The following is a 72,089-nucleotide window of genomic DNA, read 5'->3' on the forward strand; positions in this document are numbered from 1 at the left end:
CCAACCAAGCAAACAAGAGCAACAAGAAACACAAGTGATCCTCTCACAAGTCCTAATGCGCTAGAGTTGAATTTGGGACTTTGAGTGGATCGATCGCTTTGATTTGTGTCTTGGAGTGAAGTCTATTGCTCTTGTATTGAATGCAATGTGTTAAATGCTTGGATGGTTGGAGTGGAGGTGGTTGGGGGTATTTATAGCCCTCAACCTCCAAAACAACTGTTGGGGGTGGCTGCTGTCGATGGGCGCATCGGATAGTCCGGTGCGCCACCAGACACTGTCCGGTGCACCAGCCACGTCACCCAACCGTTAGGGTTCTGGAGCTTCTGACCGTTGGAGCGCTGACTTCTTGTGGCACCGGACAGTCCGGTGCCGCACCGGACAAGCACTGTTCACTATCCGGTGCGTCTCTAACGACTGTTCTAACTTTTGCGCGCACTGTTCGCGCACTGTAGCATTGCAGGGGTCCGTTGCAGTCGACCGATGCGCTGGATAGCTGTTGCTCCGCTGGTGCACTGGACAGTTCGGTGGCACATCGGATAGTCTGGTGAATTATAGCGGAGCGCGCTGGTTGAAACCCGAGAGTGGCTAGTTTGATCCTGTACGGTCCTAGTGCACCAGACAGTCCTGTGCGCCAGACCAGGGCACACTCAAGTTTCTTGCTCCTTTGAATTTGAACCCTTTCTTCAATCTTTTATTGGTTTGTGTTGAACCTTTATGCACCTGTAGAACATGTATTCTAGAGCAAACTAGTTAGTCCATTATTTGTGTTGGGCATTCAACCACCAAAATTATTTGTGGAAAAAAGTTAACCCTATTTCCCTTTCAATCTCCCCCTTTTTGGTGATTGATGCCAACACAAACCAAAGCAAATATATTACGTGCATAATTGAACTAGTTTGCATATGGTAAGTGCATAGGTTACTTGGAATTAAAACCAATATGAAAGTCTTATTGCATATGAATACGAGTGAATGGGTTGCTTTCTTTTATTTGATATTTTGGACCACATTTGCACCACATGTTTTGTTTTTGCAAATCTTTTTCAAATTCTTTTCAAAACTCTTTTGCAAATACTCAAAGGTATATGAATAAGATTGTAAGAAGCATTTTCAAGATTTGAAATTTCTCCCCCTATTTTAAATGCTTTTCCTTTGACTAAACAAAAGCTCCCCCTGAATGAAATTCTCCCCTTAGCTTTCAAGAGGGTTTTGAAATGGGTACCAATTTTTGTAAATATCATTTGAACATGATCAAATACATTTAGATACCAATTTGAAAAATTCTTGAAAATTTTGAAATTGGTGGTGGTGCGGTCCTTTTGCTTTAGGCTAAATACTTTCTCCCCCTTTGGCATTAATCGCAAAAAACGGAGACTTCGAGAGCCCTGCTATATTTTCTCCCCCTTTGGTAAACAATATATAAGTGAAAGATTATACCAAAATAGAGAGCATTGTGGAATACCGGTAAAGGGTAAATAATACTGATGGAGTTGAGTGGAAGCGTTGTCTTTGCCGAATACTCTATTTCCCTTTCAATCTAAGACTAACACAAGAAATATTCATGGAAACATATTAGTCTTAGCCTTGGCACAAGAAGAATAAGAAATATGAATATGTACCAAATGAAATAGATATGATCAACGATATATAAATGAGCTATGCGTGCAATATTTCAATCAAAATTCCGAGAATCAAGAATATTTAGCTCATTCCTAAGTTTGCTAAAGGTTTTCCCATCTAAAGGCTTGGTGAAGATATCGGCTAATTGATCTTTGGTGTTAATATAAGCTATTTCAATATCCCCCTTTGTTGGTGATCCCTCAGAAAGTGATACCGAATATCTATGTGCTTAGTGCGGCTGTGTTCAACGGGATTCTCCGCCATGCGGATAGCACTCTCATTGTCACATAGGAGAGGGACTTTGCTCAATTTGTAGCCATAGTCCCTGAGGGTTTGCCTCATCCAAAGTAATTGCGCACAACAATGGCCTGCGGCAATATACTCAGCTTTGGCGGTAGAAAGAGCTACTGAGTTTTGTTTCTTTGAAGCCCAAGACACCAGGGATCTCCCCAGAAACTGACAAGTCCCTGATGTGCTCTTCCTATCAATTTTACACCTTGCCCAATCAGCATCTGAATATCATATTAAATCAAAAGTGGATGGGGGTACCAAAGTCCAAACTTAGGAGTGTAAACTAAATATCTCATAATTCTCTTCACGACCCTAAGGTGAACTTCCTTAGGATCGGTTTGGAACCTTGCACACATGCATACGGAAAGCATAACATTCGGTCGAGATGCACATAAATAGAGTAAAGATCCTATCATCGACCGGTATACCTTTTGATCTACGGATTTACCTCCCGTGTCGAGGTCGAGATGCCCATTAGTTCCCATGGGTGTCTTGATGGGTTTGGCATCCTTCATTCCAAACTTGTTAAGTATGTCTTGAATGTACTTGGTTTGGCTGATGAAGGTGCCATCCTGGAGTTGTTTGATTTGAAATCCTAAGAAATATATCAACTCCCCCATCATTGACATCTCGAATTTTTGAACCATGATCCTACTAAACTCTTCACAAGTAGATTTGTTAGTAGACCCAAATATAATATCATCAACATAAATTTGGCATACAAACAAATCATTTGCAATAGTTTTAGTAAAGATAGTAGGATCGGCCTTACCGACTTTGAAGCCATTAGTGATAAGAAAATCTCGCATGCATTCATACCATGCTCTTGGGGCTTGCTTGAGCCCATAAAGCGCCTTTGAGAGTTTATAAACATGGTTAGGGTACTCACTATCTTCAAAGCCGAGAGGTTGTTCAACATAGACCTCTTCCTTGATGGGTCTATTGAGGAAGGCACTCTTCACGTTCATTTGATAAAGCTTGAAGCCATGGTTAGTAGCATAGGCAAGTAATATGCGAATTGACTCAAGCCTAGCTATGGGTGCATAAGTTTCATCAAAATCCAAACCTTCGACTTGTGAATAACCTTTGGCCACAAGTCGGGCTTTGTTCCTTATCACCACACCATGCTCATCTTGCTTGTTGCGGAATACCCATTTGGTACCTACAACATTTTGATTAGGACATGGAACTAAATGTCATACCTCATTCCTTGTGAAGTTGTTAAGCTCCTCGTGCATAGCCATCACCCAATCTGAATCTCTTAATGCATCCTCTACCCTGTATGGCTCAATAGAGGATACAAAAGAGTAATGCTCACAAAAATGTGCGACTCGAGATCGAGTAGTTACCCCCTTTTGAATATCACCAAGAATGGAGTTGATGAGGTGATCTCATTGAATCGCCTGGTGGACTCTTGGGTGTGGCGATCTTTGACCCTGAATTTCTTGCTCATCTTCCTTGTCTTGATTATCTTCATCTCCCCCTTGATCATTGCCTTCCTCTTGAGGTGGCTCATCCTCTTGATCTTCTTCTTCATTATCTTGAGCTCGTTCCTCATCTTGGGTTGGTGGAGATGCTTGTATGAAAGATGACGGTTGATCTTGTGCTTGTGGTGGCTCTTCAGATTCCTTAGGACACACATCCCCAATGGACATGTTCCTTAGCGCGACGCACGGAGCCTCTTCATCATCTAGCTCATCAAGATCAACTTGCTCCACTTGGGAGCCATTAGTCTCATCAAACACAATGTCACAAGAAACTTCATCCAGTCTAGTGGACTTGTTTAAGACTCTATATGCCCTTGTGTTTGAATCATATCCTAGTAAAAAGCCTTCTACAGCCTTAGGAGCAAATTTAGATTTTCTACCTCTTTTAACAAGAATAAAACATTTGCTATCAAAGACTCTAAAATATGAAACATTGGGCTTTTTACTGGTTAGGTGTTCATAAGATGTCTTCTTGAGGATTCAGTGAAGGTAGATCCTGTTGATGGAGTAGCAGGCGGTGTTAATCACCTTGTCCCAAAACCGCTCCGGTGTCTTGTACTCATCAAGCATGGTCCTCGCCATGTCCAGTAGAGTTATATTCTTCCTCTCCACTACACCATTTTGTTGAGGTGTGTAGGGAGAAGAGAACTCATGCTTGATGCCCTCTTCCTCAAGAAAGCCTTCGATTTGTGAGTTCTTGAACTCCGTCCCATTATCGCTTCTTATCTTTTTTATCCTTAAGCCAAACTCATTTTGAGCCCGCCTCAAGAATTCTTTTAAGGTCTCTTGGGTTTGTGATTTTTCCTACAAAAAGAATACCCAAGTGGAGCGAGAATAATCATCCACAATTACTAGACAGTACTTACTCCCGCCGATGCTTATATAAGCGATCGGGCCGAATAAATCCATATGGAGTAGCTCGAGCGGCCTGTCCGTTGTCATGATGTTCTTGTGTGGATGATGGGCGCCAACATGCTTTCCTGCTTGACATGCGCTACAAACCCTGTCTTTCTCAAAATGAACATTTGTTAGACCCAAAATGTGTTCTCCCTTTAGAAGTTTGTGAAGATTCTTCATCCCAACATGGACAAGTCGGCGATGCCAGAGCCAACCCATATTAGTCTTAGCAATTAAGCAAGTGTCAAGTTCAGCTCTATTAAAATCAACTAAGTATAGCTGACCCTCTAACACTCCCTTAAATGTTACTGAATCATCACTCCTTCTAAAGATAGTAACACCTACATCACTAAAAAGACAGTTGTAACCCATTTTGCATAATTGAGATACAGAAGGCAAATTGTAATCTAAAGAATCTACAAGAAAAATATTGGAAATAGAATGGTCAGGTGATATAGCGATTTTACCAAGTCCTTTGACCAAACCTTGATTTCCATCCCCGAATATGATAGCTCGTTTGGGATCTTCGTTTTTCTCATATGAGGAGAACATTCTTTTCTCCCATGTCATGTGGTTTGTGCATCCGCTATCAATGATCCAACTTGAGCCCCCGGATGCATAAACCTGCAAAACAATTTAGGCCTTGTTCTTAGGTACTCAAACAGTCTTGAGTCCTTTGACGTTAGAAACAAGCACCTTGGGTACCCAAACACAAGTCTTTGAACCCTTGTGTTTGCCCCCAACATATTTGGCAACTACTTTGCCTGATTTGTTAGTAAGCACATAAGATGCATCAAAGGTCTTAAATGAAACATTATGCTCATTTGATGCAGCAGGAGTTTTCTCTTTAGGCATTTTGACATGAGTAGAATGCCTAGAGCTAGATGCCTCATTCTTGTACATAAATGCATGATGAGAAACATTATGAGGTTTTCTAGCATGAATCCTCCTAATTTTGTGCTCAGGATAATTAGCAGGATATAAAATGTAACCCTCATTATCCTAAACCATGGGAGCCTTGCCCTTACCAAATTGGATAATCTCTTAGGGGCATTAAGCTTGACATTGCTTCCCTGTTGGAAACCAATGCCATCCTTAATACCAGGGCATCTCCCACTATAGAGCATGCTTCTAGCAAATTTAAATTTCCATTTTCAATTTCATGCTCATTAATTTTAGCAGTTAATTGAGTTATATGATCATTTTGTTGTTTAATTAAAGCAAGGTGATCATTTATAGCATCAATATTAACATCTCTACATCTAGTGCAAATAGAAACATGATCAATAGTAGATGTAGAGGGTTTGCAAACACTTAATTCATCAATCTTAGCATGTAAAATAGCATTCTCATTTCTAAGACTAGAAATAGAATCATTGCAAACATTCAAATCTTTAGCCTTAGAAATTAAATTATCATTCTTAGTTCTAAGGCTAGAAATTGATTCATACAATTTATCAATCTTAGCAATTAAACTAGCATTTTCATTTCTAAGACTGATAATTGAATCATTACAAACATTTAACTTCTCAACCTTAGCAATTAAATTAGCATTCTCAGTTCTAAGGTTGGAAACAGTGTCATGGCAAATGCTAAGCTCCTTAGTAAAATTTTCATTTTTCTCTACTTCCTGAGCATAAGCATTTTTTACTTTAACATGCTTCTTGTTTTCTTTAATGAGGAATTCCTCTTGGCTATCCAAAAGTTCATCCTTCTCATGAATAGCTCCTATCAATTCATTCAATTTTTATTTTGTTGCATGTTAAGGTTGGCAAAAAGAGTAATCAAATCATCTTCATCATCACTAGAACTACCCTCATCACTAGATGTAGTATACTTGGGGTGGTTCTAGCCTGTACCTTCTTTTTGTCGTCTTTTGCCATGAAACACTTATGGCCGACGTTGGGGAAGAGGAGGCCTTTATTGATGGCGATGTTGGTGGCATCCTCATCGGAGGAGGAGTCGGTGGAGCTCACGTCGGAGTCCCATTCCCGACACACATGGGCATTGCCGCCCTTCTTCTTGTAGTACATCTTCTTCTTCTTCCCCTTCTTGTCGTCGCCCCTGTCACTATCACTAGACATAGGACATTTAGCGATAAAATGACCGGGCTTACCACATTTGTAGCACACCCTCTTGGAGCGGGGTTTGTAGTCCTTCCCCCTTCTTTGCTTGAGGATTTGGCGAAAGCTCTTGATGATGAGCGCCATCTCCTCGTTGTCGAGCTTGGAGGCGTCGATTGGAAGCCTACTTGGTGTAGACTCCTCTTTCTTCTCTTTCGTCGCTTTGAATGCGACGGGTTGCACCTCGGGTGTGGAGGTGGCGCCTTTCTCCAAGTTGATGATGTGATTGGAGCCTTTGACCATTAGTTCAAAGCTCACAAACTTTCCTATCACTTCCTCGGGAGACATTAATTTGTATCTAGGATCCCCACGAATTAATTGCACTTAAGTAGAATTGCGAAAAAAACAAGGGATCTTAGAATAACATTGACCATTTCATGGTCATCCCATTTGGTGCTCCCGAGGTTGCGCACTTGATTCACCAAGGTCTTGAGCCGGTTGTACATGGCTTGTGGCTACTCTCCTTGGTTGAGGATGAATCGACCGAGCTCCCCCTCGATCGTCTCCCACTTGGTGATCTTGGTCACCTCATCTCCTTCGTGCGCGGTCTTGAGTACGTCCCAAATCTCCTTAACACTCTTTAACCCTTGCACCTTATTATACTCCTCTCGACACAAGGAGGCGAGGAGTATAGTAGTTGCTTGGGAGTTAAAGTGCCAGATTTGGATGACTTCGTCCGAGCCGTAGCCCTCATCCCCCACCGTAGGTGCCTACGCTCCAAATTCAACAATGTCCCAAATGCTTGCGTGGAGTGAGGTTAGGTGATGCCTCATTTTATCACTCCACTTAGAATAATCCTCACCATAAAAAAATGGTGGTTTGCCTAAGAGATACGGGGATATCAAAGGGACATCTTACTATACTTCTTGCGCTCATGACGCTTAGAAGTGACGGACGCCGCTTTGGAGCTGGATGTGGAGGGCGACGAAGAGTCGATCTCATAGTAGACCACTTTCTTCATCTTCTTCTTCTTGTCGCCACTCCGATGTGACTTGATGTGTGAAGGGGATCCTTCTTTCACCTTGTTGCCGGACTCCCTTGATGGAGCCTTCCCAAGGCTTGCGGGCTTGTCGCCACCGGTCACGATCTCCCTCTTGGTTGGATCTCCCGACATCACTTCGAGTGGTTAGACTCTAATGAAGTACTGGGCTCCGATACCAATTGAAAGTCGCCTAGAGGGGGGGGTGAATAGGCGTAATCTGAAATTTATAACTTAAAACACAAACTACAAGCCGGGGTTAGCGTTAGAATTAAATCCGAGTCCAGGAGAGAGGGGAAAAACAAATCAACCAAGAAATAGAGCGGATGACACGGTGATTTGTTTTATCGAGGTTCAGTTTTGAAAAACTTAGTCCCCGTTGAGGTGGTCACAAAGACCGGGTCTCTTTCAACCCTTTCCCTCTCTCAAGCGGTCACCTAGACCGTGTGAGCTTTCTTCTTTACTTCTCACGGGTCACTTAGACCTCGCAAGGATCACCACACAATTGGTGTCTCTTGCCTTGCTTACAAAGCACTTGAGAGTAACAAGGAAAAGAAAACAAAGCCAACCAAGCAAACAAGAGCAACAAGAAACACAGGTGATCCTCTCACAAGTCCTAATGCGCTAGAGTTGAATTTGGGACTTTGAGTGGATCGATCGCTTTGATTTGTGTCTTGGAGTGAAGTCTATTGCTCTTGTATTGAATGCAATGTGTTGAATGCTTGGATGGTTGGAGTGGAGGTGGTTGGAGGGTATTTATAGCTCTCAACCACCAAAACAACTGTTGGGGTGGCTGTTGTCGATGGGCGCACTAGACAGTCCGGTGCGCCAGCCACGTCACCCAACCGTTAGGGTTCTAGAGCTTCTAACCATTAGAGCACTGACTTCTTGTGGCACCGGATAGGCACTGTTCACTGTCCAGTGTGCCTCTGAAGACTGCTCTGACTTCTGCGCGCACTATTCGTGCACTGTAGCGTTGCAGGGGTCCGTGACCGTTGTGCTAGATAGTCGTTGCTCCGCTGGTGCACCGGACAGTTTGGTGGCACACCAGACAGTTCGATGAATTATAGCAGAGCGCACTGGTTGAAACCCGAGAGTGGCCAGTTTGATCTTGTACGGTCCTGGTGCACCGGACACTGTCCGGTGGCCCATCGGACAGTTCGGTGCGCTAGACCAGGGCAGACTCAAGTTTCTTGCTCCTTTGAATTTGAACCCTTTCTTCAATCTTTTATTGGTTTGTGTTGAACCTTTATGCACCTGTAGAACATGTATTCGAGAGCAAACTAGTTAGCCCATTATTTGTGTTGGGCATTCAACCACCAAAATTATTTGTGGAAAAAGGTTAACCCTATTTCGCTTTCACTTAATTATTCTATATAACTTTTCTAAAAAGATTAAATTGGTTCACCTAATGGTTATAAATTTATAATTAAGATATTTTCAAGCTTAAGTCTTGTTTTATAAAATATGAACCAAACCTTTTGTAAAAGAGTTTCTTTTGTTATAACCATTGCTTGTGATGTTTTTGAAAAGCAAATGCTCCTTTTGTTATGCTTTCTTTTAATTTTGTCTACAGTGAATGTTGTATGTTATTGAGTGGTGTTTGTTTCTTCTTGTTTATTTGTGTGTTATTCAGTGATTGGTCCAATAGTTGATATTCAATATCTATTCCGTGGAAGAATCTAAGGTTTTCTATAAGCAAGGCAAGTGGACTTTTCCCTCTGCATACTCTATTTGATCCCAAACAATACATATAATAAAGTTTACTTTTTGATATGTGCATAATTTGATGGGTTACCTTTTCAAATACACCTAACCTTTTCAACCTTATTCCTTGATCAAACCTGGGTATTATACTTTACTTTAGTAGCTATGTTATTGCTACAACTTTAACTTTATGCAGTCACTCCTGGTTATGATATTAATGTTCTAAATGGTAAGTTTACTTTATTGTGGTTAATCTGATGATTAAGCAAGATCATATGATTTAGCTAAAACATGGAGTGACCACCCAGGAAAACAATGCTACCATGAGGGTGGTATGGGACGCCCTTGGCTAAATAACTAGGGAAGTCTTATGTTGGGTGCTGGTCTTGGTCGACTGGAACGGGGGCATCTGCCAAGCGCTTATATTTCTGGCTCAGGCAGATTGGATACGGGCATAGTTCCCAAGCTTTACCATGCAGACTGGACTATAAGTTGGGTTACGTCAGATGTGCTCTATGCAGTTTGACCATTTCCAACATCTGCATATTGAGGACTCTAGGGAAACGCCTCGTAGTGAGACCCTAGCCAGTCACATCGGAAGTGAATACAGGACTTGCAAACCCGGGCTAGAAGGGAATCACGACTCATGGGTAAAGATGTGCCACCTCTGTAGAGCGTAAAACTGATATATCAGTCGTGCTCACGGTTACGAGCAGCCTAGACCCTCACATGATAATTGAACTTGAAGATGAAAATAAATCGTGGTCCTTTTTGGTTCAAGTGGTTCTAAGCTTATGCTGGTGATATATTTATGTTGATGATATATATGCTGAAGATTATTGCTTATGCTTAAATGGGTTTGGTATATACTTATACCTAGTAATCAGGTGTTGATAATAAAATGTTGACCAACTAAAATGTTAACTGCATTAAACTATAGCCTTACCTTGTTACCTTGCATTTTCACCCCACTTGCTGAGCCCCGACCATAAGTGAGCTCACCCTTGCTTAATTTTAATCAGAAGTTTACAGATGAAGATATGATGGTGAACTTGAAGGATGCTAGTCTAGTGATACCCCCGGTCATCTTCCTGTGGAAGGATGTCCATGTTTCACTGTACTTTGATGAATAAAGATTAAGACATAATGTCTTTTCGAAATGTAATATGTTAATATAATCTATATTTACGCTTTTATGCATTGTTCTTTTGATATATTACACTTGTGACGTCAACATATGTGTGGAAATAGATCCTGGCACACATATGCTATGCATTCGATTTTGCCCTTAAAACCGGGTGTGACATATCGTGATGGCTGTGTTGGGAGCAGTCCCTTGGAGTGCCACCATGGATGGAAGCGGTGGGTTCCCATGCAGCTGGGTCACCACATTGACAAATGTGTAGAGCACTTGCTCTTGGTCCTCGCTTATGGAGGATGAACCAAGGAGCGCATTATGAAGTCGACAAGTGTCTCAACGTCGGGTGATGCGATGTGCCCCTCTCCCTTTGTCATGATGATGTGGATGATTTCTATGAGCCGAAGGTTGCCCATCCCCTGGATAGGGTGTCAATGGGCAAGGTGGAGTTTGCGAGGCGAAGTTCACTGATGGTGGTGGCGAAGAAGTCAAGGGGGCTCAAGGGGTGATGTGGCTCCCTAGCGTGAAAGTCTCGTTGTTGGTGAAAGCGAATGCCAAGGCTAGGGCTGGACAAAATTATCGTGGCTCGTTAGCTCACTCGGTTCATGGCTAGCTTGGCTCGGCTCGACTTGTTTTAATTTTGTCACGAGCTGAGCAAGCATCTTAGCTCGATTTGTTAACGAGCCAGCTTGTTAGCCCAAACGAGCTAACATTTGTCAGCAAAACAAAGCATCCACTTATGTTGGATGGACCAAAAAGTGATGAACTATATTAATTTGGTGTTGAATTGATGTGTGAGAGCACCTAGAGGGGGGTGAATAGGTGATCCTGTAAAAGTCAAATACTTGTAGCCACAAAACTTGATTAAGTGTTAGCTCAATAGAATCAAGTGGCAAGGACCAAGCTCTTGTGAAACACAATGGTCACGAAGAAAACAAGCACAAGAGACACGGTGAGTTATCCCGTGGTTCGATCAAGTATAACACTTGCCTACACCACGTTGTGGCGTCCCATTGGACGAGGGTCGCACTCAACCCCTTTCAAGTGATCCACTGATCAACTTGAATACCACGGTGTTTTCCTTTCTTTTACTATTTCCTGTTCGCGAGAAATCTCCACAACTTGGAGCCTCTCACCCTTACAATTGATGATCACAAAGACGCACGGAAGTAAGGGAGGGGAGAGCAACACACACAAGACTCAAAGAACGAGCACAAATACGCACACAAGCCACAACTTGAGCTCACAACACAATGCGAGGAGTTCTCTACTCAAATAGAGCTCAAGTCACTATCACAAAGAATGAAATGCGCGAGAATGGAGTCTTGATGCTTAGAGATGATCAAAAAATGCTTGGTTTATCACCTCCATGCGCCTAGAGGTCCCTTTTATAGCCCCAAGGAAGCTAGGAGCCGTTGGAGGTAATCTGGGAAGGCAATTCTTGCCTTCTGTCGGGTGGCGCACCGGACAGTCCGGTGCACCACCGGACAGGCACTGTTCATTGTCCGGTGCAGATCGCCTTCCTAAAATGGCATAGCCGACCGTTGCAGAATTGTAGCCGTTGGCGCACCAGACACTGTCCGGTGCACACCGGACAGTCCGGTGCCTCCTGCCGACCGTTGGAGCGGGCCACGCGTCGCCCGTGGATTTGGTGGCCGACTGTTGCGCTGGCGGCCGTTGGCTCACCGGACAGTCCGGTGCACCGTCGGACAGACCGGTGAATTATAGCTGTACGCCGCCGACGAATTCCCGAGAGTGGCTAGTTCGCCTGAAGCCAGCCTGGCGCATCGGACACTGTCCGGTGCACCACCGGACAGTCCGGTGTGCCAGACTGCGTTGAGTCTTAGCTGCTCCAGCCAAGTCTTTTCGTTTTTCTCTTTTCTCTGATTCTAGCACTTAGACAAATATATTAGTACTCAAAAACCAATGTACTAAGTTTAGAATCATACCTTCTTGTTGATTTGAACTTCATCCATCATTTGGCACATAATTACTCCCTCAATATGTGTTGGGCACTTAATCACCAAAACTATACTAGAAATGGCCCAAGGGTACATTTCCCTTTCAATCTCCCCCTTTTTGGTGATTTATGCCAACACATCAAAAAGCAACAAATAGAAGTGCAACATCAATGCAATTGAGAATAAAAATTGTCTTTTACAAGATTTGACATATTTGGATCGTTCTTTGCCACCACTTGGTTTGTTTTTGCAAATCAAATTCATTTTCCTATCTCTAAGTCAAACTCACTTGTTTGGGCATAAAGAGAGATAATCCAAGAGAGAAAATGATCAAGATCCAAAAACTCCCCCTTTTCCCATAATCATAAATTCTCCTCATAAGAGATCAAATTTTGACAATAAGAGTATTTTGACAAATCAAAAGTTCTAACTCTACTATTTTTAAAGTTCTCAAGTGGTAGCTGATCCATTTGCTTTGGCCTTAATTTCTCCCCCTTTGGCATTAAGCACCAAAACGGGATCATTATTGGCCCTTAAACCCCATTGCCTCACCAAAATCGTCAATTAAGAGTAAAAAGGCAATAAGAGCATGGAGATAAACTTGGAGTAAATTACCCTCTCATCGGAGTGCAGTGGAAGTCTTGCATGGTCCAAGTTCACCTTTCCCTTTCAATCCACCTTTGAGACTAAATTAAGTAAACTCAATCACACGGTTAGTCTCAAAGGGTTAAGTTGTAGCATTTCTCCCCTAAATATGTGCATCATTCACACATGCACTAGTGAGGTCGGGGATCCCTTGCACAACTTGAGCACCATAGATAAGCAATAAAATGCATAAAGGAACACAATCAAAGACATAAAACACATGTATGCTATATATCAATCCAAGTTACGCGAATCTAAGACATTTAGCTTACTATGCAGCCTGCAAAAGGTCTTCTCATCTAAAGGCTTGGTAAAGATATCGGCTAGCTGGTTCTCGGTGCTAACATAAAACACTTCGATATCTCCCTTTTGCTGGTGGTCTCTCAAAAAGTGATGCTGGATGTCTATGTGCTTTGTGCGGCTGTGTTCAACAGGATTGTCCGCCATGCGGATTGCACTCTCATTGTCACATAGGAGTGGGACTTTGCTCAGATTGTAGCCAAAGTCCCGGAGGGTTTGCCTCATCCAAAGTAGTTGCGCGCAACACTGTCCTGCGGCAACATACTCGGCCTCAGCGGTGGATAGGGCAACGGAAGTTTGTTTCTTAGAACTCCAAGACACCAGGGACCTTCCTAAGAATTGGCATGTCCCTGATGTACTCTTCATATCAACCTTGCACCCAGCATAATCGGAGTCTGAATATCCAATTAAGTCAAAGGTAGACCCCTTTGGATACCAGATCCCGAAGCAAGGCGTAGCAACTAAATATCTAAGAATTCGCTTAACGGCCACAAGGTGACACTCCCTTGGGTTGGATTGAAATCTAGCACACATGCATACGCTAAGCATAATATCTGGTCTACTAGCACATAAATAAAGTAAAGACCCTATCATAGACCGGTATGCCTTTTAATCAACGGACTTACCTCCTTTGTTGAGGTCGACATGTCCGTCGGTTCCCATTGGAGTCTTTGCGGGCTTGGCGTCCTTCATCCCAAACCGCTTGAGCAGGTCTTGCGTGTACTTCGTTTGAGAGATGAAGGTGTCGTCCTTGAGTTGCTTCACTTGGAACCCAAGGAAGTAGTTCAACTCGCCCATCATCGACATCTCAAATTTCTGAGTCATCACCCTGCTAAACTCCTCACAAGACTTTTGGTTAGTAGAACCAAATATTATGTCATCGACATAAATTTGGCACACAAATAGGTCACCATCACAAGTCTTAGTGAACAGAGTTGGATCGGCTTTCCCAACTTTGAAAGCATTAGCAATTAGAAAGTCTCTAAGGCATTCATACCATGCTCTTGGGGCTTGCTTAAGTCCATAGAGCGCCTTAGAGAGCTTACACACGTGGTCGGGGTACCGTTCATCCTCAAAGCCAGGGGGTTGCTCCACGTACACCTCCTCCTTGATTGGCCCGTTGAGGAAAGCGCTCTTCACGTCCATTTGGAACAACCTGAAAGAATGGTGAGTGGCATAGGCTAACAAAATGCGAATCGACTCTAGCCTAGCCACAGGAGCAAAAGTCTCCTCAAAGTCCAAACCTGCGACTTGGGCATAACCTTTTGCCACAAGTCGAGCCTTGTTCCTTGTCACCACCCTGTGCTCGTCCTGTTTGTTGCGGAACACCCACTTGGTTCCCACAATGTTTTGCTTGGGACGTGGCACCAGTGTCCAAACTTCATTTCACTTGAAGTTGTTGAGCTCTTCCTGCATGGCCAACACCCAGTCCGGATCTAGCAAGGCCTCTTCTACCCTAAAAGGCTCAATAGAAGAGACAAACGAGTAATGCTCACAAAAATTAGCTAGACGTGAGCGAGTAGTTACTCCCATGCTTATATCACCCAAAATCTGGTCGACGGGATGATTCCTTTGAATCGTCGCTCGAACTTGAGTTGGAGGGTCCCGTGGTGCTTCTTCCTCCACAACTTGGTCTTCTTATGCTCCCCCTTGATCACACGCCTCCTCTTGAGGAACCTGTTCATCATCTTGAGTTGGGGGTTGCACCATTGTTGAGGAAGAAGGTTGATCTTGCACTTGGTGCTCCTGTGATCGCACATCTCCAATCGCCATGGTGTGAATCGCGTCCGTTGGAACATCATCTTCATCTACATCATCAAGATCAACTTGCTCTCTTGGAGAGCCATTAGTTTCATCAAATACAATGTCGCTAGAGACTTCAACCAAACCCGATGATTTGTTGAAGACTCTATACGCCTTTGTATTTGAATCATAACCTAGCAAAAACCCTTCTACGACTTTGGGAGCAAATTTGGAATTCCTACCTTTCTTCACTAGAATATAACATTTACTCCCAAATACACGAAAATAAGACACGTTGGGTTTGTTACCGGTTAGAAGTTCATACGACGTCTTCTTGAGGAGGCGATGAAGGTAGACCCGGTTTATGGCGTGGCAAGCTGTGTTCACATCTTCCGACCAAAACCGCTCGGGCGTCTTGAATTCTCCAAGCATCGTCTTCGCCATGTCTATGAGCGTCCTGTTCTTCCTCTCTACCACACCGTTTTGCTGTGGTGTGTAGGGAGCGGAGAACTCGTGCTTGATTCCTTCCTCCTCAAGGAACTCCTCCACTTGAAGGTTCTTGAACTCGGACCCATTGTCGCTTCTAATCTTTTTCACTTTGAGTTCAAATTCGTTTTGAGCTCGCCTTAGAAAGCGTTTGAGGGTCCCTTGGGTTTCTGATTTATCCTGCAAAAAGAATACCCAAGTGAAGCGGGAAAAATCATCAACAACAACAAGACCATACTTACTTCCCCCGATGCTGAGATAGGCGATGGGTCCAAAGAGGTCCATATGAAGTAGCTCCAGAGGTCTTGATGTGGTCATCACATTCTTGTTGTGATGAGCGCTTCCCACCTGTTTACCTGCTTGACAAGCTGCACAAGGTCTATCCTTTTCGAAAACAACATTTGTCAGTCTTAACACATGTTCTCCCTTTAGAAGGTTATGGAGGTTCTTCATCCCAACATGTGCTAGGCGGCGATGCCACAGCCAGCCCATGCTAGTCTTAGCTATTAAGCATGTATCTAGATCGGCCTCCTCTTTCGAAAAATCAACTAAGTAGAGTTTGCCATCTAGTACACCCTTAAATGCTAATGAACCATCACTCCTTCTAAAGACAGACACATCAACATTTGTAAATAAACAATTGTAGCCCATGTGGCACAATTGACTAACAGACAGCAGATTATAGCCTAGCGACTCTACTAGAAATACATTAGAGATAGAGTGCTCATTTGTGATGGCTATCTTGCCTAAGCCTTTGACGTTGCCTTGATTCCCATCTCCAAATATGATTGTGTCTTGGGAATCCTTGTTCTTGACGTAGGAGGTGAACATTTTCTTCTCCCCCGTCATGTGGTTTGTGCATCCGCTGTCGATAATCCAGCTTGAGCCCCTGGATGCATAAACCTGCAAGGCAATTTAGGCTTAGGTTTTAGGTACCCAACTCTTGTTGGGTCCTACAAGGTTAGTTATAATAGTCTTTGGGACCCAAATGCAAGTCTTGTCTCCCTTGCATTTGGCCCCCAACTTCCTAGCAATCACTTTCTTATTCTTACAACAAATTGCAAAAGAAGTATTGCAAGCATGGTAAATTGTAGAAGGTTCATTACGTACTTTCCTAGGCACATGAGCAACATTTTTCCTAGGCATATTTCTACCATGCACAAAGGAAGAACTTGAAGCAATCATAGCATGTGAATCATAAGCATAACTCCTATGAGTATTTCTAGAAAATTTTCTATCACTATAGATGAAAGCATGATTCTGTTGAGCACTATTAGCCATAGGGGCCTTCCCTTTCTCCTTGGCGGAAATGGAAGCCCTTTGACTTGTTAAGTTCTTGGCTTCCCTTTGAAAGCCAAGCCTATCCTTAATAGAGGGGTGTCTACCAACAGTGTAGGTATCCCTTGCAAATTTTAGTTTGTCAAAATCTACCTTGCAAGTCTTAAGTTGAGCATTAAGACTTGCAACTTCATCATTTAGTTTAGTAATAGATGCAAGATGTTCATTACAAGCGTTAACATCAAAATCCTTGCACCTATTACAAATTACGATATGTTCCACACTTGAACTAGATTTATTAGCTACTTCTAACTTAGCATTTAACTCATCATTAACACTCTTCAAACTAGAAATAGACTCATGGCAAGCAGAAATTTCAGAAGATAAAATCTCATTCCTTTTAGTTTCTAAAGCAAGAGATTTTTGTACACTAATAAACTTACCATGTTCTTCATACAATATATCCTCTTGCTTTTCTAAGAGTCTATTCTTTTCATTTAATGCATCAATCAATTCATTGATTTTTCTATCTTGGCTCTATCTAAACCTTTAAATAAGCTAGAATAGTCTACTTCATCATCACTAGAATCTTCATCGCTAGAAGTAGTATACTTAGGAGTATCTCGAGCGCTTACCTTTTTCTCCTTTGCCATGAGGCAGGTGTGGCGCTCGTTGGGGAAGAGAGACGACTTATTGAAGGCTGAGGCGGCGAGTCCTTCGTCGTCGGAGTCGGACGAAGAGCAATCCGAATCCCACTCTTTTCCAAGGTGCGCCTCGCCCTTCGCCTTCTTGTAGGACTTCTTTTTCTCCCTCTTCCCACCTTTTTCTTGTCCCTGGTCACTATCATTATCGGGACAGTTAGCAATAAAGTGACCAGTCTTACCACACTTGAAGCAGGAGCGCTTTCCCTTTGTCTTGCTCTTGTTGGGATGCTCCTTGCGTCCTTTCAGCGCCGTCTTGAAGCGCTTGATAATGAGGGCCATTTCATCCTCATTTAGCCCGGCCGCCTCAACTTGCACCACCTTGCTAGGTAGCGCCTCCCTGCTGCTTGTTGCTTTGAGAGCAACGGTTTGAGGCTCGTAGATGGGCATTGGGCCATTCAATGCCTCATCAACGTATCTTGCTTCCTTGATCATCATACGCCCGCTTACAAACTTTCCGAGTATTTCCTCGGGCGTCATCTTTGTGTACCTGAGATTTTCACGGATTGAGTTCACAAGATGAGGATCAAGAACAGTGAAGGACCTGAGCATAAGTCGGACGACATCGTGGTCCGTCCATCTCGTGCTTCCATAGCTCCTGATCTTGTTGACCAGGGTCTTGAGCCTGTTGTACGTTTGCATTGGCTCCTCTCCCCTGATCATTGCGAACCTTCCTAGTTCGCCTTCCACCAACTCCATCTTGGTGATCATGGTGGCGTCGTTCCCCTCATGATAAATTTTGAGGGTGTCCCAAATTTGCTTGGCGTTATCCAAGCCGCTCACCTTGTTGTACTCGTCCCTGCACAAGGATGCTAGCAAAACAGTGGTAGCTTGTGCATTTTTATGGATTTGCTCATTAATGAAAATGGGGTTGTCAGTACTATCAAAAAGCATTCCGTTTTCAACAATCTCCCAAATACTTGGATGGAGAGAGAATAGGTGACTACGCATTTTGTGACTCCAAAATGGGTAGTCTTCTCCATCAAAGTGCAGAGGTTTCCCAAGTGGAATTGAAAGTAAATGAGTATTGGAATTAAACGGAATACGAGAATAATCAAAAGAAAAATTCGAATTAACCGGTTTCTTTTTCTCGTCGTATTCGTCGTCTCTTGGGGAAGAAGAAGACTCGTCGTTGTCGTAGTAGACGATCTTCTTAATGCGCCTCTTCTTCTTCCCATCTCTTTTCTTATGACTCGAGCCAGAGTCCGAGGGCTTATCATCTCTTGGCTCGTTGACGATGGACTCTTGTCGTTGACCACCATCCCCTTTCCCTTAGGATCCATCTCTTCGGGCGATTAGTCCATTGTGTGAAGAGAACGGCTATGATACCAATTGAGAGCACCTAGAGGGGGGTGAATAGGTGATCCTGTAAAAATCAAATACTTGTAGCCACAAAACTTGATTAAGTGTTAGCTCAATAGAATCAAGTGGCAAGGACCAAGCTCTTGTGAAACACAATGGTCACGAAGAAAACAAGCACAAGAGACACGGTGAGTTATCCCATGGTTCGGTCAAGTATAACACTTGCCTACTCCACGTTGTGGCGTCCCACTAGACGAGGGTCGCACTCAACCCCTTTCAAGTGATCCACTGATCAACTTGAATACCACGGTGTTTTCCTTTCTTTTGCTATTTCCCGTTCACGAGGAATCTCCACAACTTGGAGCCTCTCGCCCTTACAATTGATGATCACAAAGACGCACGGAAGTAAGGGAGGGGAGAGCAACACACACAAGACTCAAAGCACGAGCACAAATACGCACACAAGCCACAACTTGAGCTCACAACACAATGCGAGGAGTTCTCTACTCAAATAGAGCTCAAGTCACTATCACAAAGAATGAAATGCGTGAGAATCGAGTCTTGGTGCTTAGAGATGATCAAAGAATGCTTGGGTTATCACCTCCATGCGCCTAGAGGTCCCTTTTATAGCCCCAAGGCAGCTAGGAGCCGTTGGAGGCAATCTGGGAAGGCAATTCTTGCCTTCTGTCGGGTGGCGCACCGGACAGTCCGGTGCACCACCGGACAGGCACTGTTTATTGTCCGGTGTAGATCACCTTCCTAAAATGGCACAACCGACCGTTGCAGAATTGTAGCCGTTGGTGCACCGGACACTGTCCGGTGCACACCGGACAGTCCGGTGCCTCCTGCCGACCATTGGAGCGGGCCACGCGTCGCCCGCGGATTTGGCGGTCGACCGTTGCGCTGGCGGCCGTTGGCTCACCGGACAGTCCGGTGCACCACCGGACAGTCCGGTGAATTATAGTCGTACGCCGCCGACGAATTCCCGAGAGTGGCCAGTTCGCCTGAAGCCAGCCTGGCGCACCGGGCACTGTCCGGTGCACCACCGGACAGTCCGGTGTGCCAGACTGCGCTAAGTCTTGGCTGCTCCAGCCAAGTCTTTTCCTTTTTCTCTTTTCTTTGATTCTAGCACTTAGACAAATATATTAGTAGTCAAAAACCAATGTACTAAGTTTAGAATCATACCTTCTTGTTGATTTGCACTTCATCCATCATTTGACATATAATTACTCCCTCAATATGTGTTGGGCACTTAATCACCAAAACTATACTAGAAATGGCCCAAGGGCACATTTCCCTTTCAATGTGGTATGTGAAATTGTGAGTATTGTTACTTTTTATAGTGTTAAATTGGTTTAGAATTAATTAGCAATTGATTATATTGTTGTATATATATGCATATTGTTTTTTGTTGTGGCTCGCGAGTTAAACGACCTAGCTGGAGCTCGCAAAAGAGCCGAGCCGTGCTGGTTCTCTAGCTCGGTTCCTTAATGAGCCAAGCCAAGCCAGCTCGTTACCTTAATGAGGCAGCTCGAGCTCGAACGAGCTGAGCCAAGCTAGCTCATATCCAACCCTAGCCAAGACCATCAGAGTAGAATTGTCTTGGCACACTAATGGTCCTCTACTTAGCGCGCCAACTGTTGTGGTTCCGAAAACTAGGGAAACATTTGAATTTGTGTTTGGTGGGGAGCTAGCGTGGACTCACTCCGTACAGTGAATCGTAGGACTCGAGAGTGTTTATACTAGTTCAGGTAGGTGCCCTATGGCTAGTGTTGTGCTGATCTTATATTGCTCTTTGGGTTGGTGGCCTAAGGACGTGTTACAAGTGGTGCAAGTGAGAGTGAAAGAGCGGGGAAGAAGAGGGCTTCTACCAAATGCTCCTTAGCTCCCCGTTCAACCACCCATTTTATAGTTCAAGGGGAAGCTTTTATAAAGAGGTGGGTTGTTTAAAACCGATACGAGTTGGGACCGTCATCTACAGGAGTTCTTCTGGTGACATTGCCTTCCTATGCTTATGTGAGCACACACATGGCATGATGCGTTTCTCCGCCATGTCCTATCTGGGGACTGTTGCTGACGCAGATTTTGGTGGGTCCCATATCATTGTGTCGGAGGTGTCTGAGGCTGTACCCGAGCGTGCCCTGTCCTATTTATGGTGTCTTCTCGATGTTCACTCGGTTGTGTCGCAGTGTCAGTTGGGATGGCATTAGGTGGCGACGTGCCCCATCGTGGCTGGTGTAGGCAATGAGTGATCGCCTTGTTTTCGGGTACAGGTGTGCGTCTATCAAGTGCATGACAGTGGGGCGTGGAACCGTGGCCCACAAACATACTAGGCCCTATCGCGGCTCTTTGCGTCCCCATCCCGCTCAGTTGCTCGGTGGGAATTGGTCGGCTCGTCCGCCTTGCCTAGTTGCTCGGTGGGATTTGGTTGGCAGATTCGCCTCACCCAATTACTCGGTGGGACTTGGTCGGACGGCCCACTTCGCCCAGTTGCTCGACGGGACTTGGTCGGTCGGATCTTCCCCGCGTCTAGTTACTCAGCCTTGTTGGGCCGCTGCTCGCGATGGGCCTACTTAGGATACTCCATTCTTTGGGACCCATCACTTTATATGGGTCTAGATTTAATGAAAATTCTAGAAATATTTGTGTATGTTAGTTTAGCTTAGAGAATGTCTGTGTAAAAAATAGATATCATTTTATTACTGTTTACTAAGGGTTTCTAAAAAATGAATGTAAAATTAATTTAGTTAGTAATTAAAAGGAAGACCATTTAACTTGCTTAATTAAATCAACAAAAATTTAGTAGTTTAATAATAACATTATTTAGCTCTAGTAAAAGATTTAGCCTCAGAAGATGATGAATGTATCAGGGACAAAAATATTAAACTTTTTTATATAGTTTTTAGTTTTAAATAATTAATCCATCACTTCTAAAATTCCAAAAAATAAAAAATATATAATACATAATTGCTAATTTTGTGTAAAATTATATAGATTTGGGATACTACTAGAAGATAGAACTGATAAATAATAAAACTGGTGCCACTTAAATCAGTGATACGTCATCAAACCACCAATTAAAACTGTCTAGGGAGTTATTTGTCTGGTTTTGTAAAGCTGAGGAGGTTAAACCACCAGTTTTAAAGGTGAGAGTGTGAAGTAGACCACCATCTAAAGACCCGGGGTTATGTAGACTTTTTTCTACATTTTATCTTAGCCAAAAAATGAGAAAAAATGAGTTGAAAAGGAGCATAGCCTCTTTTTATAGCTCGCTCGGTCGCCCGTCATCCTTTAGCTAGCAGGGTGGTACTATGTGGAAGTGTTGCCTTGTGTTCGACTTCCTATCGTGTTGTCGTGTTAGGCTTGGATAGTTTCTCACGACCCATATGTGAGTAATGGCCCACTAATAGGTGAGAAGTGGCGGAGATGAACAGACCTACATAATATGTGGGAGCACTGCTATGTGTGTGGCTTTGTGTTGAGTTGTGTTTGATTGTTTCTTATTGTCTGTTTGTGGGGTAATAATCCACTAGTAGGTGATAAGCAGGGAAGAGGAACGGATCTAAGATGTACGATGCACATAATTTATGCTTTAAAAGAGTAGAGAAAAGAAGCAGGAGTTTCCTAGTGCATCATAATAATTTTATAGAAACCCCCGCTGTTTTGGAAAAATATATCATGGCCCTCCCGCGACATCCTCTCTCTCGCGCTCTGGAACCAACCCCACCGCCCCGTCGTCCTCCTCTCTAGGGATGAAAAGGTACGGGAAAATTCGTACTGTCTCGTTCTGAGTATCGTTTTTTTCAAATCATTTTCGTTTTCTTTGGGTATTTTTCAGTTTCAGGTCGAAAACGGGTAGGGTGACTTCGGTAACGGTATCTAAAACAGTCAGACTGTTTTTTCGTTTTTACGATAATAGTTTTCTGTATTTCATATCGTACATATCGTTTAGGCCATGTTCGGTTAGATCGGATTGTGGTCAGGAACTATTCCAACTAATCAATACTAATACAAATAAACTTATCATTCCAACCGGAACGGTTTCAATAAAACCGTTCCAGAGTAAATGAACAGGCCCTTAGGCTATTCGGTTCTGGGCCTTCCAATTCGTCTTCCAGCGGCACAATGTCAGCCACATCCAAGCCCAATACACCGAGAGCTAAAAGCACCTGGCTGATACCCTATCCTTCGCCCCTACCCCTCGTCCCCTCCTGGTCGAGTGGTCCTGGCTAGAGATGGCAATGGGGACCCGATCCCCGATTTTCCGTGGGAAATTCCTCTATTAGGGGATGGGAATGGGGAAATTTCTTTCCACACGGGGATGTAAATGGGGAAAATTTCTCCCCCGACGGGTAAACGGGGACGGTTCCCCATCCCCGTTCCCCGCGGGGACCCGTTAAACTTACATATGACGATGTTTTTATATAATAGTTAATAATAGAAACAAATAATTATCTTAACAAGAGATCAGTAGTTGTACAAATGCATTCATTTTAATGTACACATAATGATTTTTACATCTAACAATGTGTATAAGTGACAATGTTTTATATTAATAACAAATGAAGTACGATCTAATTATAATTTAAGCGGGTACGGGGATCTCCGATGGGGATTTATCCCCGTGGGTAACGGGGATGGGGAAGAAATATCCCCCACAAACATTCGTGGGGACCCCACGGAGAAATTTTTTCGTCGCGGGGATAGGGATGGGGAGCTAAAACCTGACGAGGAATTCCTCGTTGCCATCCCTAGTCCTGGCCTGAGGCCTCCTCGGCGGAATGGCGGCTGGCTTGGAGCTTGGACAAGGACAACACAGCAAGGAGCAGCCGAGCAGTTGTGACGCCAGCGGCCGTGTGCCTACGGTCGTGCGGGCGGCTGCGGGCTTTATCCTGATAGCCTCCACTCCTCCAGCAGTCCAGCTCCAGCTCCAGCGGGTCAGCGCGGTCCAGCCATAGCCCGGCAGCCCTCAGGTCCGTGAGGTGAAGGGGCCTGTTTGTTTTGGCTTCTGGTCATTAAAAGCTGTTATAGACTACTAAACGCTCAGCTTTTCAGCAAATTTTTATAAAATTTGTTGGGACAAAAACCATCCAAAATCAACATAAACATATAATCATTTGAGTTTTTGTAATAGTAGGAATCCGTCACTTTCTAGATCCTGAGCCCTATTAACAACTTTATTTTTCTCCACACGTAATCGTAATAATACTTAGATTCTTCCCATAACCAAATTCTCTCCACAGCCAAATTTTCAAAAAAGCTGGTTAGAAAAAAGCTGAACCAAATAGACCCAAAGTGTCCAGTCCGGCAGCCCCAGCTACATGTCTCCAGCTTTGTGTTCATCTCCGTCTGACCGTCCCCCACTCCCGCTGTCCAAGCAATCCGACCAACAGCTCCCAGGCCCCAGCAAGGTAATGAAGTTATGTTTTTATTATTTTAGTGATCTACTCTATGATCCATATTCAAGTAATGAAAATAGATTGTATACGTACTATTCCAAATTACATATTATTCCACTAGGACTATGACAGCGAGAGATGAAAGCTCCGACAGTATAGTTTGGCACGCTTGTTGCTGGGAACGCTGCAGCGTTACTATCACTATACTTATATGTGTGAGTGTGACATTAGTGTAGATATAAATTCTCAAATAATGTCACTATATATTAATGTTGATGTTATAAACTTAATATATATTAATATTTGGAGTAAATTATTTAGTTTGTTGTTTGTTTTTGTCAATTATCGACTCAATTTTATCATATGTCAACTGGTTTCGACATATCTTCGTTTCGAAATTTTCGTTTTCAAATGACCGATAGCTTAGATCCCCTAAACTGACAGTAACATTTTTCGTTTTGGTACCGATTTTATAAAACAATATCAAAACCAATATTGATGTCTTTTCGATTTCGACCGTTTTCCCCTCACCTCCCTCGCGTAATTGCGTTAGGCTCTCTCCAACAAGAGCCGCTAAAGCCTTCTGTCCGCTAAACGTAGGGGGCGGTCAGGTCCCCTACGCCTCCAACAAGGTCCTCTAAAGCGTCCCCTAAATTATAGAGGATGTGCCAGAGACCCTAAATATGGAGGCATTCCAGCGTGCACTATCCGCTCGACGGATCCACCAGCCGCCGCGAGGAAACTTCTGCCTCCTCCTACCGCGCGCTAGCGACTGCATCTCCCGGGGCCGAGCTCTCGATCCGGCGTGCTTCGCCGCCGGCATCGAGGCAGGTGGGAGAGAAGACGGCTTGCGCGGGCGGGTTTGGGGGCGTAGAGGTCACAGCCCTTGCAACCGACCTCGCTCGCCGCCATGGATGGTTCGAAGGGGAGCGTAGGTGGCGGGGACGGGACCGGGCCCGAAAAGCCAAGCGCCGATTCGAACCCTAGCCTTGACCCGCCCCAACCTACCGCGGCGGCTGTCAAAGCCACAGATGACAGTGCGGCCGCGGCTGCGGCTGAGGCGGCCAGGCGGCCCTTCACGGCCCTCAGCCAAGAGGAAGCTGACCTCGCCCTCGCCCGCGTCCTGCAGGAGCAGGTAAGCGACCACTACAAGAAACTGGTTAAAGAACGTGGGTGAAAAACCGTTGAACTTAATGTAATAGGTCGTCGAACTTACCATAAGAACGTGGGTTTACCGACGAATATAGCCGACGGCGATTTTTGGACGAACTTAAAGAAGTAAGTTCGACCGCCCCTACGTTCTTAAGGTTAAGAACGTGGGTACCGTCGAACTTAACATTAAGAACGTGGGTACCGTCGAAATTAAGGTTAAGAACGTGGGTTTTTAAGTTCGACGGGGGCCGTCGAATTCTTTCCCATAAGTTCGACGGCACCCACGTTCTTAACCTTAAGTTCGACGGGGCCACGTGGCCGTCGAACTTATGGGTCCTAAGTGGGTCGGCAAGGGCTTCCCATTAAGTTCGACGGTACCCACGTTCTTAACCTTAAGAACGTGGGTACCCACGTTCTTAACTCTTTTCCAGAAAAAATTAAAAAAATACAGAAATGAAAAATTAGACACACATAATATCACATGCAACACAGAATATCACATACAATACAGATTTCAAACACATGGATATATGTTCATATCACAAATTCACACAAGTCCATCGGTGTACAAAGATGCCTCTGAAGCACATAAGAAGAAAATAAAAAGCAACAACAGATCTGGATGCTCACCAGTTCAGACCTCTGAAACACTTGGTAGTGAGTGACTGACTCTAGGACCAAACGATGGCCAAAAGAGAGGAACAGACCTCCAAAAAACCCGAGAGGGACAAAAACTTCAGAAAAAATACACAAGGCTCTTCTGAGTTCCGATGCAGAAAAAACTTGAGGACCCAGGTTCGCTAGCATCACAGCCTAGATATTTTTGTGTGCGTTCTGTGTTTCCTTACTTGAGAGCATATATACCAATCAATCAACCCTGCCCAAACATGGAGAGCATATATACCATCTTAAAACATGCACACAAACAAACTTCAGATTTGGCAGCAAAGTACTATTTTGTGCATTTGGACCAGTTCATTCTTTCACATACATTGCGAGGTCTCAAGCACATGGAGTTTTACTAACGAAACCAAATTAACTCAAGTCATAGGGCAGGGGCGCCGTACCTCCATGTCGACATTGTTACCCTTGGATGCTTCACCTGCCAAAATGGATAAACACATGATGGTTGAATCTTAGTGTTGTAATTACGTCGAGAATTTATTAGTATTAAATAACTAGTTGTAGGTCCTAATCCGTGATCTCCAATTCCTAAATTATAAGTCCCATATAAGGATGAGTACATACATTTTCTAGGCACATTGTGAGTATTCGGCCATTGAAACTGAATCGGTATTTAGGATATGTAAGGTCAAACAAAGTAGCTATCACAAACAGTAAAAGTGTCATTTTAGTTTTCCTATTGCTGTGTTGTAAAAAAGGTCATGTAGTTCATGTGTAAAATAAATATTCTAGAATCCAGACTATCAAATTTAGTGTTATAAAAAATGGAATAAAGTTTAGTGTCGTGAGAAACATATCCCTCATAGACATAAATGTAGCCTGGAACCACAGATAATTTGGTAAAACTGATAACTCACATATTCCCTAAGAATTTGCAGATATGCTGGAAGGTAGCTGGGTTTCAAGTGCTATGCAAATACATGCTTCCCAAATAAACCCAAAGTCAAACAAGGGTAAATAAGGAATAAAGCTGTCAGCACAACCTAATATACAAAATATGGGTTCTATTCTAGTAAGTAGTAACTTCCCTAATTTGCTTCAGATAGAGGCTATGGCATGCATTACCAGTACGAATTCAAATGTTATAGCCTTACAGGAAGAGTTCAAGATACGTTCAGAATTTCAGATTGCACCATAATAGAAACTAGCTTAAAGCCTTTTAAGGTATAACCACGGCCATGTTTTACTTCAAGAAGGCAAGCAAACCAACACCCAATGGATCATAAAATATCAGTAATGTCTTAAATTAGAGTTTGCTTTAAATCCACATCAAACCCAATATATATGTAAAATTACACCATGAATACTAATGAAGAAAACATTTGAACAAAATGGAAAGGAAGAAACTCACTGTATTAGGATCCCAGATTCTCACTGTGTGCTTATCATCAGTGATCAGTTTAGGTTCAGTAGAATTAAGTGTCTGGTGCCATTTGATATTTAATATTGGGCTACCATACCTTAAACAGATAATAGCAATTACATGCCCAGTGAAAGGTACAATATGTAACTCAATAAGCATTCAACTATTGATTGCATTTCAAAAGTAATAGAGATTTGGACCCGCTATTTACAGCTTATTCTTCCAAGACACATTAAAAAACATACAGATTCAAAAACTTATTGCAGCAGTTGTATCTGTTTTTTTAACAAAACAGACAGAATGTGTGTGAAATGGCATGATATTCTCACCCAACTAAGATTGCTTGTAGAGAGTCATTAAGACAATGTTTTATGCATATTTGTGGGGTTCTTTTGTGGCTTTCATGTGCTTTATGGTGAAAGAAAATATGTGTACAAAGTACAGGCATATAAGACAAGAGGCATATAAGACAAGAAGAAAAAACATGTACATGCACAGTGTTGGAAATAGTAGAATGTACCTGGGCAAGGTGAGCCCAACAGTCAAGGAACAATTGACTTATTTGGCAAAGTTAGAGGCGGTATGTACCTGGGCTGAGGCAGCTTCCATTGGATCCGAACATTGTTCAGATGTTCAAAGACAAGGTGAAAGAGGAATACCACAAATACATAGTGATCAATGAGGATCACGAGTGGCTCCTCACTGGATGGAAAGGGCGAGTGCTCTCTGCCTTCTCCATGTGGACGGCAGATGATGTTAGATCTGGCTTGAGTGAATGATCAATGAGCTCATTATTTTACAAATTTATAATTGGGAAGCAAATTCAGAGACGACAAGAATTTTGCTGCTTGTATATATCAGTCATGGTGAAACTTCTTTGTGTTCTGAGGGATCAGTGGTCTTAGGGATATGGAGGCGAAGCTACTATATGAATCTATGATTCTGAATATGATAATAAACTTTACCAGATTATAAATTTAGCATGATGATCATGTTAAAATCGTGCATCAAAAGAATTTTCTAATCAGTTTTCTTCCAGATCATAGATAATATACTTTTTTAACTAAACTAAACTACACAGTCCTCATGTTATACCAATAGGATTCCTAGAATACAAATCCTCAACTATACTGATAGACTGGTCACCAAGTAGCTTAGTAGTTTATAGAAGATGCTTTTGTTTTGGGCCATGTTTGTATAGAAGAAAATCCATTACCATTTATGTATCTTCAGCATAGAAATCTCAGAAATCCAATCAAGTTCCTTGACAGTATAGTCGATGGGGAGGCTTTCCCTTGAAACTACCACAGACAGTTGTGCATTGTTTCTGACAGTGACCAGAACCTGAAAAAAGAAAATGGGGAATGGGTAAACAAAAACATCAAAATGGACACCAAATAATCAATCTGAAAAACAAAAAGTTTGACCAGTGATAGGTCCACTGGGATATATGAATCGATGTGACGACATATCCAAATCTACACAGCATATACCGTTAGAATATTGGACAGGGACAAGAACAGATATGAGACCCCAAGAAGAAACAATTAAATAAGCACCATATACAAGGATATGGGGCCATGGTGACCTGAATTTCAGATGAGCATACCTAAGGAAGATATTTAAATGTACGGCAGGTGTAGCACATACCCGTGAGCCAAATAAAGTTATAAAGATTACAACATGGTACAAACTCTGCAAGAATACAGTCTCCCTTGAACTCCTTAACTACAATTGTTCCTACAATGCATTGAATTTTTTAACGAAGTGGTAATTTTGAATTTTGAAATGATCATCATGTTCAGTAACAAATATGTTGATACAAAAAGCACAAACCAAGATTGACATTGACTTACAAGTGCTTCATGTGGGTAAGTTGGTCGAGCTCCGGCGTTGTTGCTGTGGAGACCGGGATAGATCCAGTGAGCTGATTGTCAGCCAGATCTAGCCACTAATCTGGCTACAGCTCGAGCGTAGGCCACAAGAGGTGGGCGGGTGTGGGCTGGGCGGCATGCTACTGCCAAGGGCGAGAGGAGGCTGGCGGCTGCGGAGGAAGGATCTGGACGCCGGCGATGGGCGCCGCCACGACAGCCGCGCGGAAGGGGGACGGGCCGGAGACAGGCAAGGACGGGAGCGAGAGGCGGCTGACGGCTGCGGAGGAAGGATCTGGACGCCGGGGATGGGCGCCGCCACGGCAACCGCGCGGAAGGGGGACGAGCCGGAGACAGGCAAGGACGGGAGCGAGATTTGGCGGAGGTCCACCTCGCCGAAGGTGAAGTACAGCAGCGGTCCGGCGGTGCGGGTCCGGAGGTCCGGCGGCGCGGCTTGCGAGTCTGAGTTTGGCGACGGCGGCGTGGAAGGGATGAGAGCATGTGAGAGACGGTGTCCGCGGGTTAGGGGTTTTCGTTTTTTTAGTTAAGTTCGACGGTTTCCTGCTGGCCCACGAATTTAAATTTAAAACGTGGGTACCCACGTTTCTAATACCTTAAGTTCGACGGTTTTAGCCAGGCCGCACGAACTTAAATTAAAAACGTGGGTACCCACGTTCTTCGTCAAACCCATGAACTTAACTCAAATAAGAACGTCGGTACCCACGTTCTTAATTTGCCCCCACGAACTTTTGTCAGTTTCTTGTAGTGGACGACGAGATCTCGCAGCCTCGGGGCCACTCCTAGGGTTCCTTGCTCCCGCGATTAATCCGTGATGCGGATCGGTGCAGGAGTGGGCGTACATGTTGCTTTGGATGAACGGGGGCGGTGGCGAGGGCAGCGACTACGGGAGCTCTGATGAAGGGAGCTACGAATATGACGAAGAGGGAGAGGAGGACTACGAAGAGGAACTGGAGCTCTCGCTGGTCTCAGCGATTGTGAGCACCTACGATTCATTGCCCCAACCCCAGCTCAATTCACAATTTAGTTGGTTGCTGGTTTGTAATTTTGGTTTTCTCGTGCAGGGCGAACAGTGGAGGTGGAGCACGAGGACGATCATGCGAATGATCCATAGGTTGTGATTCATTGCATCTAGTTGATGAATTTTACCTTTGTTGCTAGGGAAGATCACTCGAGTTTGCAATTAATGGCCTCATAAGAAACAAAATGCCATGGTCTGCTCTTTGTTAATTTCTGTGCACGCAAACTAGTGGAGTTGTTCTTTGATCAAGGGAACATGCATGATGTTTCATAACAGTCAGTATGGTTTATGCCATGGTTTATTGGTTCAGCTAAAATAATTTTGACCTGTTGGTTATTGATACCATAATACTTTCCTTTGATAGATTGTTGACGTTATTTCCTACCTGGAACACATCTATCTTTTTTCTTTCTAAACTGATGTATTTTGATTGTGTAGACTCTATGGGTCTGCATTGTCTTTTTTACATGTATTTCACTTAAAATTAAATGACATTGCAGTGTGAGTGTTGGCTTAAATGTTGATTGTAAATAAAACCACACTAGACTAATGCCTCTTTGGAAGTGGTCCTGGGGACATGTGTAGTCTTTATATCTCGGTCATTTAAAGTGTTGTCTATATGTGCACTAATTTTTTTCTCACAGTTAGATTTGTAGTTCAGGATCTAAATAAAGTGTCATATCTACTTTTAATGTTTTAGTTACGATCGAGTTTTCCTTTACGTTTCCTTTACTAAACTTGAATTATCTTCCCTTCTAGCAATAAAATCCTGAAGCAACATATAGCACCTATAATTTTGAGATTACTAGTCACATACTACTACTGTTCTCAGTCCTCTAGGGATGATTGACATATTTCCCAATTATTCATACTGTTTCTATGTTGGGGAAGTTTATGTCATTGTTCACATATTAGGCATAGTTTCTTTCGTACTTGTTTATAATCAGTCAAACTATAACAAATGATGAACAACCTAAACTTCTATATGCTTTTATGAAAACCGAGGAGGCATGGCAAGAGGTTGATATCAGGAGCTAGACGCATTGGGTGAAGTAGTTGGCACAGAAAACAGAGGTCTCTCTGCCGATACACTTGCTTCTTTACCTTCAGTAACATACAAGCTGCAACATGTTCAGGATGGCAACACAGAGCAGTATGTGCAAATAATTGAAGTTTTATAGTTTTGTAATGATCTATGTTCTGTATATAAAGTTCTGATGTATCATTATTGTTGATAGATGCGTAATTTGCCGTGTGGAATTGGAGGAGGGTGAATCTTTATGCGACGTTTTATGGACAACAATTACACACAACATAACAGCCAATGGTAATTAATGTTGACAATTCGAATTTATTAATTCAAAAATTAATAAATACATATTTTTGCACATCATTTGTATAGCGTGAATTGGGAAGAAAACAAAGAAAACAAAAAAAGAAATGGAAAAAGGGAATCTGTTAACACTATAGCTTTAGGGGACCGAATTTAGGGGACGCTGCTGGAGACTGAGAATATATAGAGGACAGAATCTTTTAAAATATTCTGTAAAGGATAGAGAATATTCCTTTAAGGATGAAATTTAGGGGACGCTGCTGCTAGAGACATTATTACGTCCCTCCTCTGCACAACATGCCGCCGCCCTTCGCCGCCCAATTATTTCTACATAACAGATAAGTAAGCTCCTCAACCCGATGGATCTATGTCCCTCGCCATAGTTGTTCAGGTGCAAAATGTCTGGTAGCCTGGGACAGTGTCTGTTCAGATAAGGGAGAGGGGGGCCTGGGCGTCACCGATCTGATGACAAGGAACACCTGTCCCCTCCTCAAGTTGCTTCATAGGCTCTTCACTGCTATGGGTTCTTGAAAGTCGCCTAGAGGGGGGTAAATAGACGGAATCTGAAAATTACAAGCTTAAGCACAATCTACAAGCCGGGGTTAGTGTTAGAAATATAAGCGAGTCCAAAAGAGAGAGCACAAATCAAATCAACCAAGGAAATAGAGCGGATGACACGGTGATTTGTTTTACCGTGGTTCGGTTCTTGCAAACCTACTCCCCGTTGAGGTGGTCACAAAGACCGGGTCTCTTTCAACCCTTTCCCTCTCTCAAACGGTCACCTAGACCGAGTGAGCTTCTCTTCTCAATCAAATGGGACACTAAGTCCACTACAAGGATCACCTAGACCGAATGAGGAAGAAGAAAAGCAATCCAAGCGCAAGAGCTTAAAAGAACACAAATGTCTCTCTCTAGTCACTAATTTGTTTGGAGTGATTTCGGACTTGGGAGAGGATTTGATCTCTTTGTTTGTGTCTTGTATTGAATGCTATAGCTCTTGTATGAGGTGAGATTGCTAAAAACTTGGATGCAATGAATGGTGGGTGGTTGGGGGTATTTATAGCCCCAACCACCAAAGTAGTCGTTGGTGGAGGCTGCTTTCGCATGGCGCACCGGACAGTCCGGTGCGCCACCGGACACTGTCCGGTGGGCCAGCCACGTCACCCGGCCGTTAGGGTTCGACCGTTGGAGCTCTGACTTGTGGGGCCACCGGACAGTCCGGTGGTGCACCGGACAGGTCCTGTAGACTGTCCGGTACGCCTTCTGGCGCCTGCTCTGACTTCTGCGCGCGCAGGCGCGCACTGTAGCACATTTAATGTCTTCGTAGACGACCGTTGGCACGAAGTAGCCGTTGCTCCGCTGGCACACCGGACAGTCCGGTGCTACACTGGACAGTCCGGTGAATTATAGCGGAGCGGCTCCCAGAATTCCCGAAGGTGGCAAGTTCGGAGTTGGGTTCCCTGGTGCACCGGACACTGTCCGGTGGTGCACCGGACAGTTCGGTGCGCCAGACCAGGGTACTCTTCGGATGTCTTTTGCTCCCTTTGTTTGAACCCTTTCTTTTGACTTGTATTGGTTTGTTGTGAACCTTTGGCACCTGTAGAACTCATAATCTAGAGCAAACTAGTTAGTCCAATAATTTGTGTTGAGCAATTCAACCACCAAAATTCATATTGAAAAAGGTTTGACCCTATTTTCCTTTCAGTTCTTCCTGGGTCGGCTGGGTCAGGGGGCGCGTCTGCTTAGCTACGCTGACCGGTGACCTGTCTGGTGATCACTGGACGACCTTGCACGCCCTGCTCCCTCTCTACAGATCGATTACTACGTGCTTGATCAAGGATGGCCGGTCGACAGCTTTCTGGTTTGATGCTTGGCATGGGGAAGATGACCTGTCTACCAAGTTCCCATCCCTCTTCAGTCACGCCAAGAAAACTGAGGTCAGCGTGCGTGAAGTCCTGGAAACTGGCCTTGCAGCACACCTCGTGCCACGCCTGACCCCGCAAGCTGTAGAAGAGCGAGATGCACTTCAGTTGGTTCTCGACAACGTGTTGTTGTCCGAGGCGTCGGACGTGCGCCACTGTCCCATTGCTGGTGTTGGAGGCAATCTACGTACTGAGAGCCTTTACCATGTCATGCGCAATGGCGAGGGGGTGCACAGTGCCGAGGTTGCCTTTATTTGGCGAAACCAAGCCCCCTCGGGCACGTTTCTTTGGCTGGCTTGTCAACAACGGTCGCGTCCAATGCCGCGTTAACCTGGCTAGGAAAAAATTTGTCCAAGATACTACGTGTGAGGTCTGTGGGCAAGCCCCCGAGGACACGGCACACATCTTCCTCCACTGCGGTTTTGCTTCCAGTTTCTGGGGTGCTCTGGGAGTCCAGATTGCCCCGGACCACAGCAACGTTCTTCTGAGCCTGCTTCGACCGTCTACTGTCCCAGCGAAACACTACAACATGTTTGTCCTTCTCTGTTGCTGGCAGCTTTGGAAACGCAGAAATGCTGTGGTGTTCCGCGGGGAAAGATCGCCGCTTGCAATAACCATGCTACTGTGCCGCTATGAAGCTGAATTATGGAGATACAGGCTACGACATGAAGACCACCAGATCGTGGTTGCCTGGTGTCGTGCTCTGTGTGTAACATAGCATGATCTCATCGTTGTAACCTACCCCCCATGCTGTACTAAAAAAGGTGTTTTGGCCACAAAAAAGTAATGCAATTCAGGTGGGGATCCTATCCCCTCCGGTGTCATTCAAAAAAAATTATAGGTGCAATGAGGCTACCCCTGCAGCGGTTGACAAGATCGAAAGGAAACATTCTCTAGGCTGGCTGGCTCTAAACAAGCAAAAGGTGTCAACTGCTTAGTTCCTTGGTATGATGTCTAACAGCCAGCGGCATTCAGGCGGTCTGGGGTCAAAAACATCCTGATCCCGAACTCTTGCCTGCTCTCGAAGATGCTTCACAGACTATTTACCTCAACGTCCTCGTCCTAGGCAATTTGGGTTCGGGATCAAACGTGCATGGCAAACTTGCTCCAAGGTGATCACTGGAACCAACTTTTTTGCAATTTGGCCCTTTTCGGGTTTTTTCCCACAATTATGCCCCTGGCAGTTTCATTTCAAAAAATGGACCCTATACTCGGCGCCATCATCATTGGCGCCGAGCTTGTGTGTGCCGGCGCCACCACTATTGGCGCTTATACGTCAGACGGCGGTGTGACCTGGAATCTACGTGGAACGTACCTCGGCGCCATAGATCTTGGCACCGAGGTACACGCCCGGTCAACGACGCCTACCTCGGCGCCAAGATCTACGGCGCCAAGGTACGTGCCTATAAATAGCACCCTACGTCTGGCTTGTTGCTGTGCTCATTACAATTCTTCTAAACTAGAGATATCGTCTGATTTATAGGATGTCTAAGCGTGGTAAATATGCTAAACCAAGGTAAGTTTTGGATCCGCCTTTTATTTTGTGAGTCTATTATATTTCTGATTGTTATAGAGTTTATGGAAATTTAAGAAGGGTCCTTTGACCGGAACTGCCTTCGACCCGCTGCCTTTGCCAAGTGGTGTTCCAGTGCCTATGTGTTTTTGTGGTGATCCTTGTAAGGTCGATAAGTCTGAAGATCATGACACCTATCGACAGAGGTATTGGATGTGTGCTAACTTTGCATTTCAGCCAACTATTGTTCAACGTCGGATGAATTTAATGGTGAGAATAGTCTTGTAATATGTTTACAATTTGTGAATGTTTTTGTAAATGTTTTATTGCGTACTAATAATTGCATATTTTGTAGACTCCTCCACCGCTATGTGATTTTGAGCAGTGGATTGACACAGAAATATCAGAGAAAGACAAGAAGTGGTTGGAGAATCTTCAAAAGTGGGATGCAGAGGACAAAGAGAGGATGGAAAAAAGACGAGAGGAGCTTGCTGCCGAGCAACAACGTGAAGACGAAGAGAAAATGAGGCGTGTTGCTGAATGCATGGAAGATAAGGAGAAGAAGCTAGAGCGTGCACGTCGTGCAAAGCAAGCAATGGAGGAGAACCCTGATGCATTTCGCAAAGGCAAATGGCCCCGTTGTACTCAGTAGTATTGGTGTTTTATTTGAAGTTATGTAATAATGAACTTATTATTCGGTATTATGTTTTGTCGAATAATGATATTTCGTAATGAATTACCTTCAAATTGATGAAAAATTACATAAATACATAATCAACACGCTGAAAGCAACTGATACATAAGAGTTTTCTAGTAGTGCTCCCACATTCCAAATTGAGTTGACCCTTCCCCATAGTATCCTCCCATTGTTGGTGTGTGCTGTGGGTGCGGTGGAGACGACGGAGGACCAACATTCTTGTTGTGACAAGGGCAGCAACAATATGGATCTGGGCATACTTGCACCTGTGAAGCACCACCATTGTTTTTGTCTCTTTCTTCCTCATCATTTTTGTTGCTTACTTCTCTCTCTAGATCAAATATCCTATTCTGTAGGTAGGATATGTATTCCGCATGAGGAAAAATCGGACGAGGATCTACCCAACGAGTGAACCCACAATTCTCCTTGACCAATGAATGCTGCATAAATGTTTATAGTTAGTTTCACTGAACAACAAAAGTATTTAGAACAAAGGACTAGAAATTAATTTGTACATATGCATAAGGACATCTGAAGAAACGCCGGCCTCCATCAATTCCACCCTCAACGAACATCTGCACCAAGCAATCCTCGCCATGCATGCACTTCGGCCAATCTTCTCTCCTATTATCGTAGGACCTTAGTCTAACCTCTTTGTTGAAATCTTTTTTACTTTGAACTGGAAAGTTAAAACCCGCCTCTTCAAAAAAATCTGGACCAAGAGGGCCATCAAAACACATTGGAGTTAACTTCCCTCCATCCTTTCGTCTCTCATTTACCGCACCCTTGCCCCTAGAAGACCCTGAAGCCATTGTATTGCACAATGAAGCAAATGTACAAAGGATCATGTATATATAGGCTAAAGGATAGATAGTGTAATAGATTGTAAACATCCGATATGTACAAAAACTCTGAAAAGGCTATGTTCTTGTTCTGAAAAGGCTACATGTCCTACGTAAATGTAGGATATAGTTGATTCTGAAATGGCTATATATACAATCCTGAAAAGGCTATATATACAATCCTGAAAAGGCTATTTTTACACTCTGAAAATGCTATATAAACACTCCTGAAAAGGCTACGAAACGGATCTGAAAAGTCTAGATGCTAGTCCAAAAATTAATGCTTCTGAAAAGGCTATGTAATAGTTATGTAAAGGCTACATGACATAACCAACAATTTCTCAAAATTTCGGCAGAGTTTTCTCTGTTTTTTGTTAATCCAACATATACACATAGATAAGCATAACATACAAGTGCATACAATTGTAAACAATTCCAAGCAAGCTCATAAAAGTCTAAACAAGTGCATTACAAGTCCATAGAATTCATACAAGTCCATTAAAATGTCATACAAGCCCGTAGAGGCCAAATGAGTCCATTACAAGTCTATATAATTCATACGTTACATAACAAGTCCATAGAGTCCAAACCAATTCAACGTCTCCTAGTCTTACCCTTGCCTAAAGCGTCGGTGCCTGGAGTGTAACGTTGTGGAGAGCGGTGTCGCCTACGATCTTGTGGTTGTAACGGCTGTGTCGAAGGAGCCCCCTGAAGCTGTGAAGGTCCTATCTCGTCGTGATCGTAGTCGAAGCCAGCACCAAGACCTGTGGAGGGCGTTGCTGTGTTGGTACACGATGGTACATGGACGTCATGTGCAACAGTAGTCCTGCAGCCACAGCGAGCAGCAGCTCCACGTAGGCGCCTAGATAAACGCTGCATGCCAAAGACATATTAGTTTACAACATATTCATAACACGCTAAAGGCTATAAACGATGCATTTGGGCTTACCTGCAAGAAGCTGCGCATGCTGCTGTCGCCCACAGTCAAAAGTTGGCGATCAATGTCCTCTACCGACCGTCGCAATGTGTTACCCTGTACAACACAATTTGCATCACACATACAATTTATACATGTCGAGTATTAAAATCGATTAAAACTTACCACTCGATCTAATATGGGTGCCGCCTCCACTTGGGTTCCCAGTCTAGTGGACAGGTCATACTCCGTTTCTTCATCGTCAGAAGAATCAATGTCGGCGTAGTCTTCCGCTGTCCACTGCTGGCGAAGCTTACAACGAGTCGCACCCTGGTACGAAGCTTGGTACCACCTGTAATCACTGTTGTTGTGCAACTCATCGTTGGAATATACATTCTCAGCACCCGATTCCCAATCATTTATAAATATCAGATGATGTTGACGAAAGTCCGTTATCTTCTTTTGCTTCCGCCGGTCAAATCTACACACAAATCATATCATATAAAGAACACAAAGTTAAGAATGATTGATGTTATAAATTGCAAACTGGATTTATAGATTGCGAACTTACTTGTGTAGCTCCTTTGAAGTAGGAACATCTTCAACCGGCCATAGCTGGTTCCTACCAAACTGTCTCTGAACCCTGTGAGGTAGGTGCCACTCAACACACCAGAAACAGACCAAAGGACATTGCATCATATAGAGTTCATCTTCACTGCTGCATACTTCACTAAAGATCATCCCAGCATACTCAGGTGCGTTGTATGGCTGCCATGTGACCTGAAACAAAAATGAAACAATCTATGTTAAGTATAATAAAACAAATTTCATAACGATAAGATATACATGTTGAGTACTTACGCTAGAGGCAGAAAGGGTGTCAAACTCGTTAACATACTCCATGTATGCCCTCTTAGCTCTCGCAAAAGGAGCTGCCACTTGGTCCCAAATATAAGCATACGTCGGTCGAAGACGTTCATTTCCATAAATCATCCATGGCCAGGGTCTAGGCTGGAAAACACGTGGTCGACCAACTGGTATGCGAAACCTGCAAAATGAAATTTATGTTAGTAAGTAATATAGCCTTATTAAATAAAATTTTGAAGACGTCGGTCGAAGACGTACCACATCCATATCTGCAGGAGGTAGACGCAACCGCCTATAGACGAAGAGGAGGACGTACGACGGCAAGCCTCACAAAGCTGCCGGTACAAAAAAGAAAGCACAGCCGAGCCCCAACTGTAGTGTCCAACTGTATCCCAGTCGGTTAGACATGGGATGTACATCCAGGACGCGCAGTCTCCTGTGGCGTCTGGGAAGAGGACACAACCAAACATGTGCAGGATCCAAGCTCGACAATAGAACTGGACTGTAGCCTCATCAGCATCAGCAGGGCACACACCAAAAGACTGACGGAGCCATGTGATGCCTACTCCAGCAGTCCTATCAACGCCCTCAGCAGGAAGCTCTCTACCAAGAAAGGCCTCAACTCTAGCCCTCCAACCGTCAGAGTCACATTGGCCTGTCACTGCTCTGCCACCAACATCGAGTCCAAGTATCTTCTGTGTATCCTCTAATGTGACTGTCATCTCACCAAAAGGAAGATGAAAACTATGTGTCTCAGGCCGCCACCTACATAATTAAAAAAAATTAGTGTAAACGAGCTCAATGATTCAAGAATATTTTTACAAAATCCTAACAATACCTGTCCACAAGTGCAGTAATGGCCGCCGAATCAATAGTAGGCAACCCGCGTCGTAACTGGTAAGATATTACATCTAGACCTGCTCGTCTGAGGTAATTAGTGTACCTGTCGTCGAACACCATGTCTAGGAACCCATTGTATGTCCTAGAACGAAGCGTTGCTAGGTCCTACACGGAAAAATATTATATAAGCAACACCATTTGTACAACAACAAATCTACAAAAGATATTTACAATTAAATACCTGGCCTTCCGACAGAAGGCGCCCCCGGTGGCTCTCGTCGTAGAACGGGTCGAGGAGGTGGAACTGTGCCATCCTACAAAATGAAATTAATGTTAGTAAGTAATATAGCCTTATTAAATAAAATTAAGGTAGTATCATTAAACTAAAAATACAAACCTCGCTAATCTGCCAACGACAAGTGCGTGAATTATGACCAAGTCTACCGCACTTGCCACACTCATACTGCTCGGAGTCGGTAAGAAATGGTGTTCTCCTTCCCCTTCTACTCCTACCACCAACCTGATCCATAACCATCTTGTGCCTCGTCCTCTTCCTGGATCCACGCTTGGTCCAACGACTGCTTGGATCAGCGACATACTTTGGGCCATCGTACGGAGGCCACTCACCCGCGTCACGATAAGGAATAAATCTTGGACTCCAAGTCAACACTAGTTTATCAATAGTAAACTCTTGAGGTATCCTCCTCTCTAAGTCAAAGTTACGAGCTCGAGCAGCTGCGATTAGATGAGAACATGGAAAATGGTATTGCCTGGGTGCGCCACAAGTACATGACAAGTCATTAAGGACAACCACATGCTTCCTCGACTCTTGTGACTCGCCGTCAGAAGTAGTACCAGCTTGAAGGAATACCTCATATGTCCCTGACTGTATGTCGAAACAATCAACAGTGTGTGTGTTTGCCCTTTCCTTTGCCTTCTCTAGAAAGGTCTTAGGCTTTGGAGCCCATCTCTCTCCCTCATTCTGCAATCCAACTGCGTGGGTGTGTCTATCATTAAACCATGCCACAAGCTTGTAAAAGGTAAATGTCACTATAGCAGTGACCGGCATACCACGTATGCCCAACAATAATTTGTTGAATGACTCGGCCATGTTACTACACTGGAACTCATATCTCCATCCACCTAAGTCGTGAGCTCTCGTCCACTTCTCCAAATCCGGCATCAATCCATTCAACCAATCTCTACCTTCGGCATTTGTTGCGACTTTGAGCTTTTCTAACTTTTCTCTAAAGAACTTGTCTTCCAGCTGTCGACATGTCTCCTGGAAAAGCTCAAAGTTATCCTTGACACCATCCTTACGCAGAAGATTCTCAGCAAGGTGTCGAGTACACCACTTGTGATGCAAAGGAGGGTACCCATCGATCTGCTCACGGACCGCGTTGAGTATTCCCTGGTGCCGATCTGATATTACACCAACTTCCCGTCCTGGGCCAACCACATGTATCCGGACCAGTCGCAGGAACCAGCCCCAACTGTCTTTGTTCTCTTTCTCAACCAGAGCAAATGCTAGGGGAACTAGCTTGTTGTTTGCATCAACAGATATGGCAATTAGAAGAGTGCCCTGGTACTTGCCGAGAAGAAACGTGCCGTCAATTGAAAAGACAGGACGACAATGCCGGAAGGCATCCACACACTGGGGAAAGCACCAGAACGCACGGAAGAATATCTGTCTCCCATCAATCCATGCATTTGGTTTAGGGATGTACTCATAATGCATGCCTGGATTGACCGCCTTCATTGCATTTAAAAGAACAGGTAGCTGCTCGTACCCAGACTCCCAGTCCCCATATATCATCTTCCACGCACACTGCTTAGCCCTCCAAGCTTTACCATATGTTATCTTGTACCCATCAAACACATTCTCCACGATCCTCATGATTGTCCTAACCTTCATATTTGGTTCCGACTGCAGTATTCCCATAAGTCGCTTCCCAATGAGGGTTGATGTCAATTGGCGATGTTTCATCGTTAACTCATGTTCAGCACATGTGTGTGGCCCCACTACTTTTGTTATCTTCCACTTTGCGGTTATCTTTTGTATCCTAGCACAAACCCTCCATGAACAGTTATCCTTGTCGCATACAACCGTGTAACGACGTTTCTCGTACGAATGAAGTACTCTATACGGCCTCTTACGTAAGACTGCGTAATGCTGCAACCACCTCTTCAAGGCAGTTAGGTCCTTGAAGACCCTACCCTTTTCAATCATCATGCTAGGACCGGCCTCAGGAGCGTCAAGCAGCTCATCATCCCTGCCCTCTGCATTTGCCTGATGAGAAAGACTAAGATCGCTGAACTCATGCACTCTAGGATCCCGACCGTCTGGAAAAACACGTTGCAACATCTCAATGTCACTCTCTGTGAGTTCACCAACCGGGCGATCATCATCTGAATTGGCAGCCATAGCAAAGGCATATGGCTCCTCTTCATTCCTAAACTCAGGACTGTTGGAGGCAATAAAACCATCACCGAAGCAGCCACGTGCCTCGGTCTGAGGATCAACCACAAGAGTAGGAGTCTCTCCTGCAACATGTACAAGATGATGAGTCCCACGTCAAATGGAATGAGCAAAGTGCTCATGGTCCAAAATGAAGATGTCATGCCAATAAGACTTACTGCAATTGGTTTGTGCCAAAGGGATACACGCAGCTAAATCTGTCTGCAGACCATCTCCTGGCTGACTTACTGGGATCAAATTGGGGCAAGATTGAGCATCAGGAACAGTTGGCACGTCATCGATAGCACGATCAAAGTCTTCAGGGGGACGGTCTACTACAACCGGACGCACCACAACCTCCATGAGTTGCAAATGGGTCTTCATAGCCGAAGTAATATAATTATCCCAATCCAGTTGACAATCAATTGGGATGACTCGTCTTATGACATTTGGTGGATGACCGATATTAAGCACTCCGTCAACCGCAATGTCATCAGCTTCATGGTAACCTAACTTTTGTTTAGCCTTTGTAAACACATCTCTCAAGGAGGGTCTACCATCGAATAGTACCGGCACGTGTCGCATGTCTATGAACTTGGCATTTCCATACGGATCTTGTTCCACATTGCCTCCATGATACAAGCTCAAAAAATTGTCCATCTATTTGAAACACCAATTAAAAATTCAATATAAACTGTGGATGGTTATTACCTAACCACAAACCACTAATTACTACCTAAATAAGTATAAATATAACCACCACCCACTAATATACTAACCACCTTATAAAATACTCATATATAATAATTGCAAATTTTGACAGCACCTCCCCTGCACGGGGAGGATAAAAAACATGCACATTTGACTCACATTCATAATATTCAATCAAATTAGCATTTATCACAATAACTAACATTCATCACATTCAAAAAACAACAAATTATAGCACAACAATCTAACATAATTAACACAAAATGCTTACACAATAACAAAAACCATATAAAATTTACCTAGACGGTCGGGGTCGGGGTAGGGGATGGACAACGACGACGTGGGCGAGGAGCGGGCGCCGGGGCGGGGCAGCGTGTCAACGGCCGGGGGCGGGGCGCCGGGAGGGAACTGGGCTTCGCGGGGTTGGCCGGAACGGGGCGCGGCCGTGGGACGGGCGCGGGCGGCGGCGCTTGTTGGGCGGCGCGGCGGAGCTTGCGGGGCGGGCCGGCGCGGGCAGGGTCGGACAGGGGCCGTCCGGGGGCAGGGCGGGGCGGCGCGGGCGTGGCCGTCCGGGGGCGAGGCGGCGCGGGTGTGGCCGGCCGGTGGCGGGGCGGGGCGGGCGTGGCCGTCCGGGGGCGGGGCGGGGCGGGCGTGGCCGTCCGGGGGCGGGGGCGGCGCGGGCGTGGCCGGCCGGTGGCGGGGCGGGCCGGGCGTGGCCGTCCGGGGGCGGGGGCGGCGCGGGCGTGGCCGGCCGGTGGGAGGGCGCCGAGCGGCGTCGGCTCTGGCGGCGCGGGGGCAAACAAGGCGGCGCGGCGGCTGGCGAAAAGTCCCTGGGCGCAGGTCAAAATTAGGGTTTGAATTATGTTGAATATAGGGGGTCGGCGCCAAGATCTATGGCGCCGACCCCTGACACCTGTACTGTCGCCGCCAGGGGGTCGGCGCCATAGATCTTGGCGCCGACCCCTGACACCTGTACTGCCGCCGCCAGGGGGGCGGCGCCATAGATCTTGGCGCCGACCCCCTGACACGTCACGTCCAGCAAGGCATCCACGTCAGGCAGACAGGCGCCAATAATATTGGCGCCGGCACACAGAAGCTCGGCGCCAATGATGACGGCGCCGAGCTAAGGGTCCATTTTTTGAAATGAAACTGCCAGGGGCATAATTGTGGGAAAAAAACCCGAAAAGGGCCAATTTGCAAAAAAGTTGATCACTGGAACAACCTCAAGAAAGTCCTCCCTCTCTACCGTGCCATCACAACCTGTGATGTGGGAGACGACCGCAGCACCTCCTTCTGGCTTGATGCCTAGTGTGCCAGCAAAGACTTCCATCTTCCCCTCCCTCTTCGAGCATGCCCAGGACAAATCAATTAGTGTCTCTGATCTCCTTGAGCAGGGGCTTGCGTTGTCTCTACATGGTCAGCTCCCCCAGGCAGAGCAGTTTCAGACATGTCCTCCCTAGAGAATATTCCTTTAAGGATGAAATTTAGGGGACGCTGCTGCTAGAGACATTTTTACGTCCCTCCTCTGCACAACATGCCGCCGCCCTTCGCCGCCCAATTATTTCAGGCCTGTTTGGTTTCCTACCTAAGGCGCCACAATCTGCCTAACCTTAGGTGCTCGAATTGAAGAACTAAAGTTAGACAGAAAAGTTTGGCACATTGGGCGTGTTTGGTGTGGCGCCTAAGCCGCCACACCGCATGTGGCGCGGTGTGGCGGCTTAGGCGCCACACCAAACACGCCCATTGTGTCCTCTCCCACATGCCTTCCCCTAGCCTCTTTACTTCTCGCCTAGGGGCTGGAATCCCCATCGCCTGCTCCTTGTTTGTCGCCACCGCTCTCCCCTGCGCCGCACCGCCGCTGCTGCCTTCCTCTTCTTCTCTCGACCGTCCACTCGCCGCCCGCTCCACTTGGGACCTCCCTCACTTCCTGTCTTGCTCCGTAACCCGGCACCAACCCAAACCCTATGGAGCTCAGGGGTGGGCATGGGCGGAGGCACCGAGGCACAGCGAGGCATCCACCTCGGGTCTGCTGGCGCCGCAGCAACAGCAGGAAGGGCAGGGACAGTAGGTAGAGGCGAGGGTGCAAGGTGACGCTGTAGGCCTGTAGCCCAAGGAGTTGGAGGAGGGGACCACTGCGCCCCCGTTGTTGCCCGGCTCGCCGAGCTTTAGGTACTACTACCAAAAGAAGACTGCGAATGTCGATAGGATCCTGGCTAATGCCACGGACGCCGATGACCGTCTGGATTAGAGATACTTCAACTTAATTCACACACCTTTACTAGCTCTTCACTTCTATGTTTGCCGTCTCGTGAGCTCCGTTGAACCATCCTTCTCTCCTCTGCAGCGACGACGCGACAACTGAGCAATATGAGCGAAATCATGGCAACCAAGGCGCAGGACTCCAATGAGCTACATGATCCATATCCTTTATGGCATCATGCATGAGCTCTAATCACATCTAAACATTAAGCATTGCTGCTTATGCACTTGCATCTGTGGTATATAGAATATACTACATCTGCTAATTTCTGATACCTTAATTAATAATGCAGGTCTCTCAACCTAAAGAGGGAACTAGATGGCTTAGGTAAAATTAGGTTCAGTGGCTTGTTAATCGTCACTGCCGCTTGACACAACTTGTTCAGCCGCCAAAGAAGCAAATCTTCGCTGCCTCCTGCTGTCGCTTCAGATGCAAGCTCGCAACCCTGATCAGGCAACACTGTGTGGGATCTTCTACATTTTGCTATGTCTCTGCTTGTAAAAGCACACATGCATGGCTCATTCAATCATCGTTTATGACGCATCAATGCTAGCTTTGCATCATTTGATGTTGTTTTTCAACCTTGGTTAGTCCTTGTAAGCTAACCTTGTATTCGAGAAGCTGATTCTGCAAATGGTGCCAGGAGCATTGGCATAATTTGATTACCAGTACTTTTGAATTCTGCATGGCCATGTAGCAGAAATGTTTTCGTAAGATTAAGTTCATGTGCAAGTATTTTAACAATCCCCTTCCTTCTCTTCTCTCTCTGATCTTCCTCTAATGCAGAGTGAAGATACACATTTGTGAGGGAGTTCTCAGATCTTCCTTTGTGTTGAAGATGAAACTCTATGATCCATTATACACAAGAAATGCTTTGTGTTTGTGATCAGCTAGGAGTACTCAGGAATATCCTATTCCAGTGGGCAATAGGTCTGTTTGTACTTGCTAGGGAGTGGGATATTGTGATGCTCTGTTCTTTTCAGTTTTCTATTCATTTCCAGAGTGGCAAGGAAAGCCAAGGATACTTCAACTCTATTATTCGTTTAATTTAGTTAGGATAGTTACCTGTTCCCTTGTCCTGGTATTGTTGTATCTCAACCATAGGCTTTCTGTTGCACTGAGGAGTTACACAATCTGATGTCTTCACTTGAGGAATTACCAGGAGAGAGAGGAAGGGAGAGGAGGCGAAAGGAAGGGAAAGGGAAAGTGCCGCCACCACCAACCACAGGCCGCGCGCATGGGACCTCCACCGCTGCCCGAGTGTGGCCGCTGCCGCACCAAGCTAGGATATTGCGCGTCCGCACGCACGGGCCCGTCGTCGAGCCACACTCCTCGCCGCTTTCGTGGGTTTGATCAATTTCCCTTTCCCTTTGTCTCCCTCTCCTCCGCCTGCCGCCGTGTCCCGTTGCCCACCCTCCCGCTGCCATGCCCCATCGTCCCCTCCCCCTACCGCCTCCCATCAAATATGGAAGTATAATATTTTAATACTTTTATTTGTCATTTTTTTGTATTCCAAGAAATTTTTCACTACTTCCAAAGGTAGCAAATATGGAATGCATATATAGAATGGACTCTTGTATGGTATACTTCCATAATTCGCGTGCTATAGAGATATGTGCAATATTTACATAATCTTCTTGCCGCATTTGTCTATAGTTCACTAATTAGTGACAAATCTTATCATTGTCTTATTCTTTGTTCTTTTTCTTCATCTAAGCCATCCATTGAGGTGCAAAGTGAAGACACAAATATGCTCAACTTCATTGCAAGGAAGTGCCCCAAAAGTGCACAGCCTAGGTTAGTTGTGATCTCTACCTTTTTTCTTTCTTTTCCTATCAATTTTCTTGGCTGAATTTGTTCATGTACAGTTTCTAGGTCGCCTTAGGCTGCCTTGCACTCTGATTTATGAAATTAGTAGTTATGTTCAGTAATCTGGGACATACGTTTGTATCTTCATTCATGCGCCCATTCAATCTCATATCCAATCTGTTTCACAATAATCTTAGATATAATACTTGCATCATTGTCTAAATTGGTAGCATCACAGATATATTTTTTTATCCAAATAATGGTCGTGCTCATGGAAACCTAACCCAATGTTGTTGGACAATGAATAGTTCCTCACTAAAAAAATTTAGAAACCTAGAAGAGCTTTTACATCGCATTGAAAAATCCACATGTTTGGCTATTCAGCCTTATGATTTGTTTAGAATTTTGTTTCACTTATTCTATTGCATGCATTTTGTTTACTCATATTGCATCATGCCATAGTCATGCCAACTATCCCTGAATAAATATTCAGTTTTTCAAAACTTGTCGGACAATTAAGAGCTTCTCACTGAATATCTCATATGGCTCTCTGATTATCTATATTTATGGGCTTATGCTCTTTCTTACACATGATTAATGAAACTCTTATTATTCAAATTGAAGCATTGGTCTCTAAATAAGCTTAGGCGGTGGGATCCCATACCTTGGAAAGGTCAGTGATGGGTACTCACTCCCTGAGATAGCATTTTTTTTACCTTTTGTGTTCACCATAGTTTTCAGGGGAACCTAATAGAGCTTTCATTTGGTTTTATGTCCACCTGTTATGCTTTGAATGACATGGTAGCATATTCTCCTTTTGCTATCAATGTTCACGCAAGCGTACATTTCAGTGTGCAGAACTGTAGATATTTTCCAAATACATTAGCCATGAGTTCAGGGTCGCAGAAACAAAAACTGAACTCCAACCAATGAAATGAACGTGGTTTAACTGTTTTGAAAATCGTCGCCTACGACGCGCCTAGGCGTGCCTAGTCGCTAGGCCACGGCCTCCCGCCTGGACTAGGGGGGTAGGCGGGCCCCTAGGCGATTGGAGCGCCTAGGCAAAACAGTGCTAATGGGATTCTACCTCAAAACAGAGCTAATGCGATACTACTTTTCTACCTCAAAACAATATCACCCGGTGTCGTTTGGGTATAGAGATATTTTATTACTCATGATTACACTTTTTATTATCTGTTTATTCTTTATTATTTATGATAAGATCATTATGTTAATGGGAACATGGAGAACCACCCGGGAAAACAGTGCTACCACAAGGGTTTAATGGGACGCCCTTGACTGATTAACTAGGAAAGCTAGTGGATGACTACCTTACCCGAAAGGGGCAAGGGCAGTAGGGGAGTGGTCAGTGTAGGGAGGTCCTTGGGTTGATTTTGCTGTGATGGCGGTCAGGCGAGGGATTCCTGCACTGGAGCTTCCTATAAACTATAGCGGGTTTTCTGAAGCTAGTGGAACTTTATAAAGGCCTCGTAGTGGTACCCTGCCTCGCTTCCTTGGTAGAGGTGTGTGGGGTCTGATCAACTCCGTGGCAAATGGGTAACACGACTTGCTTGTCACCCGGCGCATAGGCAAAACAGTGCTAATGGGATTCCCATTAACATAGGGAGGAGGTGTAGCTCGGCGGGAAAGACATGATTGAGGATAGGGCTCCTGGCGGCGTGCTGTGGAAGTCACGGAACAGAGGATGATCCAAGGAGGTGATACGGAGATGATGGACTGCTACCTGTCGATGCGATTGATGAACAGAGCGGGAGTGCCAAGACATTGACGGTGGCGACGCCCTAGCTTCCGCCGTCAGATGCATTGAAACCCTAGCTAATATTATGCGTTGTTGGGAGGAAAAGGCTGTGAAGACGGACGGAGTTTTTTAGAACGAAGGTATTCCATCACTAGGCTTCGTAAAATTGTTACCCCGAACGAAATAATTGTATTTCTAGTATTATAACAGCCACACCTTTAGATTTATAGTATCCTGATCGAATTTAACCATTTAACACTAAATTGCAAGCGATAAGCTCCCTAAACTAACGCTCTTCTCTCTCGCCGCACCGACCACGACAACACCGATGTGTTCGCGTCGGCCTGTGCGCCGCCTCCCCGTCCTCAACTCCAGATCAGATCATATGGGCCTCCATCTCCCCAGCTGCTAGTGCGCGGTGGGCGGCACGCTCGGTCTCGGCCGCAGCATGTTCTTCGAGGCGTTCGCCGTCGCCGCCGAGATCTCCTTCGCGCGCATGCTCCACCTGACCGTCGTTGTTTGGAATGCTGCGATGCGGCTCGCTGGCGTTGGAAGTGAGAGGCGGCTCCGCGAGGCCATCTGCATCGTCGACGAGCACGTCACGACGATCATGGAATCAGAGGAGCGGTCACGCGGCGTCGGTGACGGCGGCTGCTGCGATGAGCAGCACGTGTTGTCACGGTTCACGGCGGCAGGTCCTCCAGCTTGAAAGACGCCACAGCGGCCGCTGACCCAAAGAAGACCAGCTTCTTACCGGACGTCGACTGGACAATAGGAGCGTTGGGGTGGCCTATCGTGGTCAACGGCGCTACAGCGGCAGCGCTAGTCGTCTCCGGAGGTTTCCTGCCGCCGGCAGGCGCTGGGGAAGAAGGCGGCATCTCTAGAGACCGCGTTCTGATGCCCCCCGACCTGCGACAGAGGCAGACGAGGAGGAAGAGGAGAAGTGCGGCGCCCAAAGCAGAGCCTATGGCGATTCCGGCAATGGTGCCACCGGAGAGCTTCTTACTCTTATGACCATTTTCTACTCCACTTCCACCGTTGGTGCCGCCGCCGCCGCTGCCGCTGGAAACAGGCGTCGGCGACGGTGTCTGCCCCGCTGGAGCAGGGGACGGGGGGACCTCACCAGGGCAAGGCCCCAAGGGTCCGCCGCACAAGCCCGTCCCCAGGAACGCGGAGCGCGGTTGCGACCGAAGTGAGGCCAGGACGGATCCGTTCAGTTGGTTGAACGAGACATTGAACTGCTGCAGCGGCGGTAGCTTCGCATCGGAAATCTCGCGCTCGCCGCTGCGGGTAGAGACGACGAGCAGGTAGAGCTGGTACGCCGGGAGGAGACACGGAGTCGCGGCGGGAAGGCACGACACGGCGGAGCTATGCAGGAGCTGCGCCGAGGACGAAGCTGCGAGTCAAAGGCTTGGACTGGCAGCGTTTCCGGTTAATAGCTGTCTACGATGGTAAATGTGGGAACGATACCAAAAAAACAAACATCGGACTGTTATAATACCAGGAATCCAATTGCAAGATTCGGCATACTAATTTTACGAAGCTCGTTTATCGCGATACCAGCAATCCAAAAGGCTCAGACGGACGGAGCTTCTAGAGAGAGGAACGCACATCTGCTGGTCCTAGCCGCCGACGGTAGCCGACGCTAGGCACGCGATGCCTATTGAGACCCTTCTAGAAAACGATTGATTTTTTATGAACTGCACATCGCTAGAATTCTCCAGGCATCTTCAACAGCCCGGGGAGGCTGAGAAGAAATATCGTCCGTTGATGGAACATCCTGCGCATATGTTTTTTTTGCCGACGTAGATGTACGGGTGCGCGCGTTTGCGTCGCGCTCTATATATATAGAATTAGCGTCTAAAAAATACACCGCACTTAGATACCAATTAATCAGAACCAAAATGTAACTAAAATAACCAATATGGGAAAAACTGTCATGTACGGCCACACATACACCAGGCGTAGGAGAGCCCGCGATGTGCGCCGAGCTGAGCAGGCAGCAAAGGCACATGCGCAGCAGGTGAGTGGCTAGGATGGAAAGTAGCTATCTGATTGATTGCGCATGCAGCAAACATAGAAGGCGACCGCCTGATTGATTGTGCATGCAGCAAACATAGAAGGAGATTGGCTAGGAGAGAAAGTAGCCAGCGGATTAGTATCCTTCCTATTTTGATTAGATCTTCAATCAAGGAGAACCTTCTCCATTTGTGTAAGCCGCCGGCTATATATAGCCATGTATGGTGGCACTTGAGAATGAATCAAGAATTACCTATCAAGTCTCTTCCTCTCTTCTCTAAATCGGCGACCAGGAGAACTTCTCCTGTCGACGGGTAGCTCGGCGTGGGGGCATAACCCTGTCGGCAACCACGGGTCAAGGCTACGATCTACGTAGCCGAGGTCCTCCTACCTTGGGCAATACCGCCCTTGACAAAAACCAATGTAAAATGTCCATCTAAAGTAAATAACCCATGAAAAGGTTTCATTAACAGTTTAACTCCATTCATTAACAGTTTAACTCCAAATGAAGAAGTATAATTCCACAACATTTATTTTCTGATATTACTTTTCTTCTGTCAGACTACCTCAACTGCTGTAAGAAAAGTTCATCATACAATAACAAGAGAGCAATCTGGAAAGTTGATTAGTCTTGAAGGGCGTCAGAAATTTCATTCTTTGTTCCTATTTTAATTGTGTCAATTTCTCCTTTAATCATAGTTCTGTACTCTTGCAGAATATCATATGCAGATAATCCATCTGGTTTTTATTTTGCAGATGTAGCAGCTAATAAGTATTGTACTCCCTCTGTCACAAATTATAGGTTGTTTTGGGTTTTATAGGTACATAGATTTTGCTATGCACCTAGATATACACTATGTGTAGAGTAAAACTACATATCTAGAAAAGCCAAAAACGACCTACAATTTAGAACAGAGCTAATACCTTGTAAGCTAAAAACTGAATATAGAAGACCATGTCATTAATTTGGATCAAGGCATCAAAACAAGTTGTCAGATTATAACTTATAATATAGAGCAACACATTGAATTAATCAAAGACATCACTATTTTTGTGGTAGTACTGTACCACAAATATTTCACAGAATTCTGCATTCTATTTGACAACGCTTAATGGTAAATTACACTAAATTTTTGTGCTCTACCTTAGAACACCAAAAGCATTTCAAGTTACTCAATTCTTTACAACTTGAGTAAATAGTCTCTCTTAGCTTATAAAAATGTGTCGGACATGCACTTGATCCCATTTGATTCTGCAACGAATGACTGGTAAAGTGCTACTCCCTTCCATTCCAAATTAAAAGAACGCTTTGACAACTTTTGCTATGCACTTAGATGTACACTAGGTCTAGACACATAGATAAAAAAGCCAAAACGTATAATAATTTAGAACGAAGGGAGTACTAAATAGGCTTGTGCACCTGTAGGATATCTGCACCTTATGATAGGCTTCCCTAGCTAGTTCTAGCATTCATCATTCTAGCCTTTTAGGGACTTCTAATATCGAATAAGCATATTTAAAGTGGCTACTCGCCAAGCTTCTGATCATGAATACAACTTTGCCACAGGTATAGATGCAAGATTGATTATTGATCAAATTGAAAATGGAATATATACCAGGACACAATATTTATGTAGACCACATTTCAATACCAATACTATCCATATGAAGACAGGGGCATGTCAGCAGAGAATAACATCATCCATCCACACTAGGAAGGTACAAAATATTCAGATCCCATACGAGTAAAATGTGATTCTAGGAAGTCAAGGGGGGGGGGAAGAGATGGGTACACAATAGGAAGGTAGGAAATATTTTCAGATCCTATACGAGCAAAATTTAATTCTGAGTAGTCAAGAGCGAAAAGAGATGGGTACCATGTTGCGTGTCCGAATCAGGAGAAGCTAACGCAGATGAGCCAAGGTCGTAGCCGGAGAGGAGAGTAGGTGGTGAATCTGGGGGAGGCCAAGATCGGGAGAGAGATGATTTTGGGGAAGGAGGGGCAGAGATCGTTTTTGCCCCCTGTAGGATCGTCGCTGCTCGATCCGCAGCTCGTTCCATCACTATTGTCGTCAGTCTCCCGGAGGCTGGAGCCGCCAGCCGCACCTTATCCCAACTCCCACCCTTCCGCATAGTTTGCCGCCTCTCGGATCCGGGAGCTCAGCTCCGGAGGCGGCAATAGCCTAGGTTGAGCGCGTGGAAGAGATCGAGGAAGGGGGGCCGCTGGGCGGGAGCCGAGAGATGACAGAGGCGGCAGGCGGCAGGCGGCGTCGGTCGGAAAGGAAGACGAGCGTGCGAGGTAGGGAGCCTGGCGAGGGGCTAAACAGCTGTTTTCTCGAATGGAAATTTGGCTAGGTACCACTAAAAGATCACATTTTGGGAATATACAATTAAAAGATCCAATTTTTACAGTGTACATGAAAAGGTTGAATTTCTTTGACGGCTAGCATTTTTTACGAAGACTCCAATAACATAGACAAATATATACCCGTAACTTTTATAACATAGTAGCATGAATTCTGAAAAAACAACTTAGAGGTTGTTCGGTTTGATGCTAATCCATATGTATTTAGTGAGATTGAGTCGGTTTAAATCCATAGTAAGTCAAAATCCACCTCAATACATCTCAATCCCCTTTAACCTATATGGAATGGAAATAACCGAGCAAAGCTTTAATCAATTGATGGTATGATATCTTGAATAACTTGAGAATATTACCAAGCCATCAAAACAAACATAACTCAAATCAAACATAGGAAAATTCGAGAAAAAGCAAATCAAAAAATTTTAGAACAGAGCAACAACAGTGCCTCTCACCTGCATGGTAGAGCTGCTCGATCAAAACTTCACACGTCGAGATGAAGTTTTATGGACAGCAAGTTAGAAAGGATTCTAGTGCATTCCAGAAGTTTGACCATAGAAAGATCAACCATTTTTCAAATAGATCAGAAAATTCAAACTTGAACTGTGGTTTTCTTAAAGAATCAGGGAAATGTGGTACTACCTATCCAAATCCCCCGAGTGTTTGTCAAGTCTCTATCTAACCCAAAATTACTCCTAAACTCATATTTCAATAATACATTAAAAAATCAATCAAAAGAGCTTGGAAGAGGAAAATCACGCAAAAAACCAAATCAATCGAACTTGGATAGGGATAAAACATAGAGGTCACGACATAGTTAAAGCCACACTAACTTAGAGCACCTAGAGGGGGTGAATAGGTGACCCTGCAAAATTATCACTAAAACACAAACTTGATCTAGTAAAAGAGTTAATGCAATATAAATCAAGTTTGAGACAAGAAAAGAGAAAAAATATCTTCACTTGATTGCTCTTCCAAGATGTGAATTATACTAATAGCAATATCACAAGTGAATAGAGAGAAATTAGGAAGAGAGAAAATCGCAAGAAAGTAAAAGACAAGTGAGATAGATGATTTTTATCCTACGGTTCGGCCAAGCCTACATCCACGTTGTGGTGCCCTCTTTTGGACAAGGGTTGCACTCAATCCTTCTCAATTGATCACGTAGACCAAAACTTGAGTGCCACGTTCTTCTTTATCGATATAGTTCCTGTTTGCAAGGAATCTCCACAAGTTGGAGTCTCTTGCAACCTTACAAAAGATCAACCTTACAAATCAGAGTAGTAGGGAGTGAGTACAAGCATAAGAGATCAAAACCAGCAACTCAATACAAAAGATAGAAACACAAGCACACAATACACCAAATATGAAGAACAACACTAAGACGACGCTCGAATCTCGCTAGAATTGCACAATTGAGTTGTGGAAGTGTCGGAGTGTTGAGAGTCTCTTGAGATGCTTGTGTACTGAATGGAGGCGCCTAGGGGCTGCTTTTATTACCCCAAGTGGCCTAGGAGTGGTTGCCTCCTTCCCTATAAAACTGCTAAAATTATGCTCACTACGGGGCACCGAACCGTGTACACTAACGGTCACTTGAGGATTCTGTTTGGTGCTTTCCATAACGGCTTGACACCGGATCGATCCGGTGCGCCACTGGACCATCTGCCACATCAGCTATTCGTTGGCCGTCGTGCGATGTCTAAACTAGCCGTTGGAGAAGTGGTCCAATGTACACTGAAGGGTTTGGCTTGGTCACACGGACCCGGTCCGGTGCACCACCGGACCAATCTGGTGCGAACCCGACCAAACCAAGTTTTGCTCTTTTGCCTATCTTCTCCAAATCATTTTGGCTGTCTTTGGGGTCTCCCTACAACTTAGACAAACATTATTAATACCTAATCCAATTGACTAAGTGATGTGAAACTTACCTCTTTCTTAGATTTTCGCCACGATTTGCAATATGCCTAAAAGCAAGTCCAAAATGCACTTTTCTTGCAGAAATGAGTTAGTAGCCAAACAAAAGTGCTAGAAACATAGAATAAGATATGTGCAACTTAGTCAAACACTCAAACCTCATGTTTATGTTGTTTTACCCAAAGTTGCACTTTTAGCCTCTAGATTTTCCCATTTGGACTTAGTTCCATCAATTTGCCTCCAAGTGAACATGTGATCATACTCATATCAAACTAGTTAGTCTAATATGGTGTGTTGGACACTTAATCACCAAAACAGGTAGAAATGACCCTATGACACATTTTCCTTTCACTAACCCAAAATCACAAGCACTACAAGAATCCGAAGCATCCCCGTCGGCTACTTTAATTCCCGTCGGCCGAAGACCGGGCCGACGGGAATAACGTAATCCCCGTCGGCCAAAAGAAGGCCGACGGCGATTAATTAAATCCCGTCGGCCAAGAACGCCAGCCGACGACGATTACTTTATTCCCGTCGGTCAGTTTGGCAGCCGACGGGAATAACTTAACTCCCGTCGGCCCAATGCTCTGGCCGACGGGAGTTATTCGAATAAGTCAACAGCCACGCCGCCGCGAATTCATTTCTCTTCCTCTCCCCGAAAACGAACGCCCGCCCGCCGCGCCAAGCCCGACCGTCGTCCGGCCACCGCGACCACCGCTGCCGCCCGCCCGTCCGGCCACCCGCCCGACCGTGCCAAGCGCCGCCGCCGCCCGTCTGGCCTCCGCGGCCACCGCCGCAGCCCGCCCGCCGGACCGGCCAAGCGCCGCCGCCCGCCCGTCCGGCCTTCGCGCCACCGCCGCAGCCCGCCCGTCCGCCCGCCCGCCCGACCGGCCTCCGCGCCTAGCACCGCCGCCCGCCCGTCCGGCCACGGCCGTCGCCGCCCTCCCGTCCACGCCCAACCGCCGCCGCCGATTGCCGCGCCGCCCGTCCGCCGTTTGCCAGTGTTGTTTGCTGCGTCGCCCGACGCTGCCGCCTCCCCACGCCATCCGCCGTCGCCACACCGCCGTCGTCCACCACCGTCGTCCACCGTCTTCGTCCACCACCGTCGTCCGCGCAAGTCGAGGTATATTATATATATTAAAACATTTTATTTTCGTCGGTTTTTTGTGGCCGACGGGAGTTAACTGTTATGTGATTAGATTTTGTTTAAATTTGTTAATTGATATTGTTATTAGTCTTCATATGACTTTATACATTGTAGTTGCTATTTTTAATTTTATGTTGCAAAATAAATTGTGTTGTTTGATGTTATTAGTTATTGAATATGATGGTGAATGTTATGTGTTATACAAATAGTAGTTATTGCAAATATTATTATTTAATGAATTTGATGTTATGCAAGTATTAATCATGTTATTGTGATGAAGTTATGTTATGTATATATATATAGTTTTACTACTTACCTATAGATGTATGTGTGACGTGTAGAAACGTGATTGTCTCACACACACTCTTTACTCGTACACAGCCGCAATAATGGGTGATAGACGTGATTGGATGTATGAAGGTTTCAAGAAGGGTGAGTGTCACACTAGTGAATGGTTTGCCAAGACGCAAATATTTCTGGACCATGCAGCTGCTTTGTCACAAATAGATAATATTAGGTGTCCATGCAATAAATGTAGAAATATGACGAGCCACACCAAGAGGCAGGTCACACTACACCTGTGCTCGCATGGTTTCGTGCCAGGCTATAAGGTCTGGTATCTCCACGGTGAAGATGCTGAACGAGCAACAGAAGTAGAAGTTGATGACGGTGAAGATGATGTTGATAGGATGGACCAGATGCTTGAGGATCTGCAGCCTGAACTGGCACCAGATCATCATGATTCACCTACACCGGAGGTTCAGAAGTTCTTCGACCTACTCAAAGCGTCAGAAGAGCCTCTTCACAGGCACACTAACGTGACCGTCCTCGAATTCGTGACCTGACTGATGTCAATCAAGTCAAAATTTGCATTTTCAATTAATTGTTACAAGGAGCTTGTGGATTTGATTAGCGAGGTTCTTCCTACGGGTCACAAGATGCCCAAAGACATGTACCAGTCCAAAAAATTGCTTGAAGGTCTTGGTATGGAGTATGAGAAGATTGATGTTTGCCAAGACAACTGTATGCTTTTTTGGAAGGAACATGGCAGAGAACAAAAATGCTTAAAATGTGGGAAGTCAAGGTACGTGGAGCTTGTAAATGAAGATGGGGAGAAGGTGGTGACAAAGGTTGCACATAAACAGCTTCGGTACATGCCTCTCACTCCTAGAGTGAAACGTTTGTTTCTCTCGAGGAAGACCGCTATGCACATGAAGTGGCATAGAGATTGTATGGACAGACAAGATGGGTTAATGGTGCACCCGTCAGATGGTGATGCATGGAAGGCTCTTGACAAATTTGATCCAGATTTTGCCAGCGATGCAAGAAACGTTCGTATCGGCTTGGCAACTGATGGTTTCACGCCGTTCAATATGACCGCTGCATCGTATTCATGTTGGCCTGTCATTGCCATACCATACAACCTTCCACCTGCTCTTTGCATGAAATATGAGTTTATGTTCCTATGTCTTGTTATACCTGGGCCTGAGCATCCTGGCGTACGCCTCAATGTGATGCTTCAACCACTGATTGAAGAGTTAAAGAAGCTATGGCAAGGTGTGGAAGCCTATGACTGCTTCAAGAAGCAGAAATTCAATCTTCGTGTTGCATATCTGTTCTCGGTTCATGATTTTATGGTGTATGGTATTTTCTCTGGATGGAGCGTGCATGGTAGATTGACGTGTCCTTATTGTGCTAAAGATACAGATTGTTTTCGTCTTAGTGCTGGTGGCAAGATATGTTACTTTGATTGCCATAGATGTTTTCTACCCTTCAATCACCCCTTCAGAAGGCAGAGAAAGGAATTTAGGAAGGGCACCATTGTCACGAAGGGACCGCCCAAGCGACGTAGTGGGATAGAAATTACAGAAGAGCATATGAAACTTGTCCTAGACGAGAGTGGTAAAAGGTATCAAGGTTTTGGTGAGGAGCATAACTGGACTCACATATGTGGCTTGTGGGAGCTTCCTTATGCTAAGTCATTGATTTTGATGCACAACATCGACGTCATGCATCAAGAGAGTAACTTTTGCCAAGCCCTCATAAATACATGCATGGATTTCCCTGATAAAACGAAAGACAATGACAAGGCACGCATGGACTTAGCAGTGATATGTGATCGTCCAACCCAAGTGCTTAGAGAAAACGGAGGCAAACCAAAAGCTGACTATTGTCTGAAATCTAAGCAACGGAGAGAAGTGATGAAGTGGATGAAGGATATTAAATTCCCTGATGGTTATGCCGCTGGTTTTAGAAGATCTGTGAACTTGAAGACAATGAAGATGAATGGACTGAAGAGCCATGACTTCCACATAATTATGGAGAGGCTCATGCCTGTAATGTTTCGTGGGTACATTTCCGAAGCTGTGTGGAAAACTTTAGCTGAAGTTAGCTATTTCTACAGACAGTTGTGTGCTAAAGAAATCAGAAGAGATGTGATGGAACAGCTGGAGAAAGAGGCACCGGTGCTTTTGTGCAAATTGGAAAAAATATTTCCACCAGGTTTCTTCAATCCTATGCAGCATCTCTTTATACATCTTCCATATGAGGCTAAGGTCGGTGGTCCTGTTCAGTATAGGTGGATGTTTCATATAGAAAGAGCATTAAAGAAGCTTAGAGCAATGGTGGGCAATAAGGCAAGAGTTGAAGGATGTATTGCGGAACAATTTAAACTAAAGGAGGTAGCACACTTCACAAGTTGTTACTTTGCAGAAGAACATAATGTATTTGCTCGAAAGAAAAGGTACCATGATGATGAACGAGAGATGCCTCCGTGTAGTGATCTTTCGATTTTTCAGACAAACGGCAAAGCCGTTGGTCCACCCAAGGCATATCACCTCAGTATGGAAGAACGGAAGTCTGCTTTACTGTACATGTTCACGAATATGCCTGAGGTGGAGAAATACTTTGTGTAAGACTTATTTTCTTAAATTGTTCATATGTGAATTAGTTTATGTTATCAAATATCTCATGTCATACAATAATATTTGACAGCGAGTTTGATGAACAAAACATGAGGTGTCTCGGTAGGCCAACAGCGAGAGACATAGATAAATTGCGACGCGATGGTATGCATGGGCGACCTAATTTCATTATGTGGCTTCGGGACCGTGTAAGTCTTAATTATGTGGCTCCGACAGCTAATTTCAGTTAACTAATATTACAGAATTTGCTAATACTTTGTGGCATAATTGACAGTTTGGGGAGGAAATGAATTTGAATGATGACTTACGTCAGTTATCTATTGGAAGCGTAACTGCCAAAAGCTATGGACGTTACGACGTCAATGGATATCGCTTTCGTTCAAGCATTTTCGAATCAAGTCATCCTATGGCCGCCACTCAAAATAGTGGAGTCGTTACTAGGGCAACCGACATGGAAGGACACGAAGCCTGCTATTACGGGAAAATCAAAAATATAATCGAGATTACATTTGCTGGAAATAAGCCTTTAGCGCTAGTTTTCTTTGAGTGTAAATGGTATGACCCGAAGTATTATAGGACCGAATTTGGGATGACACAGATCCAACCTGAAAAATTGCTTCAAGGACACGACACGTATATCCTTGCCCATCAAGCAGACCAAGTTTATTTCTCAACATATCCATGCAAAAAGTTGTCTAAATGGAGGGTTGTGTACAATGTAAATCCCCGTGAACGCTTATACACTCCTGGTGAGGACGAATATCAAATTGGTCACCTTGAGCAGGTTGATGAGGTGTTTCAAGAAGAAGAGTTGCCAACTAGTTTTCATATTGATCCTGCACCGACATTAGATTCACTAGTTGCAGACGTTAACGACTTAACTTTTCCCGAGAAAAGGAGAAGACAACCTGTTAGGAGAAAAGTAACATGGTGACCTCTGCATAGAAGAGAACAAATAGATCCTGATTTTGATGATATTTAACAAGTAAAGTTGTTTTGTTATTTAATTTGTTTATATTTTAAGTATTATGTCATTTTTGATCCTAATTTGTTTATATTTAACAAGTAAAGTTGTTTTCTTATTTTTTATGCAGGATGCCGCCAAAATCAAAGAAGTCAGTAAAGGGGCTATTCAAGGCCCTGGGCCTTTTTCAGGGCAGTTCTTCGAGCAGCAGCAGACGTCGAGAGCTGTTGAGCGCGGTACATGGAGATGAGGTAACATATCTTGTACAAATAAATTTGTTTACATATTTACAAATAAATCTTGAGTTGTATGTACTAGGATGAGCAGCACACTGAGGAGCAGCACATTGAGGAGGAGCAGCACAATGAGGCTGAGCAGCACAATGAGGAGGTGGAGCACGTGACATGGGACCAGGCCGCACAGCATCACCAGCCATGGGACCAGTGGGACCACCAGAGAGAGCAGCAACAGGCGTGGGACCAGTGGGGCCAAAAGGGCGAACCGGCTGACAACCCGATGGATGATGGCTCGGGAGGCTCTTCAGCGACACGCACACGTCGCTCAAGAAAAAGCCACTCAGTAAAGCCTCGTCACGCGATAGAGCGAGAGGCTGATAGGACTTTAATCATGCCACATGGAGATCGGTGAGTGTAATATATTAACTTATCTCATATAACTATTATGTGTATTGTTAATGTTTTTGTGTAATGCAGGAATTGGGAGGACCTGTCCTTTGACGGCAAGGGACACCACACTCAGGTTAATCTTACGTTGGGTTCTCTTTGCCGCCTTCACTACCCTGGTATAGTGAAGGTGTCAAACGGTGATACCGAGGATGAGGTGCTCGTCAGTACCTGGGACGAGTACAAGTTTAAAAAGGAACGAAACCACACCGACAGACAGGGACTTGTGTGTAATGACTTTTGGGTATGAATTCTTTATTATTTTTGTTATGTTTCTTAATATTGTAAATCTATGACTTATACCATTGTATTTGTATTCTTTATGTTGTAGCTTCGATATCGGTTGCCTGACGGAGAGGATTACATGGGGCACGCTGAACGTGTCTTCCAAAACAATGCAAAGAAGCTGGTGAAGGATGCCATATACTATGCGAGAATTCAGGCTACAAACCTGTATTTTCAAAAGCATCCGGAAGAAGCAGGCCCCTTGACTAAAAAGGAAGGGTCGTCAAAAATATATTTGACTGAGGATCAATATCGTGAGGTTAGTATTCAATTTGTTTTACCCTTTATATTTATTGTTGTGATTGATAATATGTAACATTGTGTGTGTGCAGGTGATGGTTCCATGGATGGCGCCCGTGCCTGATGCGTACTATGCTTGGTGTCGATATTGGGCTTCCGAAGGCTTCCAGAAAGCGTCAGCGCATCACAGACAATGTCGAGGAACCAATCCTAACCACAAGTTTGGCGGTGACGACATGATACGAAAAGCTAAAAGAATGGTAAGTTTGATCTATCTATGTCGATCAGCAAATAATACGATTGCTTATGAATGTTTTTTGTTTATACAGGAAGCTACGAGTGGCCAAAAGCCTAGTGACATTGAGGTCTACCAGGAGGGCCACAAAGGACCAGACCCGAACAACCCTGACCAGCTCTGCAGCCAGACAGCCACGGATCGCTTGGTGAGTTTTGGCTCAAAAGTTCAAACATTCAAAGTATATAAATTCCTGCATTTGTAAGGTTGTCAATGATGTATAGGCGGCATATGGGGAGGAGATGGTTCGTCGCCATGGCCCTGACTTCGACTGGCGCCATGAACCGGTGGATCCCTCGGTGGTGTACGCAAGTGGTGGTGGCAAAGCGCATGGACGGTAAGCTCTAACTTATGAAATTATATGGTTGACACTAAATTGATTATACAATAATCACATTTTTTGAATAACTTATAGATATGCACTCTTCGACGGATTCATTGACTCGTCGTCGGTGAGATCTCAGAGGACGGGTTCATCTTCCCGTAGCTCATGCTCTCGTCGACCGAACGAGCAGGAGTTGGAGATTATGAGGATGCGCGAAGAGATGAGACAACAACGCGAATTTATGGAGGCTTGCAATGCACATAACCAAGCGATGTATCAAGTGAGTACACATAATCCGAACTCTAAATTATTATATTTCAATACAACATCTTCGGTAGTAACACATATATGTTTAACAGTTAATGCAGCAACAGGGCATGACATCAAATTTTCCACCGCCACCACAATGGAGCCAATTTGCAAACACACCAGTTCCACCACCACAGTTCACCACCCCTCCGACACATATACCTGCACCTGGAGATAGGGTACGTTTGATAACTCTCCATTAATTTATATACTTGTATACTTTTTTGATATTTACATTTAACGTGATGATATTTGCTAACTTGCATAGGTTACGCCCGAAGCGGGTGGTAGTGGATCTGATCCCGCAGCAGGGACTGGATTTGTTGACTCGCTCTTCGCGTTCCCTCCTCCTGGTGGTGGTGGCGGCAGCGGTCAAAGCTCTAACCACCCAAGTGGTGGTTATCTCTAAACACATGAACATGTTTCTTAACTCGTGGACTCTTGGTCGTACTTGAACATATGTCGTACTTATATTTCAATACTATGTCGTACTCGTTGACTCGATGTGGTGGTTGAACTTATATTTGAAATGTTGGTGGATGTTATGTTTGTAATGCGTGATTTTATTATGAATGCATGTGTTTGTAATGTGGCTGTTATCTGTTATTTATGTTATGTGTGATATATGTTATGTGTGCAGAAATAGTGTCCTAATTTCGTGCTGTTTTTGTAGCAGTATAGGGTAATTCTCGTCGGCCCAGTTAATTCCCGTCGGCTATGGTCGAACCGACGGGAATTAACTAATAACTCTCGTCGGCCCAGTTAATTCCCGTCGGCCTAGGGAACCGACGGGAATTAACTAATAACTCCCGTCGGCCTGGTGAACCGACGGGAATTAACTAATAACTCCCGTCGGCCTGGTGAGCCGACGGGAGTTAGCATTAATTGCCGTCGGCTAGTTAGTGGCCGACGGGAATTAATAATTCCCGTCGGTCGCCGACGGGGATAAACGTATCCTCGACAAGGGACGCCTGGCGGCTGAAAACCGACGGGAATAAGCCCTAAACCGACGGGAATTAAGTAATTCCCGTCGGTATATGCTTATTCCCGTCGGTTTCTGGCCGACGGGAATTAAGTGAATTCCTGTAGTGAAGTACATAAATGCAACAATACAAAGCATCTATGGATCTCCTATCAAATAAGAAAATAGAGAGTAAAACCTACTTGTTAGAGATATGACTGGTTGGTGCAGCACTTCCTCCTTATTTATAGAGGGGCTTTTCACATTCCTAAACTACCCCTAGATACATAGATCTTATCCAATCAACCTGGGACAAAATGAGCCAACTCATAATATGATGATCTGATGGCCACACTCCCTTTACAAAGTTGGTTTGCCTTGACACACTCTCCATGATGGCTCTACATGTCGTCTTCGATTCCCTCTAGAATCTCAATATCAGGTTTTGAGGCCAAATCCGTGAACTTTTGCTAGACGATTTTGAGGCTCAACCACCAAACTTTTGTAGGTAGCACACTCCATACGCGTCCCCCACGTCCTGGACATGTATCCCGCTAGTCCTCAGACACATTGGCAACATGATTCGCACGACATGTCCTCGCACATGCTGATGTACCTAGGTGTTATCCATTGCTGCCAGTCACCCAACTTCTTCAGTCTCTCAGTAAAGACCTAGTGCTCATCCTTCACCGATCTTGATCCATAAACACAAACCCATATGACCTTTCACCTTCACCATTGACACTAGCTCTAGGCTTCACACCTATGCATCAGAAGCTAAGAGACATGTTGCACACACACTCATGTCCTAGTTAGTTCACACGACTCAACCAAGAAGTTACTCTGTTGACAATCACTCATCACAAACTCAAGCATCTCAACCTTGGGGTTGCAATCTATCACTTAATGTGTGCATTGTCAACACCACTGCACAAACACAAAGATCAACAAAAAAGGAAGAAGGAAGAGCTCACTCAAATGACCAAAGGCCGGACAAAAGAACCAAAGACATTAAAAATGAGCAAAGCTTGTTTCCTTAAGACATTAGCAACGACTCAACACAACCAAACAAAAATGGCTAGCCCTCAAGAAGAGGTAGAAAAAGGCTTAACACCACTATACAATGATAAGAGCAAAAGATGAAAAGCACCAAAAACTCTAAAAGCAAAAACAATCCCTCTAGAACGAGGCAAAGGCTCAACATGAATAGCAAAAGCATCCATCTCCTCCTAACAAAAACATCTCCTCCTGAACTCCCCCTGAAGAAGTGCACAAAACTTCACAGATGAATGCACTCTCAACAAGACGCTTGTGTATGTGTATAATTCTCCCCCTTGTTGATAAATGCACTCAACAAGCACCACCCATATGCACAAAAGCTACAACTTCCCCTCAAAAGGAGTCCCCCTTGTGATATGCATGAGAGTAGAAAAGAATATATAAAATTCAAGAGCTTCAGAAGTATAGTAGTCAAAATGTAAAGATGTTCTAAGGGATGTTGTGCTATACGTTCAGCAATATATGCATGTGTTAGCAGATGTTCAAACTGATCATATGCACAATATTGTAAAGTACAAGCATTTGAATCAGTTTTAAGCATTTTTCAAAGCAGGTATTCATCACTAAAATAGCACTTAAATTGTAACTAGTAAATCAACCAAGTGCTAAAAAACATACAAGGTGAACTACCCCATAAAATGGTCACTCATCATGCGAGAGACAAAACTAAACTTGTGCTGCATCAAATTATTAGAATTTACAACATGACACAAGTTTTAGTCAAAGCATATGAGTACGAGAGGTTGTACGAATTGTCAAGTCTAAATTTTTAATTGGGTGTGGTCTATGCAAAACTGCAATCTAAACCTGAAGGCACTGGTTCCAATCATACTTTGACTAGAATCATGCACCTACCCTTTGGAATAAATAAAGAGAGGCAATAGTTGAGAGAACCTAGAGGGGGGTGAATAGGTGATCCTGTAAAACTTAAGCTTTATAGCCACAAAAACTTGTTAAGCGTTAGCACAATAAATGCCAAGTGGCTAGAAAGGAGTCTCAACAAAACACAATACCACAAGAGATCAATCACAGAGATGACACAGTGGTTTATCCCGTGGTTCGGCCAAGACCAACGCTTGCCTACTCCACGTTGTGGCGTCCCAACGGACGAGGGTTGCAGTCAACCCCTCTCAAGCGGTCCAAAGACCCACTTGAATACCACAGTGTTTTACTTGCTTTTTCTCAATCCTGTTTGCGAGGAATCTCCACAACTTGGAGCCTCTCGCCCTTACAATTAAAGTTCACAAAGAACACAGAGCAAAGGGGGAATGAGCAACGCACACAAGACTTCAAAAGATCAGAGCAACAACACGCACACAAGTCGCAACAAGAGCTCGCAACACAACTCAAAGAGTTCGCAACTCAACAAGAGCTCTAGATGCTATCACAATGAAACGAATGCGTGAGATCGATGTCTTGGTGCTTAGAAATGTTGTAGGAATGCTTGGTATTCTCCTCCATGCGCCTAGGGGTCCCTTTTATAGCCCCAAGGCAGCTAGGAGCCGTTGAAAACAAATCTGGAAGGCCATCTTTGCCTTCTGTCGTCGGGCGCACCGGACAGTCCGGTGCACACCGGACACTGTCCGGTGCCCGATTTCCTTCCTTAAACAGCGCAGTCGACCGTTGCAGATGCGGGAGCCGTTGGCGCACCGGACATGTCCGGTGCACACCGGACAGTCCGGTGCCCCCTTCCGACCGTTGGCTCGGCCACGTGTCCCGCGCAGATCGCGCGGCCGACCGTTGGCCCGGCCGACCGTTGGCTCACCGGACAGTCCGGTGCACACCGGACAGTCCGGTGAATTTTAGCCGTACGCCGTCAGCAAATTCCCGAGAGCGGCCTCTTCGGCCGAGGCAGCCTGGCGCACCGGACACTGTCCGGTGCACCACCGGACAGTCCGGTGCCCCAGACCGAAACAGCCTCTTGGCTGTACACAGCCAACTTTCTTCTTCTCTTCTTCTTCCTGTTTCTAATACTTAGACAAGTATATTAGTACACAAAACCAATGTACTAAGACTTAGAAACATACCTTTGCTCTAGATTTGCACTTTGTTCATCCATGGGCATTGATTCACGTTTAAGCACTTATGTTGACACTCAATCACCAAAATACTTAGAAATGGCCCAAGGGCACATTTCCCTTTCAATCTCCCCCTTTTTGGTGATTTATGCCAACACAACATAAAGCAACTAGAACAAGTGCAAAATTACTTCAAATAAAACTCAAATTGATTTTGATTCAATTTTGGCATATATGGATCATCCTTTGCCACCACTTGGTTTGTTTTTGCAAATCAAACTCAAATCTCTATCTTTAAGTCAAACACACATGTTGAAGCATAAAGAGAGTCATTCCAAAAGAGATTGATCAAAGATTTCAAAAACTCCCCCTATTTCCCATAATCAATACTTCTCCCCACAAGAAGCCAACTTTTGACAAGAGAGACAATAAGAGACAATAAAAGAGTTTGACAAAACAAAAACTCTATTCTACTGTTTTCAAAATCTCTCAAGTGGTAGCTGATCCATTTATCGCTTTGGCCTTTATTTTCTCCCCCTTTGGCATCAAGCACCAAAACGGGAACAATCTTGGCCCTTTAACCCCATTGCCTCACCAAAATTTTCAATAAGAATACAAAGGCAATAAGAGTCTAAAGATGAACTTGGAATAAGTTACCCTCTCATCGGAGTGCAGTGGAAGTCTTTCATGATCCAAGTCCACCTTTTCCCTTTCAATCCTCCTTCGAGACTAAATCATCAAACTCAAGCACATGGTTAGTCTCGAAAGGGTCAAGTTGTAACACATCTCCCCCTAAACATGTGCATCACTTTGCAACGGACTTGCGAGGTCCAGGGAGTGTTTGTACAACTTGAGCACCATAATAAGCAACAAAATGCAACAAGGAACATGATCAAAAGCATAAATACATGTATGCTACAATTCAATCCAGGTTCCGCGAATCTAAGACATTTAGCTCACTACGCAACCTGCAAAAGGTCTTCTCATCTAGAGGCTTAGTGAAGATATCAGCTAGCTGGTTCTCGGTGCTAACATGAAACACTTCGATATCTCCCTTTTGCTGGTGGTCTCTCAAAAAGTGATGCCGGATGTCTATGTGCTTTGTGCGGCTGTGCTCAACAGGATTCTCCGCCATGCGGATAGCACTCTCATTGTCACATAGGAGTGGGACTTTGCTCAGATTGTAGCCAAAGTCCCGGAGGGTTTGCCTCATCCAAAGTAGTTGCGCGCAACACTGACCTGCGGCAACGTACTCGGCCTCAGCGGTGGATAGGGCAACGGAGGTTTGTTTCTTAGAGTTCCATGACACCAGGGACCTTCCTAAGAATTGGCACGTCCCCGATGTACTCTTCCTATCGACCTTACATCCAGCATAGTCGGAGTCTGAGTATCCAACTAAGTCAAAGGTAGACCCCTTTGGATACCAGAGCCCGAAGCAAGGCGTAGCAACCAAATATCTAAGAATTCGCTTTACCGCCACTAAGTGACAATCCTTAGGATCGGATTGAAATCTAGCACACATGCATACGCTAAGCATAATATCCGGTCTACTAGCACATAAGTAAAGCAAAGAACCTATCATTGACCGGTATGCTTTTTGATCAACGGACTTACCTCCTTTGTTGAGGTCGGTGTGTCCGTCGGTCCCCATCGGAGTCTTTGCGGGCTTGGCGTCCTTCATCCCAAACCGCTTTAGCAGATCTTGCGTGTACTTCGTTTGGGAGATGAAGGTGCCGTCCTTGAGTTGCTTCACTTGGAACCCAAGGAAGTAGTTCAACTCGCCCATCATCGACATCTCGAATTTCTGCGTCATCACCCTGCTAAACTCTTCACAAGACTTTTGGTTAGTAGAACCAAATATTATGTCATCGACATAAATTTGGCACACAAACAAATCACCATCACATGTCTTTGTAAAAAGAGTTGGATCGGCTTTCCCAACCTTGAAAGCATTAGCAATTAAAAAGTCTCTAAGGCATTCATACCATGCTCTTGGGGCTTGCTTAAGTCCATAGAGCGCCTTAGAGAGCTTACACACGTGGTCGGGGAACCGTTCATCCTCGAAGCCAGGGGGTTGCTCCACGTACACCTCCTCCTTGATTGGCCCGTTGAGGAAAGCGCTCTTCACATCCATTTGGTACAACCTGAAAGAATGGTGAGCGGCATATGCTAGCAAGATACGAATTGATTCTAGCCTAGCCACAGGAGCAAACGTCTCCTCAAAGTCCAAACCTGCGACTTGGGCATAACCTTTTGCCACAAGTCGAGCCTTGTTCCTCGTCACCACCCCGTGCTCGTCCTGTTTGTTGCGGAACACCCACTTGGTTCCCACAACATTTTGCTTGGGACGAGGCACCAGTGTCCAAACTTCATTGCGCTTGAAGTTGTTGGGTTCCTCCTGCATGGCCAATACCCAATCCGGATCTAGCAAGGCCTCATCTACCCTGAAAGGCTCAATAGAAGAGACAAAGGAGTAATGCTCACAAAAATTAACTAATCGAGATCGAGTAGTTACTCCCTTGCTAATATCACCCAGAATTTGGTCGACGGGATGATCCCTTTGAATCATCGCTCGAACTTGGGTTGGAGGTGCCGGTTGCGCTTCTTCCTCCATCACTTGATCATCTTGTGCTCCCCCTTGATCACACGTCTCCTTTTGATGAACCTATTCATCGTCTTGAGTTGGAGGATGCACCGTTGTTGAGGAAGAAGGTTGATCTCGTTCATCTTGTTCCTGTGGCCGCACTTCTCCAATCGCCATGGTTCTAATAGCGGCTGTCGGAACATCTTCTTCATCTACATCATCACAATCAACAACTTGCTCTCTGGGAGAGCCATTAGTCTCATCAAATACAACGTCGCTAGAGACTTCAACCAAACCCGATGATTTGTTGAAGACTCTATACGCCTTTGTATTTGAGTCATAACATAACAAAAACCCTTCTACAGCTTTGGGAGCAAACTTAGAATTTCTACCCTTCTTCACTAGAATGTAGCACTTGCTCCCAAAACACGAAAGTAGGATACATTGGGTTTGTTACCGGTTAGTAGCTCATACGAAGTCTTCTTGAGGAGGCGATGAAGGTAGACCCTGTTGATGGTGTGGCAGGCCGTGTTCACGGCTTCCGACCAAAAGCACTCGGGGGTCTTGAATTCTCCAAGCATTGTCCTCGTCATATCGATTAGCGTCCTGTTCTTCCTCTCTACCACACCATTTTGCTGTGGTGTGTAGGGAGCGGAGAACTCGTGCTTGATCCCTTCCTCCTCAAGGAACTCCTCCACTTGAAGGTTCTTGAACTCGGACCCATTGTCGCTCCTTATCTTCTTCACCTTGAGCTCAAACTCATTTTGAGCTCTCCTGAGGAACGCTTGAGGGTCCCTTGGGTTTCAGACTTATCCTGCAAAAAGAATACCCAAGTGAAGCGGGAAAAGTCATCAACAATAACTAAACCATACTTACTCCCTCCTATGCTCAGATAGGCGACGGGTCCGAAGAGATCCATATGCAGCAGCTCCAGGGGTCTTGAAGTGGTCATCACATTCTTGCTGTGATGCGCTCCTCCCACTTGTTTACCTGCTTGACAAGCTGCACAAGGTCTATCTTTTTCGAAATGCACGTTAGTCAAACCTATCACGTGTTCTCCCTTTAGAAGCTTGTGAAGGTTCTTCATCCCCACATGTGCTAAGCGGCGATGCCACAGCCAGCCCATGCTAGTCTTAGCTATTAAGCATGCATCTAGACCGGCCTCTTCTTTTGCAAAATCAACTAAATAAAGTTTGCCGTCTAATACACCCTTAAAAGCTAATGAACCATCGCTTCTTCTAAAGACAGACACATCTACATTTGTAAATAGACAGTTATATCCCATATGACATAGTTGACTAACAGATAGCAAATTATATCCAAGACTCTCTACTAAAAATACATTAGAGATAGAATGCTCATTAGAAATTGCAATTTTACCTAACCCTTTTACCTTGCCTTGATTCCCATCACCGAATATAATTGAATCTTGGGAATCCTTATTCTTGACGTAGGAAGTGAACATCTTCTTCTCCCCCGTCATATGGTTTGTGCATCCGCTGTCGATAATCCAGCTTGAACCCCCGGATGCATAAACCTGCAAGGCAAATTTAGGCTTGGGACTTAGGTACCCAACTCTTGTTGGGTCCTACAAGGTTAGTCACAATTGTCTTAGGGACCCAAATGCAAGTTTTATCACCCTTGCATTTTGCCCCTAATTTCCTAGCAATCACCTTTCTATCCTTTCTACAAATTGCAAAGGAAGCATTCAAAGCATGATATATTGTAGAAGGTTCATTTAATTTCCTATGAGCATTAGCAACATTTCTCCTAGGCATATTGTGAATACCAACCTTTCTATCATGCACAACATGAGAACTAGAAGCAGTCATAGCATAAGAATCATAAGCATGTGAATCAAAGGCATCATAACTTCTAAAAGCATTTCTAGAATTTTTCCTATCATGATACAAAAAGGCATGGTTCTTTTTAGCACTAGTAGCCATAGGGGCCTTCCCTTTCTCCTTAGCGGAAATGGGAGCCTTATGGCTTGTTAAGTTCTTGGCTTCCCTTTTGTAGCCAAGTCCATCCTTAATTGAGGGATGTCTACCAACCGTATAGGCATCCCTTGCAAATTTCAATTTATCAAATTCGCTTTTGCTAGTCTTAAGTTGGGCATTAAGACTAGACACTTCATCATTCAATTTAGAAATTGAAGCTAGGTGTTCACTACACGCATCAATGTCAAAACCTTTACACCTAGTGCAAATTACAACATGTTCTGCACAAGATGTTGATTTACTAGCTACTTCTAGTTTAGCATTTAAGTCATTATTAACACTCTTTAAAGTAGCAATGTTTTCATGACAAGAAGATAATTCACTAGAAAGTACTTCATTTCTTTTAACCTCTAAAGCATAGGATTTTTGTGCCTCTACAAACTTATCATGCTCATCATACAATAAATCCTCTTGCTTTTCTAAAAGCCTATCCTTTTCATTCAAGGCATCAATCAATTCATTGATTTTATCAATTTTATTTCTATCCAATCCCTTGAACAAACTAGAATAATTTATTTCATCATCACTAGACTCATCGTCACTAGAAGAATCATAAGTGACATCATTACGAGTGATTACCTTCTTCTCTCTTGCCATGAGGCAAGTGTGACGCTCGTTGGGGAAGAGGGATGACTTGTTGAATGCAGAGGCGGCGAGTCCCTCATTGTCGGAGTCAGACGAGGAGCAGTCCGAATCCCACTCCTTGCCAAGATGAGCCTCGCCCTTTGCCTTTTTATAATTCTTCTTCTTCTCCCTCTTGTTCCCTTGGTCCTGATCACTATCATTGTCGGGACAGTTAGCAATAAAATGACCAAGCTTACCGCATTTGAAGCACGAACGCTTCCCCTTGGCTTTGATCTTGCTTGGCTGTCCCTTGCGACCTTTAAGCGCCGTCTTGAATCTTTTGATGATGAGGGCCATCTCTTCATCATTAAGTCCGGCCGCCTCAATTTGTGCCACCCTACTAGGTAGCGCCTCCTTGCTTCTTGTTGCCTTGAGAGCAAGGGGTTGAGGCTCGTTGATCGGTCCATTCAAGGCGTCGTCCACGTATCTTGCCTCCTTGATCATCATCCGCCCGCTTACGAATTTTCCGAGTACCTCCTCGGGCGTCATCTTCGTGTACCTGGGATTCTCACGAATATTGTTCACGAGATGAGGATCAAGAACGGTAAATGACCTTAGCATTAGGCGGACGACGTCGTGATCCGTCCATCGCGTGCTTCCGTAGCTCCTTATTTTGTTGATAAGGGTCTTGAGCCGGTTGTATGTTTGCGTCGGCTCCTCGCCCCTTATCATCGCGAATCGTCCGAGCTCGCCCTCCACCAACTCCATCTTGGTGAGTAAGGTGACATCATTCCCCTCATGAGAGATCTTGAGGGTGTCCCAAATCTGCTTGGCATTGTCCAAGCCGCTCACCTTGTGATACTCGTCCCTGCACAAAGAGGCTAGCAACACAGTAGTAGCTTGTGCATTTTTATGGATCTGTTCATTAATAAACGAAGGACTATCCGAGCTATCAAATTTCATTCCACTTTCCACAATCTCCCAAATGCTTGGATGGAGAGAAAATAGGTGTGTACGCATTTTGTGACTCCAAAATCCGTAGTCCTCTCCATCAAAGTGAGGAGGCTTGCCAAGTGGAATGGGGAGCAAATGAGCATTTGAGCTATGCGGAATGCGCGAATAATCAAAAGAAAAGTTTGAGTTAACCGTCTTTTGTTTGTCGTAGTCGTCGTCCTTGTGGGAAGAAGTAGACTCGTCGCTGTCGTAGTAGACGATCTCCTTGATACGTCTTGTCTTCTTCTTCTTCCCATCTTTACGTCTGTGGCCCGAGCCAGAGTCGTTGGATTTGTCATCTTTTGGCTCGTTGACGAAGGACTCCTTTTCCTTGTCGTTGATCACGATTCC

General features: G+C 44.7%; 1 protein-coding gene and 1 pseudogene across 1 annotated transcript; one reads left to right on the forward strand and one right to left on the reverse strand.

Annotated features, from left to right (window-relative positions):
- Positions 1-37,066: 37,066 nt before the first annotated feature.
- LOC103652448 (protein MAIN-LIKE 1-like) lies at positions 37,067-39,553 on the reverse strand. The gene is made up of 9 exons (XM_008678027.2): positions 39,493-39,553; positions 39,337-39,409; positions 39,094-39,260; positions 38,514-39,020; positions 38,250-38,436; positions 37,960-38,168; positions 37,575-37,869; positions 37,422-37,505; positions 37,067-37,345 (listed from the first exon to the last, which is right to left on the reverse strand). The coding sequence occupies exons 2-9, from the start codon at positions 39,406-39,408 to the stop codon at positions 37,067-37,069; spliced, it is 1,800 nt and encodes a 599-aa protein (XP_008676249.2). The 5' UTR covers position 39,409; positions 39,493-39,553.
- A 3,036-nt stretch (positions 39,554-42,589) lies between these two features.
- LOC109945174 (uncharacterized) lies at positions 42,590-44,973 on the forward strand (annotated as a pseudogene).
- Positions 44,974-72,089: the final 27,116 nt, after the last annotated feature.

This window comes from Zea mays, chromosome 3 (assembly GCF_902167145.1).
Source record: "Zea mays cultivar B73 chromosome 3, Zm-B73-REFERENCE-NAM-5.0, whole genome shotgun sequence".
NCBI lineage: Eukaryota > Viridiplantae > Streptophyta > Magnoliopsida > Poales > Poaceae > Zea > Zea mays.

Coding starts and splice junctions, on each gene's coding strand:
- LOC103652448 (XM_008678027.2), bottom strand. CDS start 39,408: ATGGCACAGTTCCACCTCCTCGACCCGTTCTACGACGAGAGCCACCGG. Junction 39,021..39,093: donor ATTACTGCACTTGTGGACAG/GTATTGTTAGGA, acceptor TTAATTATGTAG/GTGGCGGCCTGAGACACATA. Junction 37,506..37,574: donor CACCCATATTAGATCGAGTG/GTAAGTTTTAAT, acceptor TGTGTTGTACAG/GGTAACACATTGCGACGGTC.